Here is a 61,198-nt window from a genome sequence, read left to right as displayed (position 1 = left end):
AATCACAGTATATATTATTCTGGTGTACACTGTTGATGTGACTCACTGCTATTGATTATACGTCACTTTAGCTTGCTACTACCTCATAACTTTGCCTTAATTGCTCTTGTTTAGTTAATTTATTTTCTACTAGTTATATATACCTCCTATTTAATTCAATTATTCTATAACTTGTGTTGCAATACCTGAATTATCCCTCTTGTGAACACTAGGCTTATCTTATCTTTATTTTAGTTCATATCATAACCCTGCTCACAAACTCACCTGTACCTGGGTCATCAGTTTGCCAATATCAATGTTCCTGCTACAGTAAATCCTACAGGCAAAGTGTACTGCTTCACAGGAGTATGAACCATACGCTTTTTAGGTTTTGTGTCAAATATTGTGCAGTTGGTTATGAATTACTTATTGTTTTGACAAGGTAAATTAAAGCTGTTTAACAACCTGCAAGTGTCCACTCTGGTAAATTTAATTATACTGTTTTAGATTTAGATTACAGAAAATGAAAAACCTATTTGCCTTGATAAGGGTTTTAATTTGTTGCAAGTATGAACATGGCTTTAATAATCTTATTGCTCTGAAAAACCACAATGATTTAAGAAATATCAGTGATACTTAACATTTATTAATTGATTGTTTATGTGTGCAGACATTACAGGCCCCTATTCATGTAAGCAGAGAACAAAATAGTTTGTTCTCTCTTTTATCACTTGGATTATGCAGGTGATGGTGCAGAAACGGTGAAGTCCTTGTAGATCTCTGGCACTTTGAGGACAGACCGATCCAGGAACTCTCCACTGTTGTCTTTGTATAGTGTGCTCCTATTTAAAACAAATTCATAGACATCGCCACATAAGGTATTAGGTGTACATAGCTTTCTTTAACATCATTACTATCTTACCTTACCTTCTCTTCTCTGCTTTGGATTTGTGGACATCACAGTAATTGTCTCTCCTGGGCCTTGTTGTGCACCCTGTGAATTTAAGCAAGAAAGAAATGATAAGTGTATGTAACATGATTTTACAATTAAATTATTATCAGACTTGCCAACGTACTTGGTTTGTGCCACTAATGCCTGCCCTCTGCACACAGGTGAGTACAGGGAGAACCAATGGGATTTTGTGTTTGGAGTAATATACTGACTGGAACAACACAGTAGTGTGGTTGTACAGCACTGGTCCATGCACACGGTGCAGCTCAACAGGGGTACTTCAGCCCCACCTGGAAGAAGGGAAACTGAAACTAAATACTTGTTTTTTTTCTGTTCAATTTGCTTTGTATTGATTTCATAAGGGTAAAAATAAATAACTGCTATTTTAAAGTGTTTTATTATAGGCGTGTAATTGTACTTACAACTTTCTATACAGATATATATATATATATATATATATATATATATATGAATGTTATTGTTAAAATAATGTTATAAGAATTTAGAACATCTGAAAAACATGCAACAGTGATGTAAAAACTGATACAAACAATCCAGTTTCTTTTGTTTTTCAGTTATATTACAGTTTAGGTTTTACAATTGCCTCTAACATGTCTGAAATTAGCCAAATCCCCAGGAACATGGTTAACCAAACGAGGAAAATTTACAAAGTGAGGTCATTAAATACCAGTTGTAAATACACACATACTGTCCGTCATATGTCGTTCAATCTAGCTAGCTAAACTACTGATTTAAAGAAAAGCTATTTGTTTACAGACATCAAGCTAGGCTAGCGCCATATGCTATGTGCTTAATTTATGTTACTCACCCTCATAGTTGTGTAGCTACGTAACTTGATATGTCCCACTTCAAAGCTTTCTCCCGTTTCCTGATGGGTGCAGGTGAAAGACCGTTGACCATTCTGTGCACATTATTGACATATACTAATAATAAAGCGATGGACGGCGGGGATAAATAAACTTGGGTTACAGACCCATGGTTACAGAGGAGCCGGCCGCAACTAATGTTCTCACATAAAACGAACGCACCCTCAACGGGGCAGGGATCATTTCATTGGTCAACACTACACCTGGCATTCTATTGGTTGTGGAATTTTGATAGTGTTGTAACACAGAAAAATCCAAGCACGCAGGAGAGATCCGAGAGCAGCAGATTTGCAAGCCCAGCAGAATCAGGCTGAGTGCGAGGAGAAGGTTCAAAGCTGAGAGCAGGAACAACATATCTGAGTCCGAGCACAAAGTTTGAGCACAAGCAGAGAAAATCCAAGCGCGAGCATGACCATTTGAGTGTGAGAGCAAGGTTTTGAGGGAAATTATTACAAAATCTGAACGTAATATCAGTGAGAAATGCTCTCAAATTGAAAGAATGCGCTCTTGAATAAAGATAGGAATATAACTCCATATTTCTAATCCTAATGTTTACAATTAAAAAAAAAAAAAAAAAAAAAAAGTTACATTTCAAATTTAATTATTGTTTAAATTAATTCAAATGTTTTGTCTTAACAGACAGGTCCATGTTACGGCCGAAAATTCATGACAGGATACCTGTCATCAGTGGGGGTAAGGGCAGGACAATCTCGAGTGGGAAGAATTCTCAAAGAGGTACACCAGCCGTATAATGAGCTGCGTCACCAAGTAAGTCACCTATATTGATTATATTTGAGAAAAAAAGGTCAAACTTATTGTTATTACAACTTGCATTGATTGAATTATACTTTGTTTTAGGGAGCACGTAATCTGAATCCAGTTCCTTACCACGCTGAGTATATGGGCCACAAACTCCACCTAGACCAGAATGAGAAGCTGGGAATGTTTGGAGTGATGCATGTCTTGGCTATTGATGGATTCAGCAGCAAAATTGTTGCTGAATCCACAATGCCAGTGAAAACAACCTAGTTATTTATGAGGAAGTTTACAGGCAAGTCAATGTTAATAACAGTAACAATAAATAATAAGCACTATGTGGGATTATCATACAATGTCAGTATTTTTACATTACAAGCAGTATGTGCTACATAGGAATTTGAACGTATCATATCCACATATGTATCCATATAATCTACACATTTTCTATTACAGGAAAGCAGTTGTCCAAAACGGCATGTGGGACCAAATCCGAGTGGATCATGGCAGGGAGTTTTACTTGACCCTGTACATGCAAGAAAAGCTGTCTCAACACAGACGTAACATCAACAGGCTACCTTATGTACAGACAACTTCTTCAAGGGTGAATTTTGTCCTACTGATTACAGATAATAAGTAACTTTTGAAATTAAGCAAAATATATTTCAAGTGAAAATATTTAAAATCCCAAATCAATAAATTGTTGATAGTAATTATCTATCCCTGCCATTCAAGCCTGCAACACTTTTCAAAAATTTTTGTGGCAGGGAATCTCAATTGCTCAACTGGTAAAACCTGTACCATATGGACCACGTCTTTTGGATTTTTCCTAAAGAAAAGTAAGGGTAAGCATTAAGCCTATTCCACACTGCAGGCTTCTACTCAATGGCTGATTTGATTGCTTGCGATGTTGTTAACTTGTACAATCACTGCTGAAATTAGCTGTTTACCTATAGCATCATTATTCAATTTTTCAACTCATCACTTATTGGTACTTATGTCCCAACTCTTGGGAGAAGGTGCAGGCTTGAATGGCAGAATATTTGTTTTACATATCAATTGAAAGCTTAAATACCTTGACTTCAAACTGTCTGCAACATAATTCAAGACCAAAGGAAATTTGTAAATTAATGCTGTCTACTACTGCTTATACCTGTATTTACACACCAGACCAACTTTTTCTGATTTGGGTTTTCTGATCTGAAGTGTTTCCAGTCTTAAAAATGTTTTTTGTTTAAACAGAACCTTCGTGTGGAAAGAATTTGGCTAGAGGTCAACAATCGGGTGAACTATCCACTAAAACAGGCCCTTGTTCACCTGCTGGATCAAGAGCTGCTCGACATCCAGGATAATATAACCAAATGTTGTGTCTCCAACCTGGCATGTCAAGTGAGTCAGATTGGACTTGCCAGGGTTGTGCAGTCCTGGAATGCCCATAGGATACCAGGTAGGCTACGCTAGTATTTGTATGTATGGAGCTTTACAACAATTGACAATTTTGTCCAAAACTAATATAAATAATTGCCCATTTTAGGCAGAGGGATACCAAACCAACTTGCAGCTAATATTTGTCCAGCAAGAATTCCCACAGAGCTGTTGCCCAACGCTGCCGAGGCAGCACACATGTATGAGCAGGAGTTGGGCTCCTCCCTGACTTGGGTATCTGCCTTTGGCTCTGACCCATTTTCATCAGAGCAAGACCGATGTCGTGCTGAGCAGCTGTTTGGAGAGAGGTTTCCAGACATGTCTCTTCTTTTTGGAAAAGTGGTTAACAATGACCATAGTGTGTTTCAGGAGGCACTGTTCTATCTGATCAATGTTACTGAAAGACATGCAAGATAAATACAGTTGGGGGTATCTGATACTAGGCCAGTGGTAGACTAGGTACACAAAAAGTACTGTGTGGTTATAATTGTCACATTTCTAAAGCTAGAACCTTAAGATGTTTTTACATGAAAAATGCCTTCACGCCAATTAATATATCAATTGACTTATTGATTAATCAACTTGTTCTTTTCAGCTGTACTTGTGTAAAACTGCTAATTTATAACATGAAATTGTACTAAATTTGTGAGCAGTCAAATGAATGTAGTGGAGTAAAAGTAGAATATTTCCTCTGAGATTTAGTGGAGAAGTAAAAAGTCATGAAAAGAAAATACTCAAGTATCTCAACTTTCCACCAATGAACTATGCATATGTTTGTACAGTAGTTGTGAGAAACTGATTTAAGCTCAGTTGTAGATGAATAAATTCCAAGTTTGTTCAGGGTCTGCATATTTCTTTTAATGTGAAAAAAATACAAGTAGAAAATCTTGTATAACAAGTAGAAAATCTTGTAAACCTCATTTAAGTGCCACAATTACATGTGACAATAATACTGTTAACATTAGACATTATTCCTCTATAAAAACAAGGCTCGGAAGAACTGTATGAACATCTGTTGCCACCATAGCAACATACTAAAGGAATAACTTCTCCAGTGGTGCCAGCGCCTCAGAGAGTCCAGCCACTTCATGAACGCTGTTCTCCAAATCCACAGCGCGACACTTCGGGCAGTAACTGTGGCTGCTGTTCCACTCCGCAACACATGCCTTACACCCGATTAGGGTTCTGCAGCATGTTGAGAACATTGGCTTGTCTACAGGACCTGTAGGTTAAAAAAAAAAAAATGCACTTCATTTATTTTTCAGTACGTAGGCCAAACTACAATGACCAAATATAAATTAAATCCACACAGCATGTCAAATCTAGTAAAACACAAACAGAAGTGAAGTGATTTTGATCTTTAATTACATCTTCCTAATGATCCATTGTAAAACGGTACTAACCTTTGCAGACAAGACAGGCTAAAACGACTCTTAAGGAAGCTACTTCAGCCTCTGAAAGAGACAGGGTTGTTGTCACTGTGGAATGTGCAAATCCACTCAAATCCTTAATCATCTTCGACACTTATTTTAGTCCCTGGGCTGCTTCGACAACTTCTTCAATGTCTGCCATAACCTCTTGAAGGCCAGTATCTTCTCTTCGACTGAAAAACATAAAAATGTACAATGTAACATTTAATTAGACCTTAATAATTTGTTTTTTCAAACACAGCATCATGTCATCCAAAAGAAAACACATGAATGGTGTGGAAAAAATTAAAAATAGAATAATTTTCAGTTACCTCAACCTCTTCCTTTTATTGACTTGTAGCAGTTCCATCTGTGGTTCAGGTACTGCAAATACTTTCCTGGAATTTTGCTTCCAGTATGCTGATCCTGCAATGAAAAAATAGGACATTTTATTATGTTTTAATAAAATATTTGTAGTATTTTTGATAACTTATATCCTATATGTGGGTTATGAATTTTAAGAATAGGACACTATAAACAGATTTGAAGCACCCAAGAAAGCTATCAATGCAAAATGTACTTCAATACCAGAATGTTTAGGTGTACTTTTCCTAATTCAGATATGTGTGAACTGTTTGTGCACTTAAGTTCCTAATGTGGCTGCAGAAAATATCATTTACACAGCAATGATTTAAAACATACCCCTAGTTCCATCAGAGTCAACTATGTCGTTGCCCTGACTATCTGTCAAAATAAATGACTCCTGCTGTCCAAGGGCCTCTTTCACCTTACTGGTGATTGGTGCCACACAAGCCTCAAACTCTGAGAAGCGGACTGTAACCATCTTGGTGGTCTCTAGCTTTCCATTCAGGACTTCAGCAATGAAGACATTCCTGAATATTGATGAGAACAAATAATAAAAAAATTTGCAGTTCCTGTGATGTGGATAGTGCACTTGGCAATATTGCAATTACAATAATATTTGTATTAATTGTTGAACCCTAATATATATAGTGAGAACAATAAGCACTTAATGTAAGGCTGGTCATCAAGGTCTAATTTGCTGGTACGTTGCAGGTGCAGCACGAACAGATGGTAAATATGCAGGATAAGGGATACCAGTAAACAGAGTTGGACACACCTGCTCAAATAATGTAGCAAAAGAACATCTTTTAGTTCACTTGTTTTAATCTAAGACGAATGTGGCATGCAAATCAATGTTAACCTAAAACAATGTAAAATAAAAACATCACACCATAATCCGTTCGAACACACTAATAACTTTGAAAGTTAATAAACGATAACCGTTGGATAGATTGGTATAATAGCATCCACGAGTATTTAAGACACCATAACGTTATATTATATCGCTTTATTGCTTTAAATAAGATACATACCTGGAAAATAACCGATATCTTCTCTGTGGTCATGTCTTCAGGCTTCAGAGTAACCCTCTTACTTCCACTAAAAAGCACAAAAATATCCATTTCAGTTGCTACCTGCTACAACATAGGCTGTTCTTGGCTCTTGGTGGTGTCGTTGTCCCACGAGTTAAGGTCACATCCGGGTCATGCATCTTGCGTCAATTAAAAATATAAAAATTGGATGAAACGGGTGAACGAAATATCCGTTTTTCCATTTTTAATTTGAGCACAAAATTGCAAATAGGAAAAAAAGTTGTTATCAGTTATTTCCTTTTGGTTTTGGAAACGAATATTGAGGAAACAAGTCATTAATTTGTTTTTGAGTTTTGGTTTTATTTTGAAAAAACGAATGAACGAATGGTACACGGATTCTAATATCAGAAAATGCTTGAGTTTGTGCCTTTCCAAATTGCGGCAACCAAATGAAGAAATATTTGAGCTTGAGCTTTCATCGCCTACAACCTCCGCAGCCGGGAGATTTTACCGTTATGGCTGGTTGCACTTGATGCGGGTACATGGTGGTGCTCGTGTGGATACTGTATCGCAATGACCACTAAGGAAGAAAGCCTGTGCTGTAAGGATCCAGCCTGGTCTGGACGGGTCAACGGACATTGTTTGGCCCATACAGAGGGGTTTCCCCATCTGATCTATAAGGATGATCTAACCGGACAGACCTGATGGCCAGCTGTCTAATGAGTGAGTACAACAGGCTTTCGTGACTTTGTCCTAGCTTAGGTACATTTTTTTTTAGTTGTAAATACACATTCAAAACACTAATCAAAACACACCTCTTTAGATTAGCTTTCCAGATACAATAATCTTACATTTCTCACCTGATAGTTACTGTTTTTATTGTTTTTAATTGCTTCTAAATATCCTTGTTGTATGTGTTGGTTTTGTTGCTTATGTTTTTAATGTGATATATGTGCTGCTTTTTACTGTAAAGTGTCTTTGAGTATGATGAAAAGCCCTCTAAAAAGGAAATTTATTATTATTTATTATAAATAAGTGCCTCACTTCTTTAGTGAAATAACCAAAGCTTGCTCGCCCTCTTCCCCCTTGTACCCCCCTTTCTGCACCTGTCTGTTACAGTGGTTTTATAATATAACAATACACATTACATTTTTGTGCTTTTTTGTCTTTACTTCAACAACAAAAAGTAAATTACAATATAACAATCTATACACAATCAATGTAAAGTATGTACAGTACAGTGTGTGGTTTTATACATAATCATGCTGCAGCATAGTCTGAAGTGTACAAAGAAAAAATTGTTCAGTACTCTTTTCCTAGGCCTAGAACATGCTCTTATAATGTGACCTGGCTTGAGTAACCAGTTCACTCTTATCCAGCAGAGGAACTGGGGCTATGTTACAAAGCAGTCGCCTTCTTCTCTGTCCATGACGGGTAAGGGCTTTTTTTCTGTGGACTTGAAAGAACTATTTTGAAACTGGCTGGATGACCAGCTGGACGCCTTCTTGGGAGTTGACTGTGGCACTGCAGCTATTCTGTCTCTATGTAACTGGATGGTGTCCCTTAAATAAGTAAGAAGGAGAAAGAGCATTGTAGTCAGACTCAATGGCCAAAACAGTAACATTGAGGATGCATCTATCATAATCAGTGTTGGGTGTAAGGCAATTACAGTAATATATACATTTTGGCTGTAACGCATATAACTCATCACTAATTACATGTCGGTAATATCATACACGGGTCTCAGTAACGGGAGTTACAACATTTAGTGTTCACCAACACCGTGAAACATTTCTTCAGAAAGAAAAGTGAGAATTACTTTAGCCTTGGAAAGTATAAAGCATAAAGACGTTACCTCCAATTTGTCAGCAGCTGGTCTTTTCGCTTTAGGAATGGCATTTTCCTTCAGATACCGGGACTTGACGCTCTTTTCGGTGAAGTCAATGTTCGCTACAAACACGGTAATCTCTCTCATGTAGCTAATGTTATCAAGGGAGCTGAGGTGCAACCAACCATAACGGTAAAATCTCCCGGCTGCGGAGGTTGTAGACGGTGAAAGCTCAAGCTCAAATATCTCTTCATTTGGTTGCCGCAATTTGGAAAGGCACAAACTTATGGAGCTAAATCAGGGCCAAATGTTTTGTTCATTTGAAAAAAAATATATATAGTTGAAAAAAATAAGCTTGAAATTGAAAATTTAAGTTTTGGTCAAAACTTGGAAAAAAAAAAAACCATGTATTCAAACTTAAAATAAGTGTACCAATTTTTCTTTCAGTTTGAATAAAATATAGATTAAATTCTGGAATTATTTTGAATAAATTATAAATTTTCATTTTTCACTTTAATATTTGTTTTCAGTTCCACATTTCATGTTTTCAGATTCAAAACTTATTTTTTACGCCTTCAAATCTTTTTTTTTTCGGTTTCAAATCTTTTTTTTTTTGTTTTCAGATCTGTTTTCACTTTCAGATAATTTTTTTTTTTCGGTTTCAGACTTTTGGCCCTGATTTTGCGTGGGGGCGTGGCTTCAACTCAGAGGGGCGTGGTATTATGGTGACAGCCTAACAACGAAGGCAGAAGACTCCTCTGTCATGTTGACTTCAGGAAATGGTGTTACTGTGAGAACTATGACTGAATGCTTTCTATCCACTATATACATGTGATGTTTACTTAATAAACTGATGCAAGTGACAAAGTTCCATTTAAAAAATTGTATTGGACAACACATGGTACCAATTACACTATAAGAGCAATAAACTGATTGTGCAGTTCGGCAGGAACAATGACTTCTCCCACTTCCATGTATGACATTGAATGTAGCACCACAGTATTCACTCGGCAGTCAGCATAGCGTCCGCTCCGCCAAAGCAACCTGCTGGCGCAGCCCACAGGTAAGACATGTGAAAGATATTAGCCTTTTGAATAGATACTTTGGGACATTATCCCGCGGTGGCATTTTTTTTTGTCATTAACACATAAAGGGAAAATAGGTGGACAGCTGGAAAGGAAGCATCGCTAGCACAAAAGTTAGCATTAACTAACGTTAGCTTCACACTAGCTGGTGTTTTTACACCAATTTTAGTGTCCAGCTCAAGTTTTTTGACTTTAACATGTAGTGGTCTTTGTTAACCTCTGTTTGTCAGAATGACCATAACTCGACAGTGGCTGCCTGCAGCCGTACAGCCTTATAAATGTCAAACATTATAGATAACTAACATTGCTAGTGTTACCTTTTCATGGTTAGTTTAAACAACATAACTTGTCCTGGTCCGCTTTGTTAATCAATCAGTCAAAGCTTTTATTACGGACACACATGGTCCAGAAAACAGACAGTAAGACATACAAATACAAAAAGACAAGTTAGTGTATTCTGATACTTAAGTTAGGCTGTGGTAGAAGCCTTCAAAGTTTGCCCACTTGGCATATTTTGTAAGGCATAACTGTCATGCTGTTACATGTAACGTTATAGTGTAAAACGTAATTTATCAGGCCAGAGCATTAATGTAAAGTCATATTTGTCTACTCTATAAAAGGAGACCTTCTTCACTGCAGCCAGTGTCAAGTTATGGTCATTCTGACAAACCGAGGTTAACAAAGACCAATACACGTTAAAGTAAAAAAAAAAACTTGAGCTGGACACTGAAATTAGTGTAAAAACACCAGCTAGTGTGAAGCTAACGTTAGTTAATGCTAACTTTAGTGCTAGCGATGCTTGATTGCCAGCTTTGTCCAGCTGTCCACCTATTTTCCTTTTATGTGTTAATCACAAAAAAAAAATGCCACTGAGGGGATAACCCGCAAAGTATCTATTCAAAAATGCTAATATCTTTCACATGTCCTACCTGTGGGCTGGTGCCAGTGAATACTGTGGTGCTATAAGTCATACAAGTGGAAGTGGGAGAAGTCATTGTTCCTGCTGAACTGCACAATCTGGCACAGTTTATTGCTCTTATAGTGTAATTGGTACCATTTGTTGTCCAAAACATTTTTTAAATGGAACTTTGTCACTGGCATCAGTTTAAGTAAAAATCACATGTATATAGTGGATAGAAAGCATTCAGTCATAGTTCTCACAGTAACACCATTTCCTGAAGTCAACATGACAGAGGAGTCTTCTGCCTTCTTTGATAGGCTGTCACTCATAATGCCACGCCCCTCTGAGTTGAAGCCACGCCCCCACACCAAATCAGGGCCAAAAGTCTCAAACCGAAAAAAAAAAAATATCTGAAAGTGAAAAACAGATCTGAAACCGAAAAAAAAAAGATTTGAAGCCGTAAAAAAAAGATTTGAAGCCGTAAAAAAAATAACTTTTGAATCTGAAAACATGAAATGTGGAACTGAAAACAAATATAAAAGTGAAAAATGAAAATTTATAATTTATTCAAAATAATTCCAGAATTGAATCTATATTTTATTCAAACTGAAAGAAAAATTGGTACACTTATTTTTAGTTCAAATACATGGTTTTATTTTTTCCAAGTTTTGACCAAAACTTAAATTTTCAATTTCAAGCTTTATTTTTTTTCAACTATATATATTTTTTTCGAATGAACAAAACATTTGGCCCCGATTTAGCTCCATACAAACTCGAACCATTTTCTGATATTAGTCCTGATCTAACTCCAAGCTCCGACAGGCAGGCTCCGCCGTTGCTAGGTTACCTATGCAAATGAGCTGCTGAACTCCTGAACTGCAGTTCAGGAGTTCAGCTATTTGAGCTTGAGCTTTCACCGTCTACAACCTGCAGGTCAGCTCTGCTTCACTGCGGTGTCAGGTTACAGCCTGTTGATACATACTCATTATTTTTTATTTATAATCATCATTTTTTTGTGGAAAAAATGCATTTTGGAATAATGGATTGTATGAGATCGGCACTCGATTGTTGAGGACTTGACCGGAAAGCAGTACATAAACAGAGGTAAGGATTTACACAACTTTTATGCCTTTCTGTCACATCTACTGCAGTCAAATTCGCTGTGTTCCCTCGTAAGGAATAACTGCACATGGCTAAGCACTAGTAATGGCATTTCAAACATGTTTAGAGGCTAAAAACACGTTTAAAACTTGCCCTGTTTAAGCCTTGCCCTGTTTAAGCCTTGTTTAAGACTGTTGGGTGCCAAATCTAGCAGGAGGATAACTCGGTGTAGGCGGCACCGTTTGTTTTCGTTTTTCTCGCTACTGACAGTACTCCTGATTTACAAACAACAGAGCTACGGGTTGAAATCAGCTGAAATACTATATTTTCTGACAACAATGCTAATGTCAGTATTTTTCTTTTTGAAATTTACATTCCGTGACGGAATTTATGTTTATGTTTTGATCTGTGTGTTGTTATCAACTGCCCAGTTTGACAGGCAGGCCGGGTTGCCAGATATACCTGTAAACACGTAAACCCAGCATGCTACAGCTGTAACGGGAGTACAGCCATGAAAGCAGCAAACAAACGAACAGGATCAACGGAGATAGATTCTACATGACATAAAAAAGAAAACAGCATGTTTCTAACAGTTGCGTGACCAGAGACGTAACAACCCCCTGGTAAATATTGGAGATGTATTTGAAAGATGGAGACAGCTTAAAGCCCAAAAGGACGCAGAGTTGGCTTATTTTCTCCTGAACCGGTAAGCATTAGCTTCAGGCTAATTTATCACAGCTACTAGGGATGGGCATTTTTGTCATTTCAACATTTGTGTACTCACATTGAATTATATAGCTAGTACCCGAGTACCTGAGTTGGTTACTCGCAAAAACAATTGAGACACAGCCAGTAAAGTGATCCCGACTGGTCCTGGCTAACGCCGCCATGCTAACCCTGCTAACCGCTAACGTTTCCGGGAGGACCAGGCATGCAGCCCATGGCTGTTTACAGCGTGTAGTTCAGCGGCTGGAGCCGACAACGGTGAGTTATTTTAAGCCACGAGAGGGGGCTGTAAATCGGAAAGAGAGGACTGTGAGTTTGCAGTGTGTTTAGCGATTGTTGCCGTAATTCTAAGCCAATGAAGTGTGTTCCGTCGGCTAGGTAGTGGTATTTTTAGCGTTTCGTATTGTAATTCTAAGCCGAGGAAGTGTGCCTGACTGGCGTGTGGAGAGGACAGCGAGGTTGTTGTGTTTTTAGCGGTTCATACTGTAATTCTAAGCTGAAAAAGTGTATCTGTCAGTTGGTTACAGAGCTCCGCGTGAGCACGGGCTTTTATGACTGTCAATATAGCCAGCATCTACCGTTAGCTACTCCGCTGTGCTGTGGAGTAATGTCTGGCTATGTGAGACTAGCATCTACCGTTAGCTACTCCGCTGTGCTGTGGAGTAATGTCTGGCTATGTGAGACTAGCATCTACCGTTAGCTACTCCGCTGTGCTGTGGAGTAATGTCTGGCTATGTGAGATTAGCATCTACCGTTAGCTACTCCGCTGTGCTGTGGAGTAATGTCTGGCTATGTAAGAAAAGCGTCTAGCAACATTGTTGTGAATGCTGCGGTCTCAGCCTGGCAACCTCCGTGAACTTGGAGTCTGGGCAGGAGGGGAGACGACTCTCCAGTATTTTGAATTGGTAGTGCAGTAATTATTTTAACCGCTAGCTGCCAGTATTACATACAGTACTACATATTGCACCTTTAATTACGACTTTTTTAAGTACGACTTTTTTAAGTACAACTTCAGGCGCCGCAGTGTAGCTCCACACCGCTACCGTTCAGTCCGTCACACACATTGACTCCGCCGAGCACCCCCCCTCCTGCGTGTTCACCTGAGCTCAACTCTTAAACCGCCAGCAACTATTTGTACCTGCTACAATGTGAAGCCTACTTCTATAGGTCTACACTTCGCATCAGGTGTTAAAACCAACTGTACCAAAACACCGAATTAGACTACTATTTAACGCAACAACAAAACATTTTTAACCGTAATGAAACTGTCTCAGTTTACTGATGCTGTCAGACGGCCGCGCGGACAGACAGCAGTCAGAGCTCCAGCGCAGCTCTGTGCCCGTCAGCAGCAGTTTCTCACTGTGCTGCCGGTCCCCCAGAGCAGCATGATCACCGGGAGGGTCCGGTAGGCTACAGCCTGAACCCTGCAAACGGAGATCCCGTTTGAAGTTGACGTGCTTGATTTTGACTGAAAGTCCCAATTTGAGTAACCTCTGATTAGGTCGGTTGGCCCATTACGGGACCAGGCCGGCCGTTGCCGACTGCCAAATGCTTAATATTTATTATTATTAATTACTATTATTATTAGCAGTAGGCTAGTATTATTTTTATTATTATAACAATAGTGAAATCGTGCAAGAGATAAAAACCCATCCTATGCGCTATACAATATAGCAATTTATAATATACAATTATACAAATATACAATTTATTTGTATATAAAAAAATTTTAAAAATCTGACCGGCCCACATTTTTTAAAAAAATGGTCCGGCCCCTCTGGCATTTGCCAGAATTGCCAGATGGATAATCCGCCCCTGCTGTAGACTGTGAGCTCTACCTCCAAACAATAGAGCCAGTGGGACAGGTCTGAAAGTAAACAGCAGTAAAAATTCTCTCTATGATTAACAATCCAAAATGAATTACACAATGACAAGTGTTTTGCATTCTACATACAGTTTGGGGAATATGATAGTAAAGTCTAAAAAAAATAACATACAATAACATAGGCCTACAACTTGGTTGTAGTGTTGTATAGTTATAAATACTCACCCATTCGAGGATGCTTGCTGTACCCCTGGAAGTGATGGACCATGGAGCTAAAAGAGTGTCAATAAAGATAAATGCACACACTACATTCACACATGCACACACAGGATTCATACATGCACACACAGGATACACAAATGCGCACAAAATTCACAAATACACACACAAAATTTAAAAAGCACAGAAGATTCACAAATGCACAGAAAATTCACAAATGCACAGACAATTCATAAATGCACACAAAATTCATAAATGCACACACAATTCAGAAATGCAAACAAAATTTACAAATGCACACAAGATTCACAAATGCACACAAGATTCACAAATGTATTTCTGATGCACACACAAATATATCTTGATTTACAAACTGCTTGCGGTCTGTTAACTTCCCTGCATTTGTGTGTGAATTTTGAGACTCCCCTGACGTGGCTCGACTCACACACAAATGCCTTTTTTTAAACAGATCTGCAACCAATCAGATAGCTCCCTTATTTTAGCCAATCACAAGAACGCACCCCACGTGGGGGATTGTTTACTCATAAGCCAATCACGAACGCGTTCGCACAGCGCTACGTGCCTGTGGTGCGGGCTAGCGCGGTCACGGTGGAGTTCAGTCAGTTGGTTGAGCCCTCAACATGGCTTCTGGCAACGACAGGGGAGCGGTAAGTATAACTTAACGTGTTTAGTTAGTTAGCTCCTTGTTATGAGATGTTGTTTAATTGTTAATTTAACCGGTTTAATTGTGCAACTATCAACATAAGCTAGCGAGCTGAGCTAGCGAGCTAGCGAGCTACGCTAGCGCGTCTGCATGCTAATAGGGTCAGGCTAGTATCTTTCCATAAAGGTGAAATCTTTATGAATTAAGTGAATTTTGTGCAGTTATTGGCCCGGGAGCTGCGTTGTATGTGAAACCGGCATAAGAGGAAGCTGAAGTTGGCCTCTAATTCACAGCTTGTGATTCTCTATTTAAGGGGAAAGCTAAGAAAACATTTACAGACAGCAAGTGAATAAAATTAAATATCTATTTCTCTCTATCCTTTAGGAATCACTGAAGCGTGAAATCCTTCAGATATTGCATGACCAACTGCTACACATCTTGGAGAGGCAGCCTCCCTACATGGAAGGGTTACATTTTGTTTGCCATCAGAATTTAGTTTTATTAAGTGCTCTGGATGACGCAGTGAATGTAGGAGAAGAATTACTGTCTGCACTTACAAATTTAAGTACTGTTATCCAACAGGAGATGGAGAATGAGCAGACATTTATAACACTGGATTTGCAGAAGGGCTTTTCGTGGGGCGTCCACGATTGACGACGTCAGTAGAGACCCTCACACATCTTCTAGAACTTGGGCTGCCATCAAAATGCATCGCTAGACTCCTTGGTGTGTCGAGAGCTACACTTTTTAGGCGGATGGCTGAAAATAATCTATCTATATCTGCCTCATACAGTGGCTGCAGTGACGATGAATTGGACTCATTGATCACAGGAATTAAGAGCACAATGCCAGATGCTGGGTGCAGAGTAGTCAAAGGTGCTCTACTTGCACAGGGACACAGAGTGCAATGGGACAGAGTGTATGCATCCATGCATCGCGTGGACAGTGTAGGTGTACTTCCAGGATGACTCGTCTGAGATGTGTGGTGAGGAGGACATACACAGTTCCTTACCCAAAGTACATGGTGCACATTGACACCAATCACAAGCTCATCAGGTATGTCTGTACACTATCTGTATCTGTTTAGTTCGTTTTTTGTTTCTAGTTGTGTATCTGGCATTGTGTATATTGTATCACATCAACCAGAGTAATAGATCACAGAGTTATGTAGTGTGTTTTGGACTTACTACTTGTCTGATTTATTTTAATCTAGGTACAACTTTGTTTGCAAAATGTTACTGACTGACCCCATTTTAAGCATGGAAGATTTTTTATTCTCATACGTTTTTAGTTTATTTTCTGTACAAACAGGTGGTGTTCCTTAGAAACAAATATATTTGACTTCTATGATTTTCTGTCATCCAGCAGTGTAGCCTACCCCTAGGGTCATTCCATACCAACTCAGGAACCTCCTAATTCATAATTTGAAAAAGTCAGAATTAGCCGGTCTTTGCAAATACGTGTAGCAAATGTCCTTATGGTCTCTTGGATGTTCATGACAAATGTAAAAATAAGCAACTGGTTAGCCTTGGCATACACAGCATATTCCTAAATCCTGTAGATTTTAATAGCCTTTTCACTTGAATGGTTTCAGGAAAGTCAATTACATGAACTTGACTTTGCAAAGTCGTATTGAACCTATTACGTATTATTCTGTTAACTTTGAGGGTGTACTTTTAACCTTTAACAATTTTCCTGTCAAGTTTACATCTGTCCCATTCAGCAAACTATTCCTCATGCCAATGCAGTTTTATCATTGCTGAACTCTTTATTATAAACTGAACTAAAATTAACTGTTTTGATGATTTCTCATGTCATGAGATCCCATTATAAATTGAATGAGTCAATAGTTCTTACTGTTCCACCTGTCATTTAAGCATTGTTTTACCCCTTCAGAACTTTGTCAGCTGACTTATTTTACAGGGGAAAATAAATTCTTGACAGTATTGATGTATTATTCTATTTGTTATTGTATGTGTAGATGATGTACCTCAAGGTAGCAGACAACAACCGATCTGATACACACCTGATTCAATGAAGCTGTGAATGAGCATGGGTTTCCTCTGAGGTAGTGATGTTATTTAATTGTAATTATTATTGCGTAAATTTGAGGCTACCCTCGAACGGCTCCATCAGATGAAAAAAAAAAAAAAAACTCAAACTTATTGCAGATATAGTAGTGCTTTGCAGTTGGTTCAAAGTAGCATAGTCTGAACACATGTTTGGACCTACAAGTGGACATAATCAGCATCACAAACCCCTCCAGGTCACTAAATTGCATCTGAAACTTGTATAAGCTCATTAACTTGTATAAGCTCATTAGCACATCTATGTAATAACTATGTGTATGTGTTAAAGATGACATTACAGAATTCTCAATGGTCTTACTCTTTCACATGACATGGGTGACTTTTTAAATTGTTGTCTCTAACATGAATCAACTACAGTATGTTGTAACCTCACAACATAGGCCTCCATGACAGTATTTTTCTTTCTTAAATCAGTTATCAGAAAAGCTACAACAATTGTCAATTGTTCCATAATCTAACTTTTACAATGGAAATAGAAAAAGTTGAGAATCGAAAACAAATCAGCTGACCTTCAAAGTTGAGCGTTTTTAACTATTTTGAAATGTTTGCTACATTGGACAATTTAAGGAAAGCTACACAAAATAATAAACATAATTCAGAACATTCATTCAAAATTCTCCCCTTTAAAACTACTGGTTTAAGAAATAAAAATGACAGTTACAATTTTCATTTGTATTTGTTAATATAAAGAGTAACAAACCAAAGCCCTTTAGTGAAAACTCAGAGTAAGTTAAGCCAGAGATGAGGGAAACTCTGGGTTTTCAGTTTCAGAGACCGAGATCAGATAAACCCTAGGGGTTTCTCTCCTCTTGCAGAGCCTGAAGCAGTTGTCCGATATTTCCTTTTTTTTTGTCTATTTTTTTTTTTTTTTTTAGACAAAGCTGCCCTAATTCTTTATAACACTGACTCTGTGGACATTAAGGCAGCTGTCAGGTCAACAGTTGCACTGAGACGCTTACTGTGAGCTACATTACTGCAGCAGCCTAATCACTGTTAAACTAATCTCTATAAAACTAATCAATGAACAGTAATCTTTCATATTGTAGATGCACTGATTGGAACATTCCTATCATAGTTATCATGTTGGATATGATACATATGACATTTCTGAGTGAGGCTGGCAGTGGTGCAGCAGAAACAAATAAAAATAGTTTAAAAGTGAGATTTTCTTTTCTTAGCTGCATAGCCTGAATGTGTTGACAGCATTTCATAAAATACAAAATGTTATCAATTTAAAATAGAACTTTACAGTCAGTTTGAAGCTAGACACCTCTTCCACTGCAAAAAAAATCATTAACAGGCTAACTTACTGGGGCGGACTGTTACTTTACAATCTGTCTATGAGTAGGCTAAACTATGTCTAATGTGTTTGATTAGTATTTTTATGTTCAATTATTGCCACCTGCATTTTGTCCCGTCATATTACAAATTAATAAACAGGCCTGTAGCCTTTTTAAAATAAATGTAATGGGCTCTAGGAAAATTCCAGCTCTTTATCATTCATTAAGGAAAGTCCAGTCTGGTAAATGATGAATGAGCAACGCTGTATTAAAAACTACTAATGTTAACGTATTGATCCTCCACTCCTGCATTTTAACGTGAATGGTCCGCGTTGGCACACATTCATTTTTTTCTCACTCCACCCGATTTAAAATGGAGGCTCTGCCTTTATTTACCCATTGCCATGGTGAATCGTAGTATACAGTGATGATGTTTTTTTTGTTATCCCCACACACGCTTCCCATCAGGTTCAACATACTAAGAGTTGACTGAACTAATTCTGATCAGCTGTTCTGGAACTTGGAGTTTCACATATCACTCAGTTTTTAAGCCTGCTTTCTGAAACGGGGGCCCAGTAATCTTGCTTATTTACCAGTTTAAGAAAGAAACAATTGAAGTTACTTGTATTTCTCATTATACTTTGTGAGCACCTACAGATCAATTATACTACATACAGTACATACACCTGTCAGAGCATCTTGTATTACTAAATTATGCAAAAAATGCAGGGAAATTTAAAGGATTCACGTATTATTTGTTGGCACTTCTGCATAATTGTGTCCTTGATGAGATCTAAAAATCATGTTTTATTTTCAGAGTGAGAGGAGATCACAGAGGAGAAAATATGGGGATAGCGGAATTAATGTTCTCAGTTTGTGGAACTGACATTAACAGCTTCATAGCGGGGAAAAGCGTACACAATCAGCGGTGAGTTAAACTTAATTTTGGAAGCCTAAAGGTAGTATTTATTACGATGCCTACCATAAAAAATCTATTGGCCATGATCGCAAATATAAAAAATGAAAAACTCTTAGAATTTAATTTATAGTATTAACTCCCATGTCAGTTGATTTCTATTAAAATGTATACAATAATCAATTTGAAACATGGCCATTTATTCAGTGCCTGGGGAAAAGTTAAGTTATTCAAAGGATCTTAAAGGACACATTATGAAAAATGTATTTTCCCCCTTTTTTTTTTTTTAATACAGGATTGAGCCTCTGGCGTGATATGTTCATGAGTGTTACAGGAGTGTATTACAATATCCTGCACTCTCTTGAGGATTTAACACCTTCTTGACATCAGCAATGTCCTAGACATATTCTGCTGCCACTATGTTTTCCTACCACGCATTCAGGCAAGCCTTGATGTCTTCAGTGATGCGTGGGACAACCATCCCATCAGGACTGAGCAGAACCTGACACCAAATCAGTTGTGGCAGGTGGGCCAGGCCCTTAACCCCGTTGCAGATCCTGATTCTGAGGTAAATAATGCTTAGTAATGTTGAGCCTAAATCAAAAAAGACAAATGCCAAAAAATGCAAGCAAGAATAGGATTGTTTGTGTGCACCTCTAGTGAAGTGACAAGAATCTGAGCATAGCCAGAGCCCTGTTTCAGAAAGCAGGCTTAACAAACTGAGCTTATCCCTGAGCTCTGAGTTCATGTTGTGTTTAATGAAATTATGTAAAACAGACGATCAGCAGATAATGGAAAAACTCACTTTTAAACTACATTTCTTTGTTTCAGCTACACCACAGTCATCCTCACTCAGAAATATTCACATCATAGCCTATCCAACATAACTACCATATAGATGTTCCAATCAGTGCAACTACCATAAAGAAAGATTTGTTCATTGGTTTTATACAGATTAGTTTAGTGATTAGGCTACTACAGTAGGCCTAATTTTGCTGTGTTTCAGTGCAACTGTTGCCAACCTGACAGCTGCCTTAATGTCCACATAGTCAGTGTTATAAAGAACAGTGTAGCCTAACGATTTTATTCTGTGCTGAAGAGAAATCCACGTTGTCCGGAGATTCTGTCAGTCATCGATGACGTGTTACCTCATAAAGCGGTCATGCTCAAGATCATGTTTGGGTAAAAAAAAAAAATAACCGGGATTTCAATGTTTCTAAAGACGTATATGCGTTCAGATATGTGCTTTGATAGCGACATTATGAATGAGGAAAACTGCGTTTGTTCACAGCGTAAGTTGCGAGGGTTACTGATCTAGAGTTTATCTGATCTTGCTCTCTGAAACTGAAAACCCAGTTTCCCCTCATCTCAGGCTGAGCACTGTTTTCACTAAACCCGCTTTCTGAAACAGGGCTCAGGTCTTTTTTTGGTCTTGAATATGTAATTATCTTCACATTTTAACAGTGATTCATTTTTCTATATGGTCTGAAATGATTACCTGTTTTGTAATAAGTAGTGATATGGGCACAAGTGTAAATTTGTTCAATAACATTTAATATGCCTAATTTTTATACACACGTCTTTGTCAGGGAATACCCATCCCAGAGATTCAATGGGAGGAGAGTGGCTACACAAATGAGCCTCATTCCGGGGTCAATATCCCTGAACTGGACAGTCCTCTTTTGGATCTGGAAATGATGGCACTGCGAGACAACATGGATCCATTGCAGCAATCTGACTGTTTCGGGGCAGATATATACATCAACACTGTCCAATACATTGAGAACTTAATTGAGGCAAGATAAGAGCTAGGGCTGCCACCTCTTAGTCGGTTAGTCGACTAATCGGTCGTTTTGGACTTAGTCGACTAAGATTTCTTTAGTCGATTAGTCATTTTTTATGCTTATTCATGCTTTTTTTCATTACTTATTTCCAAGAAACTTCTGAGCACATTTATGGTAAACAAAAGATTTAAAGTGGTGCTTTTGCAGGATTAATTGTGGAGAAACTCAGTTTTACAGATGGTTAATTAACTACATTTATATTGTGCTTTTCTAGTCTTAACCACCTCTCAAAGCGCATAGATCTGTCAATTAAATCAACTAATCGATTAGTCGACAAAATCGTATAAGTGTTAGTCGCCTAAGAATTTCTTTAGTCGAGGACAGCCCTAATAAGAGCATGTGGCTCTCTTGGCACTTTCCAGTGGCTTCCTGTGACTTGGACCAAAAATTTAACAAACTACTTTGGAATATTTCAAATATTTTGATTGTGCCTTATGCTAGGAGCCTCCATACTAATTGACACTACAAATGAATACAGTAAGTTAGTATGAATTTATAAATAAGTTTGTGTCTTGGCATTTTATTTTGAAAAGGAAAACAAATCCACCCCTAGCTTCCTCTCTACAGTGGCCATTGGATGTTTTGGAAAAGCAAGCCTCGTCCTTAGCTAGGCTGACTGAAAGCTGAGTCACATTTGGTGCTGCATCCTGGGAAAGAACGTGGTACAAAGACTTTGTCCTCCATAATCCGTGTGGACCATCGCAGAGGATTTCCAGGACTGAACAGCTGCAGCTCAGTCAGCAGAAAATTCCATAGGAAAAGCCTTTTCAGACAAATGATTATTGGAATTAAAGTTAGTAGATACCTTTCACCAAAAACATTAAAACCAACCTGCCATATTATTTTGGTCCCCCTTGTGCTGCCAAAACAGCCCAGACACAATTGGGGCATGGATTCAGGACCGTTGAGGTGGTACTGGAATGTTGGCACCAGGTTCTTTTAGGTCTTGTTGCTGGGTTTTTTTACCCCAACATTCATGGAGCGTTGACTTAATAGTATGAAATGTACTTTTTTTACTTGCGCTTTGCATGCTATATGTAAATAATACATGTTAATAAAGAACTGATTTATTGCTTTAAAAATTCCTGTATTTTTTTAACTTTGTCCCTGTAACGGTGGTGAAAACATTTTTGGAATTGGTCCAATATTGAGTGAGAAGGCAATTTAAATGGCTACATGAACCAGGGCATAAAGAATAAGACCATACAAATGCTTGTTTAACACCTTTAATGTTGTTCAAGGAACATAAAATTCTTGTGTAAATTTATCAAATGTAGCAGTACAGTTGTATTTACAACACATCACTGTAAAGGGGTAACAAATTTAGACAAATCTGCTTTACAAAACCAACAGTGTTAGGTGTACACACGGTCATTTAGAACATTACTGTAAAAGGGCAACAGTAATATTGGAGAAACTGGTATCTACCTCAACATCTGAATGTATTAAACATGTACTAGCTGTATAAACTGTTCAATAATTACAACTAAATGTCTATAGAAGTCTGAGCTTAATGAACTAGAGAGGCCAAGAAAGCTGCCACAGCTCTCAAAGAGATGATCTTTATATGATCCAAGCTCATTGCACTGCAGAGGACATCACAAAAGAACACTAGCAGCTAGATTAAGAACATGAAAATCACTAAAAAGAACTTTAGAAAAAAAATAAAACACAGGCTAAAGCCAATCACCAAACCAACTCCAAAGTATTTGACAGGTGAAGGTGGTGCCTGACAAGTAGAATAGTCAAACTTTATAACGTTAATGGTGCATAAATTAGCAGGAATTGCCCTTTTAAGTGACTCCATTTCAAAAGAGTGACTGAGTGCAAGAAGTTGATGACATTTACACCTACACAAGTCCAAAGCCAGAACTTATGGAACTGAGGGCCATCATCAAGTCCTGGTGAAAAATCTTGTTGGTCTGGTAGTGGCTGGGGAGCTTCAACTTGAAGAAACAGGTGAAAGCCACTGGATAAGTTGAGGTTACAACCTCAACATTGAGTTTTGTTGTTGGCAGTTCCCACCCCACCCAAAACTTCATCAGGTGACGCAGCACATCTGGTGACGCTATGGAAGAGAAAATTGTACACTTCAAAATATCAGTGCTGAACTTAAACAATAAAAACTTTACAAAAGTAAAATCCTTGTAGTCTCTTCCTCTCCTAGTTTAGAACATCAAAAGGATTACTTTAAATACTGTGGAATGTAAACAAAGTATGACGTTTAATTTACCAATTTTATGTGCATTTGTTTCTTTTCATCTCAGTGTGAGCTGGGCTTTACTGTTTCTGTCAAACATTCACATTTATGTCTTCTATCCCTGTGCTGTTGTAAAGCACACAGCAGACAAAGGAGGAGGGAGAGAAACATGACCATTTGACAATAAAACAGTAAACTAGCTCACACTGAGATAAAATGAAACACAAATGTACATAAAACGTGGTAAATATGAAGAACCACTTTATTATTGTAGCAACTGGGATTGTTATGAGGAAACAATTGTGTGAATTAAGAGGAGAATGAAAAATAAGGAAATAAAGACCATTTACAGTATTACCTTCCTCTATGAATTTTCTCAAAAATCCAGTGACAAGACTGATTTTCTCCAATGGAACAGTGTCGTCCTCATCCTCGTCGCTGTCAAAGTTAGGTTGTGGCCAGGTAATGTTCTGGATCACGGTCTACAAGGGATCAAACATAAACCTATCATGTCAGGATTGAAACTTTTATTAAATGTTGCAAAGTGATCTCAAAATTGTAGTGATCTTTTTATGAATGAAAAATCTATTTCACATATTTCACTGTCACATAAGTAACACAACTTTAACATATGACTAAAATAAACCTTTCATTTAAGATGTACACACCCCTGTGACACCAAACAAAACTGTCACAAAACACACAGTCTTTGCAAAAATAAATAAGTAAGCGCCATTTTGATGAGTTGTTGAGTAGTTCACACATAACTGCCAACCGCCGATCGATCACTGACTATCGACAAGCGGCAAATTGGGCTAAAAATTGTGTAGTGTGAACTAGGCTTTACCTGTGGGTTAAGCTCCTCACTTGACTCCCTTGGGAAAATGAAGGGGTGGACATCTGGCCTATCAGAAAGAAGTGGCCAGATTCCTGTTTGTTTAAGGCCTTTCCGTATTTGTTTAATTGGCTGGTTAACACGGTGAAGTACCTGCAGACAGAATTGACAGGACAGAAGGAAACATTTACACAGAGGCACTATTTTATAGGAAAGAGACTGTAGGCACAGATGTACATGAGTTACATGGCCAAACTCCAATATAAATACTAACAAGGTAATTTTTAAATTAATCCTGCATGTGAAAGCAGTTCCTGGAACAGCCAGACACGATTGGTGGAGGTTGGAAATGGAAGATCCCAGGACAGGCAAAGATCAGTCACTTTGGTGTTTTCTTCTGCAGTAAGTTCACCATTCTTCACCTAAAGCAGGTACACATTCACAAAAGGTAAAAGCATTTCATAACTAGAAAATGCATTTCCTGCAGAAAATGCGTGGGAATGCTGAATAGCTGAATTGCTAAAGCTAAACTGGTTGAATAGCTCAAATCCGTAAGAAGAAGTTGAAGTAGTGAGAATAGTTGAAAAAGTGGAAATCGTTAAAAAGTTTAAAGTTGACGCTAAACTGAATTGCTGGCTATAAAAGTTGAAAAATGACAAAATATGTAGAACATTGTGAGGTCTTTAGTTGAAGCTGAAGAATAGTTGAAAAAGTGGAAATTGGTTCAATAAATATGAATTTCATTGAAAAGTTCAAGAACACCACTAATAAAATATAATATATAATAATAAAATAAAATAAAATAAAATACCTCTCCGTGAACCATCACCTTATCGTGGTGGAGAGGTTTGTGTGTCTCTGTGAACCTGAGGGCTGTGTTGTCTGGAGCTTTGTGCTCCTGGTAGGGTCTCCCAAGGCAAAGTGGTCTCAGGTGAGGGGCCAGACAAAGAATGGTTCAAAAACCCCAATGAAAAAGCTAAGCAGAGATGGAGTGACCCTGCCCAGAGGAAGCCCGGGGCCCCGTCTGGAGCCAGGCCCAGACGGCGGGCTCGTCGGCGAGCGCCTGGTGGCCGGGTTTGCCACGGAGCCCGGCCGGGCACAGCCCGAACAAGCTACGTGGCAACTCCCTCTCCATCCCATGGGCCCACCACCTGTGGGAGGAACCGTTGGGGTCGGGTGCGATGCCACATGGGTGGCAGTGAAGGTCAGGGGCCTCGACGGACCAGACCCGGGCAGCAGACGCTGGCTCTGGGGACGTGGAACGTCACCTCTCTGTGGGGGAAGGAGCCGGAACTGGTGCGGGAGGTGGAGCGCTACCGGTTAGATCTGGTGGGGCTTACCTCTACGCACAGTCTTGGTTCTGGAACCATACTCCTGGATAGGGGTTGGACTCTTTTCTTCTCCGGAGTTGCCCAGGGTGTGAGGCGCCGGGCGGGTGTGGGATACTCACAAGCCCCGGCTGGCGCCCGCTGTGTTGAGGCGCCCCGTGGGCGGAGGGTCGCCTCCCTCGCCTGGGGTTGGGGGGAAAACTCTGACTGTTGTTTGTGCATATGCACCAAACAGGAGTTCGGAGTATTCGGCCTTCTTGGAGACCTTGACTGGAGTCCTGCATGGGGCTCCAGTGGGGGACTCCATTGTTCTGCTGGGGGACTTCAACGCACCGTGGGCAATGATGGAGACACCTGGAGAGGCGTGATTGGGAGGAACGGCCTCCCGGGCGGGTGTGGGGATACTCAAAGTCCCCGGCTGAGCGCCGCTGTGTTGGAGTTTACCCCAGTGGACGAGAGGGTCGCCTCCCTCGCCTGCGGGTTGTGGGGGGAAAAACTCTGACTGTTGTTTGTGCATATGCACCAAACAGGAGTTCGGAGTATTCGGCCTTCTTGGAGACCTTGACTGGAGTCCTGCATGGGGCTCCAGTGGGGGACTCCATTGTTCTGCTGGGGGACTTCAACGCACACGTGGGCAATGATGGAGACACCTGGAGAGGCGTGATTGGGAGGAACGGCCTCCCTGATCTAAACCAGAGTGGTTGTTTGTTGTTGGACTTCTGTGCTAGTCATGGATTGTCTATAACGAACACCATGTTCGAACATAGGGATGCTCATAAGTGTACCTGGTACCAGAGCACCCTAGGCCGAAGGTCAATGATCGATTTCATAATCGTTTCATCTGATCTGAGGCCGTATGTTTTGGACACTGGGTGAAGAGAGGGGCAGAGCTGTCAACCGATCACCATCTGGTGGTGAGTTGGGTCAGAGGGTGGGGAAGACTCTGGACAGACCTGGTAAGCCCAAACGTGTAGTGCGGGTAAATTGGGAACGTCTGGAGGAGGCCCCTGTCCAACAGACTTTCAACTCACACCTCCGGGCGGAGCTTTTCGTGCATCCCTGTGGAGGCTGGGGGCATTGAACCCGAGTGGACAATGTTCAAAGTTTCCATTGCTGAAGCTGCAGCGAGGAGCTGTGGTCTTAGGGTCTTAGGTGCCTCAAGGGGCGGTAACCCACGAACACCGTGGTGGACAACGGTGGTCAGGGAAGCCGTCCGACTGAAGAAGGAGTCTTTCCGGGATATGTTATCCCGGAGGACTCGGAGGCAGTTGCAGGGCACCGAAGGGCCCGAAGGGCTGCAGCCTCTGCCGTGAAAAGAGGCAAAGCAGCGGGTGTGGGAGAAGTTTGGAGAAGACATGGAGAAGGACTTTCGGTCGGCACCAAAGTGCTTCTGGAAAACTGTTCGCCACCTCAGGAGGGGAAGGGGAACCATCCAAGCTGTGTACAGTAAGGATGGGACACTGTTGACCTCAACTGAGGAGGTAATAGGGCGGTGGAAGGAGCACTTTGCAGAACTCCTGAATCCGACAATACGCCCTCTATGTTAGAGGCAGAGCTGGAGGATAATGGGGGATTGTCGCCGATTTCCCAGGCGGAAGTCACTGATGTAGTCAAACAACTACACAGTGGCAAAGCCCCGGGGATTGATGAGATCCGTCCAGAAATGCTCAAGGCTCTGGGTGTGGAGGGGCTGTCCTGGTTGACACGCCTTTTCAACATTGCGTGGAAGTCTGGGACGGTGCCAAAGGAGTGGCAGACTGGGGTGGTGGTTCCCCTTTTTAAAAGGGGGACCAGAGGGTGTGTGCCAATTATAGGGGTATCACACTTCTCAGCCTCCCTGGTAAAGTCTACTCCAAGGTGCTGGAAAGGAGGGTTCGGCCAATAGTCGAACCTCGGGTTGAGGAGGAACAATGCGGATTCCGTCCTGGTCGTGGAACAACGGACCAGCTCTTCACTCTCGCAAGGATCCTGGAGGGAGCCTGGGAGTATGCCCAACCGGTCTACATGTGTTTTGTGGATTTGGAGAAGGCGTATGACCGGGTCCCCGGGAGAGATACTGTGGGAGGTGCTGCGGGAGTATGGGGTGAGGGGTCTCTTCTCAGGGCCATCCAATCTCTGTACAACCAAAGCGAGAGCTGTGTCCGGGTTCTCGGTAGTAAGTCGGACTCTTTTCAGGTGAGGGTTGGCCTCCGCCAGGGCTGCGCTTTGTCACCAATCCTGTTTGTAGTATTTATGGACAGGATATCGAGGCGTGGTCGGGGTGGGGAGGGGTTGCAGTTTGGTGGGCTGGGGATCTCATCGCTGCTCTTTGCAGATGATGTGGTCCTGATGGCATCATCGGCCTGCGACCTTCAGCACTCACTGGATCGGTTCGCAACCGAGTGTGAAGCGGTTGGGATGAGGATCAGCACCTCTAAATCTGAGGCCATGGTTCTCAGCAGGAAACCGATGGAATGCCTTCTCCAGGTAGGGAATGAGTCCTTACCCCAAGTGAAGGAGTTCAAGTATCTTGGGGTTGTGTTGCGCGAGTGAGGGGACAATGGAGCGGGAGATTGGTCGGAGAATCGGGCGCAGCGGGTGCGGTATTGCATTCAATCTATCGCACCGTTGTGGACGAAAAGAGAGCTTAGCCAGAAGGCAAAGCTCTCGATCTACCGGTCAGTTTTCGTTCCTACCCTCACCTATGGTCATGAAGGCTGGGTCATGACCGAAAGAACGAGATCCAGGGTACAAGCGGCTGAAATGGGTTTCCTCAGGAGGGTGGCTGGCGTCTCCCTTAGAGATAGGGTGAGAAGCTCACTCATCCGTGAGGAGCTCGGAGTAGAGCCGCTGCTCCTTTGCGTCGAAAGGAGCCAGCTGAGGTGGTTCGGGCATCTGGTAAGGATGCCCCTGGGCGCCTCCCTAGGGAGGTGTTCCAGGCACGTCCAGCTGGGAGGAGGCCTCGGGGAAGACCCAGGACTAGGTGGAGGGATTATATCTCCAACCTGGCCTGGGAACGCCGATCCCCAGTCGGAGCTGGTTAATGTTGCTCGGGAAAGGGAAGTTTGGGGTCCCCTGCTGGAGCTGCTCCCCCGCGACCCGACACGGATAAGCGGACGAAGATGGATGGATGGATAATAAAATAATTTCTTGAAATACATTTGTAGAAAAGCGGTAAGCTAAACTGTAAAACTGTCAAAAGTGGAAGTTTCAATAAATTGACTAAAATGACTTATTATCAGCCATATCCATTGCATAGAACAAACAAGAGAGAAAGAGAGGAATAGAGAGGAAAGGAGAGAGAGGGAAAGAAAGGTAGAGAGAGAGAGGGGGGGGAGAGAGGGGGAGGGAGAAGGAGGGATGGAGAGAGAAGGAAATAGAGAGAGAGGGACAAGGAGAGAGAGAGAGAGGGGGGGGGAGAGAGAGAGGGAAAGACAAAGAGAGAGAAAGAGAAGGAGAGAGAGGGAGAGACAAAGAGAAAGAGGAGAGAGAGAGAGGGAAAGAGAGAGAGGGATAGAGAGAGAAAGAAAGAGAGAGGATAGAGAGGGAGTGAGAGGCAAAGGGAAAGAAAGAGACAGAGAGAGAGAGTGTGTGTTTGTGTGTGGCTATTTGTGTGTGTGTGTGTCTGTGTGTCTGTGTGTGTGTCTGCGTGTGTGTGTGTCTGTGTGTGTGTGTGTGTGTGTGTGTGTGTGTGTGTGACTTTGTCTGTCTTTGAGTGTGAGTCTGTGTGTGTGTGTGTGTTTTTGTGTGTGTGTGTGTGTGTGGCTATGTGTGTGTCTGTGTGTCTGTGTCTGTGTGTGTGTGTGTGTGTGTGTGTGTGTGTGTGTGTGTGTGTGAGTGTGTCTCTATGTGTGTTTCTTTGTGTGTGTGTGTATATGTGTGTGTGTGTGTCTCTATGTGTGTTTCTTTGTGTGTGTGTGTATATGTGTGTGTGTGTGTGTGTGTGTGTGTGTGTGTGTTTGCGTGTGTGTGATTGTGTTTGCAAAATAAAACATGAATAGCTAAAGCTGAACTGGATGAATAGCTTAAATCCATAAGAATAAGTGAATTGCCATCCTGGCCAAGGACACATTGGGTAATGTGCCACTGTGGGATTTGAACCCAGTCCGTCCACACCACAGCCATGCACCGTAACCACTGTGCTATAGTCAGGACAGGCAAACAATGTTCCTTGAGTACTTATAAAGCCTCCCTTTGATCATTAATCTCCACACCTAATGAGTCAGAGACAGTGTGAGAGAACCCTTCAAACAAGCCTTAATAAATCCACAACAGTACATGCTATCAAAACAGCGACTTGACCGTTAGAGACACACTTTGTGAACGTATCGGTATAAAATTTATATGGCTAAACATAAAAATGTGGGCTTCTTTAGAAACTAAGTTGTTCTTGGTCCTCATGGAGGCTCCACGCAGAGCTTTTTCCGAGCATACAAGTTGCTGATGGTTCTCCGCTGGTGTGTACGAAGAGCCGGGCGTGTGTGTGTGTGTGGGGGGGAGTGTGTTTGTGTGTGTGTTTTTGAGTAGTGTGTGTGTGTGTGTGTGTTTGCATGTGTGTCTGTGTGTGTCTTTGTGTGTGTGTGTTTATGTGTCTGCTTGTGTGTCTATGTGTGTGTGTATATGTGTGTGTGTGTATGTGTGTGTGTGGGGAGTGTGTTTGTGTGTGTGTGTGTGTGTGTGTGTGTGTGTGTGTGGGAGTGTGTGTGTGTTTTTGAGTAGTGTGTGTGTTTGTGTGTGTGTTTGCATGTGTGTCTGTGTGTGTCTTTCTGTGTGTGTGTTTATGTGCCTGATTGTGTGTCTGTGTGTGTGTGTGTGTATGTGTGTGTGTTTGCGTGTGTGTGTGTGTTTGTGTGTGTGTTTGCATGTGTGTCTGTGTGTGTGTTTGTGTGTGTGTGTGTGTATGTCTCTGCTTGTGTGTCTGTGTGTGTATATGTGTGTGTGTGTGTGTGTGTGTGTTTGCGTGTGTGCATGTGTGTGAGTTTGCAAAATAAAACATGAATAGCTGAATTGCTAAAGCTAAACTGGATGAATAGCTTAAAACCGTAAAAATAAGTTGAAGTAGTGAGAGTATAAGTTGAAGTAGTGAGAGTAGTTGAAAAAGTCAAATAACACCTTTGCCAGGGACATGCTGATTGATGTGCCACAGTGGGAGTTGAGCCCTATCCCCCCACACCCTAGCCATGTGCCATAACCACTGCGCTATCTTCAGAACAGACAGACAATGTTCCTTCAGTACTTATAAAGCCTCTCTTTGATCATTAATCCCCACACCTGATTAGTGAGAGACAGTGTGGGAAAACCCTTCAAACAAGCCTTAATAAATCCACAACAGTACATGCTATCGATATAAGATAAGGAGACAGACAGACAGACAGACAGACAGAAGTGGAACGCAACTGATATAGCCTGATGATCATAGTTAGTCTAGTTAATTGACTCCTACAGCAAGCCTGGAGTAATCAGTAGACTGTCTGTGAAAGGGTTGTCATGGTAACTAAGGGCCTGGCCATGTTTACAAACATCTCTTTGATCTGATAACGATCGCACCTGCTCTTAATATGTCTCCTTTAGTATACGAGGCACTTCAGACACTGAGAGCAAGCTCTCAAACAAAGACTCACAATGCGAAAACGATAGTTGATATCACTCAAATTATGTTATCCTGAGCACCACAAGGCCTTTGTGAACGTATCGGTATAAAAATGATGTTGATAAACTTATAAATGTGGGCATATCAGCAATCTAAAAAAGTGGTTCGCTGTGCGTTTCGCTGGGAATTGTGGAGAATTTTTAATATGGGAGCCAATGGAGGAGGATTTCAAACTCTTGTCATTTGGAAGCTTGCTGAGCCAAAAGTATAAGATGTATCAAAAAACCCTAACCCTTTCCTGAAACTAGACAAAAATACCTACGTTTTGATGTATGAATTGTGTATGACAAGTAGATATCGTGGGCGTGAGAGCAGTCTTTAGAGAAGAGACAAAGATTATTTTTTTGAAGCTTCACCCTCTGAGCGATGACATCACCACTCTAAGCAGCGCAATAGACACTCTGTTTAATCCATAAAAAATCCTGAAAAGATCACTAAACTTAAACAGCTTTTCCTCAAAAACTGTAAAATATATCAACCTGAAAAGCAGACCCCGGATAGCTGAATATTTTGTGAACAGTTTAAAGTTTGAATCACGTCTGTAGGTGGAAGAATGTAGGAGGAGATACATTTTGAAGCAGAAGAGGATTTGAAGGCTTTGAAGCCTGCTCTCATTCACTTCAATGTTAAAAAAAAGTCTTAAAACGCTTAAAATTTTAAAAAGTATAAATAGTAGAAAAAAAGTTGAAGAAGTCCCATCATTAGCTGAAAGAGCTGAACATTTGAAAAGTTGAATGGTTTAAATAGGTGAAAGTATGCAGAAGTTACGCAGAGCCAAAAAATGTACGGAATAATAAAATTAAGAAAAACTAGAAAATGCATTTCCTGCAGAAAATGCATGGGAATGCTGAATAGCTGAATTGCTAAAGCTAAACTGGTTGAATAGCTTAAATCCGTAAGAAGAAGATGAAGTAGTGAAAATAGTTGAAAAAGCGGAAATTGTTTTAATAAGTATGAATTTCATTAAAAAGTTAAAGGTTTATGCTAAACTGAACAGTTTGCTTTAAAGGTTGAATAATGACAAAATATGTAGAACACTGTGAGGTCTGAGTAGATTTTCTAACTGATAATGACTCACATATGCAGAAATATGAAACAAATTAATACTGTAATACTGTTAAAGATGAAAGTTGAAAAGGCTGAAAGAAGAAATATTTTCATTATACACTACATAGAACGAAAAAGCATCAATCTAGCTGAGATGAGATGTGAAATATATTGCGTGAAAAGAATGGGGCCAAAATAAGTGGAAATAGAGGAAAGTGAGAAGGAGAGACGGGAGAAGAGAGGATAAAAGGACAGAAGAGGAGAGAAGATGACAAATACTGTGAAAAAACAGGTAAAAATGCAGAGAGCTGTATAGACTTTTTCACGGCAGAGATGTTAACATGTCATAGCAGGAAAAGCACATGTATTCAAAACCATTACTGATGGCTGCATTCCACTTAAGAGAGACCCTGGTATTAAACCATTACTGATGGCTGCATTCCACTTAGGAGAGGTCCTGGTATTAAACCATTACTGATGGCTGCATTCCACTTAGGAGAGATCCTGGTATTAAACCATTAATGATGGATGCATTCCACTTAGGAGAGGTCCTGGTATTGTGCATGCTGACTCACTGAAATATCTTACTGGAACACTTGATGGAACTGAGCCATCGTTAAGGTTATCATTGTCAGCTGTGCTTTTCCTACTATGACAAGTCAACATGTCTACTGTGATAAAGGTCCATTCAAGTGGACTGTCTGTGAAAGGGTTTGTTTATAAACTTGCTTTGATGTCTGGGATGAGATCTCTTTGAAGTGTCATCAGTGTGTGTGTGTGTGTGTCTGTGTTTGAGTGTGAGTCTGTGTGTGTGTTTGTGTGTGTGTGTGTGTTTGTGTGTGTATGTGTGTGGCTATGTGTGTGTCTGTGTGTCTGTGTGTGTGTGTGTCTGTGTGTATGTGTGTGTGTTTGTGTGTTTATGTGTGTGTGTCTGTGTCTGTGTGTGGGTCTGTGTGTCTGTCTGTGTGTGTGTCTGTGTTTGAGTGTGAGTCTGTGTGTGTTTGTGTGTATGTGTGTGTGTGTGGGTCTGTGTCTTTGTGTGTGTGTGTCTGTGTGTGTGTGTGACTTTGTCTGTCTTTAAGTGTGGGTCTGTGTGTGTGTGTGTGTGTGTGTGTGTGTGATTGTGTTTGCAAAATAAAACATGAATAGCTAAAGCTGAACTGGAGAAAATGCGTGGGAATGCTGAATAGCTGAATTGCTAAAGCTAAACTGGTTGAATAGCTCAAATCCGTAAGAAGAAGTTGAAGTAGTGAGAATAGTTGAAAAAGCAGAAATTCGTTTAATAAGTATGAATTTCATTAAATAGTTATATACACTGTTTGGAACGAAAAAGCATCAATCTAGCTTAGATGAGATGTGAAATATATTGCCTCAAAAGAAGGGGGCTGAACAACTTTGCATTGAAAATGAAAAATGAAATACATTAATGACAAGAATGTTCAAAAACACATAGTATATGACGATATTAAGGCATCAAAATTGCCTAAATATGGATTATTGTATATGTGATCTGAAGTTTTCTGAAACAATGTAAGTCTGAGTAGTAGTAGTAATTTTTATATTGAGTAATAATGTTGGAGTTTGCCCATCAAACACTATGTTCTGTTGTTACAATTAACAACAGTCCTGACATTATATACATGAAAACAATGGCATGATCTGGAAAATGGAAAGGTAATGAAATGGTGTGGATCTTTGTAAGATATCGTGATACAGATTATTGGTCTCACTGTTTTAACATATATATATATATATATATACATACATACATACATATCTGTTTTGTCCTGTCTAAAACAGATAATGAAGGAAAAAGAAAGGTGACATAAAAAATAAATTCATAAAATAAAAGATATTAATTGTGATGAAATACAAAATAAGCATACACTGTTCGAATTATACGATATATATAAAATATCAATGTACCAAAAACAATCGGTGTCTTAGAGTCAGTGTCCATGGGTCAGTAGTGTAAGTTGCTAATTGTTGAATCCGTCCATTGTTGGCACAAACCAAAACTCTTAACAGAGCACAGTATGAAGATGTAAGGGGCTGTAGCATTGTGACCTTTGATGATCCAGGTACTGTAGAACTGCTGCTTCCAGGTATCTGGCCCCAGATGGTAGGAGCAGAGGCCTTAGATGGAAAAACAGTAAAAAAACATTATCCCTTGCATTCCTAATGCAAATAGTAACCACAAACAGTAATGCCATCAGTGTTTTTGTTAGTTCTTTGGTCAAATCTTGTACTAAGTTAATACAAATAACAGTTATCTTTACAACTTGGTTGCACTAAGGAGGAGCTGTCTCTGTAATAGTGATGAGTGAATGAATGATCAGCGTAAGTTTGGTTCCCGCATCAGTTCATCTGATCACTTTCGCCAACGTCAACAGTAGTTGGGCTCTACTGAACTGTGGAAAGCATTGGATGCGAAAGCTGTGGACAAGAGAAAACAGAAAGTTGTTGTAATAAACTGCAGACCATGCAAAAAACATGTTCAAAAGTTACGTAATCCACAATAATGAAATACCTTGAACACTGCTGCAGGGCAACACAACATTTCTGTCCAGTGCAGAGTAGTTTAGGAAGGATGAATGAGGTTCAGCTTATTGTCAGAGAAGGTGAAGCAAAGGCAGGCAGGCGTTATCTCATCCTCTGCTAGCATGAAGGTAAAGGTGTCCCTGTGTGGTCCAACAGTGATTGTCTGGCCATTGTCCGTCCATTGTTGATTGACAGTTAAGCTGCTGCTGCTGCTGAAGCATCTGTTCTCTGTTCTTGTTGTTCTTGGTTGGTTGTTGGTCTTGTTCTGGACAGTCGTGCTCGGCTGGGTGAAGTCGTGATGAAGGAGGTGAGGCCAAAGCTGGCGGTGTCCTCACAGAGGACACAGGACAACTGTGTCTCTTGTCCAGGGGAAAGTAAACGTACATCAGTTATAGTCTATAACTAATGTGGGGTTTCAGCTGGTAGGTACCAATACACCAGAAAGTGTGTGTTACATATAGAACACCTACTTTCTGATGTATTTCTGCTACAGTAAATGATAGCAGCTGTGTACAATGCTGTACACAGCTGCTGAATGTTGTCACAACCTGGCTCAAGGGCCATGACAAAAGAGGGATCCTGTTGCCGGCGACGGCCAAATCAACTAACCCTGACAATGGACAGGGCCGGCAACAGGAGCCGCGAGGGCTATGCCGCGACGAGTAGGAGGGCCGCCGCGGTGAACACGGAAGCCTAGGGCGTGGGCCTGGGTGGAGCCGCCGCGGGTGCAGATTTTGGTGGTAGTAGCAAATATTCAAACGAGAACTTTGAAGGCCGAAGTGGAGAAGGATTCCATGTGAACAGCAGTTGAACATGGGTCAGTCCTAAGAGATGGGCGAACGCCGTTCCCCGAATTTGGAGTTGCAGAGAATGTTTAGGGCTGTACTTGGGATGTACAGCCCAAGATATGTTGTAAATATAGTGGTATGCATAAGTTTAGACACCCAAGTTAAAGTTGACTAAAAATAGGAATAAAAAAAATCATCTTTTGGAAATTGATCTTAATGCCTTAATTAAAAAAAATGAGGAAAAGTCCAACCTTTAAGGAGAGCAATTTTGGCCTTTGGAATTAAAATAGCCCCACACCATCAGATATCTACAGATTGTCATGACTTTAATAGCTAACTGAAATAAGATCCATATCAATGCAAATCAAACCAGCTATTAGGCTAACTGAAATAAAACCATGCCAATCCCTAGGTATGGTGAAGGGTATGTGAGGGTGTGGGGCTACTTTAATTCCAAAGGCCAAGGGAATTTTATCAGGATGCATAGTATCCTGGATCCATGAAATAACTGGCCTTTAAAAATTAAAATCTGCCTGCCTTTATGGGAATTTAACACAGTGGTGTCTATACCTTTTAAGGAAGAAAATTCATTTATTTACGATACATTATTCATTCACAAAGAAAATTGGTGTCCTTAAAGGTTGGATTTTTCCTCATTTGTTTTTATTAAGGCATTAAGATCAATTTCCAAAAGATGATTTTTTTTATTTTTATTTTTAGTAAACTTTAGCATGGGTGTCTAAACTTATACATACCACTGTATATCTGATATTAATATGGTTACCTGAAATAATTATGACCAAAACATTATCCATTTCTGCCAAAATATAAGATTACCAAACAAAATGTCTTTCAGCTTACTAAATTAAGTACATCAATATGTTGTGTGACAGCAAAATTGGGTTTCCTTTACATAGCAAGAGAAACGAGACTAACAACAATGAGGTATCCTAAAAAAACACAACATAATGCTCAGTGGATTTTTGTTTTACCTGCCAACTGTAACCATAACGTATTTTATCATTGCAGGTTTCAATAATTTTGTCTTTAAAATCAAACTGTTATTAATACATGTTTCACTCACTCACTTTGGGTATTAGGTACAGACCTTTTTGTCTTTTTCTTTATCTGTAAAACTCAGCTGCCATCTTTATGGACTGTTAGAGGACATGACACAGTATACAGGATTATGATAACTATAATACGTTGTCATCACACCAGAGTGGAGACAATGCTGCGGTTTAGAGATGAAAATGAGGTCCAGAAGTGTGTTCTTATCTGTGGTGGCAGCAGTGATGAGTTGAACATAGCCCGGGACTGAAACAACTCAAGGATTGGCTTACTTGCGTTGGATAAGTGATTCTCGTTGAAATCCCCGCAGACAATGATAGGGTGGCAATCCATGATCTCCAATGAGTCCAGCAGGCTTCCAGGTTTGACAGAAACGATGTCACACTGTAGTCCGGAGGTCTGTACACAGCTACAATCAAAGCACTCACTGGGGCTTCAACCTTCAGAGCCAAAAACTCAAGGTCAGTGACATCATGTACGTACTGTTTTTCACGTGCTTGAATGTGCTCTTTCACATAAACGGCAACGCCACCACCACGTTTGTTGGCCATCTGTGGAACATTTGTGTAGGACAGGTGTCTGTTGCGTTTGAACATAGTGTAGCCCTCTAAATGGAGACTGTCTGCAACAAAGGAGCCTTGTAGGTGAGTTTCTGTGAGACACAAAACATCTGCTAGACACAGTTCATGGTGGCTCTTGATGTCATTGACGTGGCATGGCAAACCTTCTGTGTTATGGTGAACGATGGTCAGAGTGTCATGTCCGTTCACAGTCTGTGTGATTTTGAGAAGAGGCATCATGTCATCTAAATTGACTTGTCTCATGGTCCGTAGGGCTGCAGTGATTTGTGAGTTGGCATATATTTTACTCTCGTCCATATCCACAATGTGCAGTCCGCTGAGAGAGGTCACTCTGCTGACAGCTACGTAAGCCATGCCGGGTTCAAAAATGTGTTTCAGTGACACTACAGCTGATGTCCTTGTCATACCTTGAACCTTATGAATCGTACAAGCAAAGGCCAGTTTGATAGGAAACTGTCTGCGAACCACTCCTTTCTGTTTCATATTTTCCTCCGCTCTGTAGATGTACACTAGATTGTCTGGTCCTCCAGGTGCTCTGTTACGATAATTCCTTCCAGCTGTTTCATCATCCATCTTGAGCCTGAGCATAGTGACATGTGCGACACCATTTTGTTCAGAGGATATTACCCTGACCAGCGTAGAGAAAGATCCATTCACCAATCCTTGAGACACGTCTATGTTTCTCGTGAGCATGACTCTGACACCTTCAGCTACGTTTAGCGTATCTGGTAACTCATTTCTGTTTCCTTTAAATGGTTTGTCTTGTCGTGCCATTCTACCTGTCTGTGGATCCTTTTTGTAGTCATCCGCATCAATCTAGGTGATGTGAGAATGGAGCAGAGCTAACATTGCAGAGTTGTGTGAATCAACTTGTTTATTAGTTGCAAAAATGTGTAGAACATCAGTTGGACACAGTTCTGGTTGGGTGACGGCCTGTGACAACAAAGCTCTGTCTGGCTCGGACAACTCCTCTGACTTTTCTTTCACACGGATCCTGTTCAACATCTCTGCAAAGGCAACATCATCCTTCTGACGCATAATCTCAGTCAGAGTGATCATCTGAAAGTGTTCCCGCCACAGGTCAATCTCACATGGGTCATACACACAGAGGGGCTTGGACTGTCGCACTGGTGGAAGCTGAAAGAAATCTCCGACAGCTATTACCGACATTCCTCCGAATGGTCTCTGACTGCCTTTGATCTGTTTGAGTCTTGCATCAACGTAGGCAAAAAGGGGCTTTGAAACCATGGACACTTCATCAATGATGATGATCTCAGCATTTAAAAGTTCAGATCTGACTTCATCCAAATTGTTACCAAGGCCTTGAAATGGAGGTTTTAGGCTTCTGGGCAGTTTGAGTAACGAGTGCAGCGTAGTGCCTGATATGTTGAAGGCTGCGGTTCCAGTAAATGCGGTCAACAGGACAGTTGGGTTTGATATGTCGGCCTCCTCAGCGCGTCTCGGCAGTTTGCACAGTATCTTAGATGCCTCAGAGTAGATGCATTTGATTAAATGAGACTTTTCTGTTCCAGCGCCACCATTGATGTAAAAGAAGAACTGGTCTGGATTTAGGCCACAGATTAAACTTTACGCACCACTCTCTAACTGCATAGAACACACAGGCTTGTTTCTTGTTCAGATTCTGATACATTTGGCGTAACAGTATGGGATCAAATGCAGGTGGCTCTCTGATGGCTCTGACTTCTGTTACAGCATTAGCCTGATTACTGTATTCTGGGACATTATCTTGTTCATTTTCACAATCTGGCTCTTTTGTCTCCAGCTCTTCAATACACTCCAACCTCACAACTTCCGATTCTGGCGCCAGATTACACCATTCATCAATCACACCTCTGTTCTGCTCAAACTCCTCAACAGCATTCTCAATCTCGCCACTGTTTTTCTCATATTTATCTTGGTTTCGTTTCACAATGTGTTGGACACTCTCCAGAAGATCACAACCTGGTAGTTGTATACATCCATTGCTGTAAAATGACTCATATGTGGGGTAATACGGTCTTTTCAGTTCCTGCTCTGATCGGTAGGGAACGTACAGTTTCAGTAACGTGCCGTAAAACTTCTCAGGATATTTTTCCTTGGATGGGCGGTAAAACCTGATGATAGCAGGCTTATCGTCTTTCCGTCTTTGCACAAATCCCATCTCATTCAGGAGGGGCAAAACATTTTTACCTTTCGTCTGTTTGCCATAGACAATTCTGCAAGTAGCTGCAAAATCAGCCAAACACATCTCCTCAAACTCCGGTGTTTCAGGTCTGGCTTTGTACTTGTCAAAAAGACGTCATCCACACATCTGAACATTCAGGGGTTGTGTTTTCCAGGGACGAGAGGGGCGACTCATTTTCACTGCGTTGTCATCTGTCGGTATGAATACGACACCACGTGAACACTTCTTCATGTTAATTCCACATGCACGAGTCACACATTCCTGTGCGCTGACCTCTCTTTTTGGAATATGCCGGCATTATTTCCCTCATTTCATCACATTCATTGACGTGCTCTCTGTTGGAGTTTTCGATCACTGTTTTGAGGTACTCAGAAAGTCCAGATTCTTTTTTTTGTAATGTAGCTGGTGAGATAAATGATGCACGAATATGCGTTGAGTATATAACTGACATCAATATTGGCATTCCAGGCTTCAAGTAGATGTGGATTATATCCATTTACCCAGCAGTCCTTGGGGTCACGCTTCAGAATGACTGCTCTGGATTTATTCACCATGTTAAGGCATTGTTCATACTCACTGTATGTCAGATTGCATTGAGCTAGGAGCTGCTGCAAACTCAGAGATGCTGTGTCTGGTTCATTCAATAACAAGTTAAGTGGTTGAAGTTTTTGCTTTGCTTTTTCCACTTCCACTGGATCGATGCACTCACCAGGTCTCGTTATCAATGTGTTTCTGACGGGTGGTTTAGGAAATCCAAATCTGCAACCCGAGCTGAGACTTTTGAAACATGTCCTTGAGTGATTTTTGCTGTGTGTCTGCACTTCGGTAACTTTCTTGTAGAGATCAGGTTGTGAATGCGGGTCGGGCAGCTGAGCTGTGATGTATTTGGACACAAAATCTAACACAGTCTGATCGTCGTCTTCTTCAAAAACAGGAGCACCATCAACCCATATGAGACAGTGGATGTGTGGACTTCCTCGATGCTGAAACTCAACTCGGTAAAAAAAGTCAACAACTCTGCCCAGGGGCTCTGCAGGAGATAAGATCAAATCCCTGAATAATGCCTCCACACGCTTATCAAACATGCGCATTGCTGTCACAGGATTGCTTCGCAGTATGTCACACTTAGCTGACCAGTCAAGCCCTTCAAAATCGACATCTTCACCTTGCTGCTTTTTATTGCCTCGATAACCTCAGGCCATCACATTTCAGCTGCAGAAAACGTACAGAAGAATGTAGGAGTTCCCAACTGTCTGATCATGGCAAAAAGATCTCTTGTAGTTTTCTCCCAAAAAGCTGGCGTGCACCGCAAACGTTTTCATAAACCTCACGGCATCTTTGTTTCGCACCAGTCTCTCCACCTCACGTTTGTCTTGTAACATTCCCGAGGTAATATTTCTTCCATCCAACGTAAAAGGTTTTCCTTTCCTTAGCTGTATTGTCATGCTCGATGTTGCCAAATGAATTTCTGTCACAAACTGCGCTTGTTTTGAAATATTTACTGGGTGTTACTTTAAGAGGTCTCTGTTCATCCAGTGTGTTCTGACCAGTAGGAAACTGTACAGGGAAAGCCATGGCCTCCAGTTTAGGTGTTTTGAAAAAGCTGACAGGATTATTTCTTTCGGCAGGCGCAACAGAATAGATTCCTTCACTGAAACATAAAATCTCCTCTGCCACGTCACAAGGCTGAAGGCATGACTCAAGAGCAAAACCACCATTTGGCATTTCGCCTTCTTCGTCATCTCTCTGCTCATTTGGTTGTTCACCATCACATGACACCATGTCTATATCCTGTTCATTTTCAGGCTCATTTTCTGCCTCACACAGAGCATTACTCTCACACCTGTCAATTTCCATTAAATCAGTTTCATCATAATCATCCTTCTTCATTGTAGTATCCACATCATCATCATCATCATCATCATCCTCGTCATCATCAGGAAGTGTTGGATCACATAACTCAGCCTCATCTCTGATAGTTATGTCCTCGTACTGTGGATGGATCTCTTTGAGTTTATGCAGAGCCTGAATGAGCTTTGACCAACTAACTGTCTGAAAAAGTTGGTGTCCTTTATAACACAACCGTCTCTTCAGTTTCACTCTCATCACCTGAGACTCACTTCTCAGTCTGGGTAAAAAGCTTCAATCGTTTCCTGCACCTCAGACGGGACACACACAACATTTCCTCGTATTAGTCTCTGACGACCTTTAGGAAGAGGAATTATTTTGGCAAAAGCTATACATCTGGATGCGAGATGCCTTTCCAATATGTTGAGATCTGACAGCTCAGGTGGAATGTCAGCAAGCATTAAGTTGTTGGCTACAGCGAGAGCTGGCATAGCTCCATCTTTAAGATAATCATGACAGGTGTAACAGATCCACTCACTTCTTCTCTCATCAGGCATCTTGCAGTGTTCACAGCCTTCATCGCAAACATGCACATACTTCCCTGTCAAGCAAGCTGCAACTATATGTGGATTTTTGACATAATTTGACCTTGTGCAGGGGTGGACTTGGTTTGGAAATGAGGCTTTATGGCAGACAGTGCAGACATACGTCGGACCTTGGTTTATATGCAATCTGAAAAGAGATATGGCCTCTTTGATTAAAGAGTTGTCATTTTCTCTGTCACTCTCACATGTTTGTCGATTTATACATCTGTATTTCCTTTTTATTTTATTTGCACATCTCCTTTTAAACATACTTCTAAACAGAAGGTTGTTCTTAAATCGGTCTCGCATTCTTTGTCTCATTAGTTGTCTGTGTCTATCTCTGAAAGCTTTGTCATTTGCATAACGCTGAGTCATATACTGTAAGATCGCCGCCTCACTCTGAAGTCAACGTCGTTTCTGTAAAACGTTGTCATTCTTTCTCTTTTCTTATTCGAAACTCAAGGTTTTCTCGGTATGAGCTGTTCATTCTTTCTCTTTGTTTCCTTCTAAACTCAAGGTTTTCTCTGTATGAGCTGTTCATTCTTTCTCTTTGTTTCCTTCTAAACTCAAGGTTTTCTCTGTATGAGCTGTTTATTCTTTCTCTTTGTTTCATTCAAACTCGCTCTCTTGTCGGTATCGGATCGTTATATAACATTTTTTTCTTTCCTTTATATGTTTCATTTGAAGCATAGTTTGTCCTTTCTTTCCTTTTTGATTCTCCTGTCTTCGTGATAGCTTTTCAGAGAGCAATAGTCTCCTTTTAATTTTTCTCCTTTGCTGTTTATTAAGTTTCTTCAGTTTACGCGAGACGTCATCACTGGCCACAGTATTTGGAGCAGTCAAGTTTGACTTACTGTCAGTAGCATTGTGTGATGTAACAGAATTCACAATAAATTCAGTTGATGGTTCTGCTTCAGTTTGACTATAATCAGGCAATATGACATGAACCTCTTTATGTTTCACAGAAGATACAGACGTGATGTTTGTGGACACTCCCTGTAATATGTTATCAGAGACATCTGTTGCATCAGTGTTTACCTTTGAAATAGTTGAGTTTGAATCATTCAGCACAGCATCGTGTGATGCAACACAATTCAAGCTGATCTGGCTAGACATTTCTGGTTCAGTTTCCATATGAGTGAATACTTCATATACAGATTTGTCACCGATGTGAGCACTAAGGCTTGTCTCCTTTTGAAGAGCAGTTGATACAGCAGCAGTGTGAGTTGTAGGCTGACTGTCTCTGTCTGAGATAGCAGTATTCAGGATGGAAGTGTTCACATTGTAAAACTCCACAGGCTTCAACTCATAGTTACAGGAGGGCTGTGTACCTGACATTCTGTGATATTTCAGAAGGCGATCTATCATATCCCCAAGATTTGAGAAAGTCAGCATGACAGCAGTACCAGGAGTGCGAGAACCAGGGTAGAGGGGCAAACCTTTGGCTGTTCTGGAGTGTGGATCAAAGAAACCGTATCTGCCGGACTTTGTTCTGAATACAGCAATACATAATACTCTCATCAGGTGCAAACCATACTGGACATCGGATAGCAAGCAGCTGAGTCCGGCCTCTAGGTCCAGAAAACTGTCTAGAGCTCCAGGTAACGGTTCTCCTAATGTGCCATATCTAGAAAGTTGTTCCATGTCCACATAATGTGTATGCGTGCGTGCAGGTATTTCATGAGGGAGCTCATCAGTAGTCAGATAGCTGTGATTAACTCTTTTTCTGACCTCTTTATACATTGCATTACCTTTATCCAAAACAAGGTCAAGATCTGCTCTGGTGATGTTTTCATTCTCGTGAAGGAACGCCAGAAATGTAAGTGAGTTGCAGGTACACTGCTGATTTCTGTTTTTACCATATTTACAAGAGGCCTGGCTGCGGGATGCACCAACCCAGTATCACGCCTAAGCGTGTAATACACCCGCTGGTCCACTGGGTTTTGCGTGTCAGTGTCACGGTTTGCCTCGCCGAGGCGTGAACATTACACGCATTATGAAGGTACTATACCAGCAGGGGGCGATACTTTTCCTCAATGCCAACAATTCCCCGACCAAAGAGAAGAAAAGTATATTCCAACTTCCTTCCCTACCAGGTAAGAGGAATATACATTCTTGATAGATTAATGTATTTTAAGTAATGAATTGCTTTTGTTTCAACTGTGTTAGCTATATTACCTGTAAGTGTTGCCATGTTAATTTAATTTCGTGGTAGAGAGCCAAGGTTATTAACGTTAGAGATGGGAATTGAAGGATTTAGGAAATAAGTAGCATAAATAAGCTAGCGCTAGCTCGTTTTAGCATTCCAACGTTAGCTAAAAGGCTAGCTTTATATATTTTTAATTCATTAATGGCTTTTGTTTAAACTGTTATAGATTGTCTATGAGTGTTGCCATGTTAATTGCATTGCGGTAGCGAGCTGAAGGTTATTAACTAGCTAATAAGGGAACGTGATTTACATGAATACGCTAACGTTAGCTCTAACGTTAGCTGCTGAAAAACTATCTTGACAGGTCCGACGCGATCCGTCGGAACTGGTCATGTCGTGTCCGTTGGATCTATTTAAGCAATCGTTTATCCTTATTTTGCGTACTTTCAATAATGCTGTAAAGTGTTGTAAACATAGTTTTAGCCTACGTTACCTCTGACATTATGTGTATTCGTGAACTGTAACGTTAGAGCTTTGTAATAGTGAGCTCAAATAGCAAACGTTACTGTCCCTTATTTTGCTAATATTCATGCAGTTTACATGTTGAGTATGACTAAATACAAATTGTTTACATTAATCAACATCTCCATCAAGGTTATCTTTTTTTTTCATTTTGATACACTTCTGTATTTTTAATGTGAGAAATTCATGCTTGCTGCCAGATAAATAACCATGTTTTGTTTTTATTTTCCTCTCTTTGACAGCTCCTGTTACCAACCACCCTTATCCCTATTACATCCACCTCTACAGTACCTCCTTTATTAATAAACCAACGGCTCTTTTAAGAACCACTCCTAATATTTTCAACACAGACACACACACACACACACACACACACACACACACATTTTCTCTTTCTCTCTGTCTCTCTCTGTCTCTGTCTCTCTTTCTCTCTCTCTTTCTCTCTCTCTGTCTCTCTCTCTTTCTCTCTCTCTCTTTCTCTCGTTCACACTCTCTGTCTTGTGCTTGCGCCAGCGCTGCGATCTCCTCTGGAAGGCCGCAGTGGGTACTGGCCAGCATCTGTGAATGCTGACACATTGTTTTCAATGGATGTCTTTACTTCATTTGAAGAGTTGAAAACTGTGGCTCCCAGTTTGTCGCGTCAGGGTTTTTTGCGGATGTTGGAGAAGAGGACCTGTCAATTTGGAAGGGTAAGATCAGCGTGGATAATAGTTGCCTCAAGTAAAAATATTTTATAACTATTTAATTTGACTTTTTACTAATTTACTTGCAAATGTATAGGCTGGCAAAATCCACGGAGACGTATTCCAAAGGAATTCCAGTTGTATTTTGAAAGTAAATATTTAATGTCTCCAATCATTAAACAGATGCTCTTTGGTGTAATGTAACCTGACTCCATAGTCCTGATGGATTAAGTAATTACATAGGATAATTGTTTTTGTTTTTGTTATAAGCATAACTATTTTGTCAAACTATTTTGTCATGCAGACTGCCGGCAGAGGAATCTGTGGAGCCAGTCAGTGGTCTGCTGCACGGGAGACAGCCAGAAGAGCTAGTAAACTGGATGAAGAGGGCATTGAGGTGGTTGTTTGCCGACACGGAGTGCTATTGAAGGCCCTCAACATGTATAGGGGGGAAATATTTGCTTATACGCTGTTCCTGCAAAAGGAGCTTCAGGCAGCCACAAATGGACAGTTCTTTTGCACGGATATTGCTTGCAAGTATTGGCCCTACCTTGAAAAGTTGTCGGTCTCCATGTCAGAACTCAGACCTTTACTGCAGATGAGGCCATTCCTTTCTGTCATGCATGCCAAGGCCCATTCAACAAAGTGTGAGGTACTACATGTTCTTTATCATACAAATTTAAACGATAACTTTTATGTATAATACATATGATTATAAAATAAATGTCCACACTGATTTGTTAGATAATCTGGAGTGGCAAAAATCAAGAGGGTGCTGGTACAACTGCAGGGGAGGAGGTCGAAATGGTAAACAGCTACCTCTCTCGTTGTGCCCTCACAACCAAGTACATGACAAAATATGGTAAATCGATCTAATCTTTGTTTAAGATAAAACTCTAAATAATCCCCTATGATTGTTACATTTATCTGAAATTAAAGCTCAACTGTGAAGAAGTTGATTAACTGAATGACCATTAATGGGACTTTCCTCCATCACTTTATTCATTATGTTTAAAAAGCCAGGAATGACATGTTAACAGTCCATGCTATTGGATGGAACCAACGGAAGCAGGAAGGCCTTCATCTTGCATTATCCAGCAGATACGTCAAGGTATTGACCAGATAACGTGAGACATGATCAGATTTACTGACCATATTCATATAAAACCAATGTCATGTTTGACCAATGTGTCTTAGATACTGTATAGACAATATAAAGCCTCTATGATTGGTCTTACCCTTTGAAGATAACATCTTAAAAATCTTGCTTTTTTTACTGTAGACTTGTGAAAAGGCGGAGGCTGAGTCTCAGAGACTGGAAGATTTGACCAATCAGCTTGGTTGCCCTGAGAACATGGTGCATCAGTGGGTTCATGATGTCAGAGAATGGGCTTCCGATGGTATAATATTTTATGGAAATTCTTTTACATAGTTTTCTAATGTATTGTGATAGTCAATTATAGTATATGACTCAGACTTGTTTCCTTGCATGGCCCTGCACCTCCTGCTCCTTCCCCAGCCATTAGCTTTTGCTTGTACAACCTAAAAGATCGATCAGATTTTTTTTTTTTTGTTGTTTATATTGCTTTTGTATTTTAAGATTCTGCAGGTACCAGATGTGATGACCAACAACCTCTTCAGGAATCAATTGAAGAAATGTTCCTTGCGGTTCATCACAGAAAAGCCAGCCTTTATAATCAGACTGGTATGTTGATAACTGATCTAATCTTGTCATTTATATCACTTGCAGATATCTTGTCTGGATTGTTTATTTCTGTATCTACTAGGGGTGGGAATCACCAGAGGCCTCACGATACGATATCAGCACGATACTTGTGTCACGATACAATATTATTGTGATTTTAAACATATTGCAATATTCTGCGATATATTGCAATTTCTTACCTTTTTGTCCAACTTGAAATTTTTCCCAATTTCAAATGATGTCCCCAAAGGACACTTTGTCAACATCTGTTTTATCTAAAAGATACATTTCTCTGTTTGTTCATCTCACTTCAGTTTATTGCTGTAAAATGGGGATTGTCAAGCAGACAGACTGACCAACACATATATGATAATAGATCGATACTTGCGTCTGTGTATCGATACAGTATTGCCACGGAAAATATTGCGAAACTCTGCTGTATCGATTTTTTTTTCCCCACCCTTAGTATCTACAAGTCTTTAGTTTTAAAATCTATTTCTTTTGAATTTTACAGATACTAGGGCTATTTTGTCTTTTAATTCATTTGTTTTTCTTTTTGATTTATCAATTGTTAAATGATTTTAAGTATAAGGCTTTAACAGTATTGCATGTATCATATCTGCATACACATAATTGTGCATTATGTTTTCTCTATTTTGTAACTATAGACAGCAACAAAATCCGACAGTTGCGACGAAGGAAATTGGGGAAGAGAAGAAAAAAAACTGTTTGACAAAATCAAGCTGTACAATGAGCAGGTTGCAGATGAGGAGCGCATCCTTGAGGATAAGGTGGAAAGCAGACTCTCTGTGGTGGAAGGAGACAGTGGGGCAGACTGTCTAATATGGCCGTGGGAAGTGCACAGCAGAGGTATTGAACAATTTCTCTATGTGTGTATTGCTAGTATTTATGGGTTTTGCCTAGGAGTTGGGCCATTTTCATTACTCATTGCCAGACCCTTAATCTTTCGGATTTGGGTTTGGATTTCAGGCTAGGTTTTGCATACACTACTTATCTTTTAACAGGTATGCTTTCTGTAAGTCAAACTTGTGTTCAAAGGATGTTATTTTTGTGATTTCAGAATCGAGCAATATCCTTACGAAGAAGAAGATTTTTGATGTTTACATGTCAAAAATGCGGCTTCAAGAGGAAAAGATCATTTTGATGAGGGAGATGAGACAGCACTGCACCTACCTCAGAAAGCTGGCCTGGAGTCTCCATAAAATGATGTCCGAAATGTCTTCTGGCAGGAACAGTGGTAAGAAGCCAAATTACATTTTTATGTTCTCCTTACAGTGACACTATAAATTCTTAAGCAACTTGTGCTGCAGGTCCTGCCTATTGATTTGACTGACACCATGACCTTTTGTCAGTGGTCCTTAACCATCCAGTGCGCTGTACTTGAGGGACAGCGCAACATTAACAACAACCGCTCAACTGAAATTTACATGGCCAAACCTCGTCAATTGTTTTTCAGTGCAAAGACACACTATACTTTACAGGCAATGATAATATAGTGCTACAGAAGGTTCACTTTATAAAATCAAGTGGTAGTTTATAGTCACTGTTGCTAAATGATCTCTTTGTTCATTGTTTTGTAATTTGCTCAGTAGTAGAGATACTAGTGAGGTAGTGGATGGCAAAAGGTCTGCGTGGAGCCTCTGCAGAAGTATAAATTAAGGTGTAAAATTAGCTGGGCCTAGTAACTTAGTGTTTTTATAATTGGGGTACACAAGTCTCCATAAAACACAGGTTATTTTTCAGAATTGAAAAAAACAGCTTCTGAAATCACTCAGTGCAGTTTCAATGTCCATTGATGATAACAAAATCATATTTGAATAAATGTGCCCATTCTCGCAACAGGGAAGCCTATATGACCTGGACTATCACTTTGAGGTCCTCGGGTATTACATCCTTGTTGCTAAATCTAAATTATCTGTAGTTCATTCAGTAAAGTTAATGACTAGCTGAACTACACTAACTCAATTGAGGTATTGTCACACCTCTTTTCATTTTCCTTCTAGGCAGTTTAAGTGAAGAGGGGCATCGTGGGCTGCTGAGTCTTCATCAGAAAAGGCTTGCTGATGTGGAGGAGAAGTTCCAAGTCGTTAGCTCAAGGTACAGCCAGGCTTTAGGACCGAATGCTGCTTCTCTGCTTGAGGACGGACCCGAGGACATACCGGAGGACGACAAAGAACATGTATATGAGAGTTCAGATGAGAGTGATTTTGAGGCAGTGTAAACCAGTTTTTCGAAACACTAGCTTTATAGATGGAAAGGTATTGCATCTGATTTATGTATGTCAAGCGCGATATAATCTTCCCTGCAAGAGCATGTCTGCCCTCCAGCTCTCTCAGAGCAGACACTTCCTCACACGAGGTGGCTGCTCTGTGCGCGTACTGTGTAGTTTCATACATGAAGATGTCATTATGTAACTCTTCCTATGTTTTGTGTCACGCTCTCAGCTACCTGCACAACTCTTGGATGTAAAATTGTTATGCAAAGACTAAAATCTGTGCGCAGCATACAGTATATAATTTGCTTGTGAGCATGTTTTATCATATGACATAAATCTGACCCAATATTCAGGAAAATTTGAAACAACACATACAAAAATCCAAAACCAATACAACGACAAATATGTGCTGCAAATGAAAAAATGTTGCTAAATGCCTAAACTAATACGCAACTGCAAACTGCTCTAAACACAAATTAACTAAAAAACAAACACTGAATACAAGTGCATTAACAGAGATTGACCACACCTAGAGGATGAGTCACACCACGCAAACTTTTTAAATTCATTTTTACAATGACAATGTAGTAATTGTAATTTCTCTGCAGTTACATCTGCCATGTCGTGTTGTACATTTGGTTGGCTTTCAGTGTTATTTATCTATAACTATCGTCCATCAAATCGCTCTGAAAGTGATCCCAAACAATATTGTATATATATCATGTCATGCTGTTTCACTTAGCACTCCTTTTTAGACAAGTAGAACTGTTTTGACTAGATATGCCGTGTTTAAGTTGCATATGTTTTGGGGGTTTGGAATCTTCACTGCATGTTTCTGCTAGCATAACTGCTTTGAACAACTGTAGCGCATTTGCCCAGGTCGGCCACTGTATGAAACAGCATTGATCGTATGACACGCATAACTGCAACATGAATGTCCAAAAGGCAAAGAGATAATCATATTTAAATAACTACGTTAAAGATATCTTTACCGTATCTGCCCCATCTGTTTGGGGGCAGATGCTCTTAACTGTAGAATTAATCGTCATTTAAAAATGTGAAAAACCCTGTTGTAGATACTGTACGTGTGCCCTAGTTTTTTTTGTTTTATTGCATAATCCAGTATATTGTTATTCATAGTGACAATGTGGGTCATTTGAATTGAAGGTACATGCTACTACATTTAACTTATTTTTAAAAAATGACGATCATTACCCATGAGTTTTGATGTAGTGTTTCCTGTTTATAATGCTGTTACTGTTAAAAAAATCAACACATTTCCCAATGCCGTTACTGCAGGAATAAAACAATGTGTTAGTGTAAGTGCATGTAACCTTGTTTATGCTAATGTCTTCATGAAAATATAATATGTGCGAAATAACTGATTTGTCATTTTTCTTTTAACATTGTATGCCAGTTGTATACAGGGTGTTTAAAATAAGTAAAAATAATTTTCAGACGAAATAGCATTTTGACATTTTGGATGTCAAGTAAGTATATAGTTAGATATTGTATTAATTATTGCATAACATTAGAATAAATATATTTTTCATCATCCTGCTGAAGGACTGCTCTGAATACAATAATTAACACAAGGGGTGTTCATATTTGGGTTCTATTACCAGGGATACTGGATTGCTAAATTGATATTTTAAAACTATAACGTTACATTAATCTACATTTACATTTTACATCATGGTATTAATTTATTTAATTCAATTACATTATTTTGGTCTTATTACTGGTGAAATATACCGTAGTATGCTGCTGTAAACAAACACTACGGTACAAGGGGAGCGCACTCAAATTCCATATCCCACAATGCATCATTCATTCATGTCATAGAATCGGACAGCGATCAGGCAGTGCTTTAACGGCAGAATCGCTTCAATGTGGATATTAAATGAGTGATTTTGTCACCAGCAACCGTAGCTTAGTTTTTCCAGTAAGTTAAGTACCGTCTAATAACCATACACAGTATATAAGATAATAGGCTAACGTTTACTTAACCGGGCATCCGCCGGACGTGACGTAGTAATTGCGGATCCGAAAGACAAAATACATATTACAAAAATACATATCACAAGTATATTGATTTATTTGTCTAACGTTGTATGTGAGGATGTAAACAATAATGATAACAATAATAATAAAATACAGTTTCATGTATTTGTCTCATGTAATGTGTGCTCGGTCAGCCCGGCGGACGGCATCAATCTGAACGGAATGAAGCCCATCCACGGCGGGCAGCAGAAACCGGAGTCGAACACGTCCACCCCGGAAGAACTACAAGTATACTGGTTTGTAACAGATTCTGGGGCGCGTATCTAGTGGGAGTTGTAGTTTTGAAATATATTGGTATATTTCTCATAATTAGAAGTTGGCAGTGTGTAATTTTGGATACACTCTGAGGTTTTTTGGGATGGAAAACACACTGGTGTCATCAGATTTTTAAAATGTAATCGTTAAATTGGTGAAAATAGCTTATTACCATATTTGACAGTGCTTACAGTGGGTAAACTTTGGAGACCATATCTACATGATAGCTGAGGTCCAGAGCTTTTTATAACAGCTGGTCTTATGTGTGTAGAACCTTCTGTTGCTAAATGACAGGCCTTCAAACATGGACTGGGTTCAAGGTTCAGAGGTCAATATTTCCAAGCAGGAGTAATGTATCCTCTTCAGACTGACATATGTTTCTCTCCAGGTTGAGACCTTTCCAACGATGTGTTTAGTATAGTCTTACGACAAGGTTTTAATTTTTACTACATCATGGAGACCACTTTGCAGGCGATACTTTATTGTATAATATTGTATATTTGTCAAAATAACATGTGACATATTGTTTTATCATACAGCTGGCATATACTTTAAATTAAAAAAAACTCAAACATAGTGGAAGCATATCACAGCCAAAATCTATTGCTGATCTTTCACAAAGAGTGATTAAGGCAACCTAACCTTATGCACCATATAATGAAGCAATTGCACAACCCCTGGAGCCTGAAAAAATTATTTTAAGTTTCAATTGAGGCAGGTCCAAATCAGGCCTAGTTTAAAATAATGTCGAGTTTACATTGGTTTACCCTGTATCTTCTTCCAGAAGAGCTTATACTTCGGCGCACACCGGTTCGCACTCTTCTCGTTATAAATACGGACGTGCGTTACCTTATGCGGTCCTGCACGAGCCTCACGCTCCTCCCAAGGTCGTCCCATATTTGTCCTAATAAGGTCCATGTTAATCAATCAATGTATATTTCAGCCTTGAAAGGAGCCCTCGATCACCAATCACGAAATGGAAAAAATGGGGAAAAAACACGAGTCAGTGATTGTGAGATCGAGGTGCTCCTAACAGAGGTAGAACATCCAAACTAAATCCTGTTTGGAAGCCTTAACCCTTGTGTAGTGTTCATATTTTATACACAAATTTAATAATGTAGCCTAATGTAACAGATTTAGCTCAATTACCAATGATACATCATTTATGGTTCATATTTGCCATTTAGGCTACCCCTGTGAGATCACATTTATGATCATATGATCATTGTCGTTTTTTTGTTAAAAAAACAAGGAAATTCAATTATGCAGTTGTGCTTATTTCTTAGAACTTAATCAAAACAGGTGAAAGTGCTTGAAATGTAACAATTTGGTAACTTTGTGTTGGAATAGCAGGTGCAGAAAGACCACATAAAGACACACACACACACACACACACACACACACACACACACACACACACAGATACACATCAAACAAACAACGCATTTCACGGGAGAGGCAGAGAAGAGCAGCGTGTACAAAGGCAATTGCGCTGGGTGCAAGATAGGGACCTTAAAGTCTTAGGGCCTAATTTACTAACACTAAGCGCAGTTTGCGCTGCGCGCTGTTTATGCGAGTTTGGTAATAGCGCACGCTATGCTTCCACATTTTGGCGTAGTATTTATCAACCCTGACACCCATCAGCCAATCAGCGTCTTTCTCCGCCCACTATACCGTGATTGCGCTGTAGCGAAGCGGTACTTGTGCTATGATATGGCTGGGACTGCATATTCCCACTGCTGATGCTAGGACTGTTTAAATGATCCTGATGCCGATATATCTGTAATGTAGCGAGGAGTTTAACAACTGCTGGAATGGGATGTGAACGCTGAGTCGGAGATTCAATGTCATCTTTGATTTCTTCCAGTAACTCTAATATTGCACGGCTGCTTGATCTGTAACGCTAAATGATGTTGTGTTCACTGACAAAGTGTGATTCTTGTGTTAAAACATTTTCAGCCTCGCCCATGTCTTCGTCTTGCTCAGATTACTGTTGCCATTTCACCAGCGGCATAAAGGTCTCACGAGGAAACTCGACTGCGGCTGGTTTAGACCTGCTGCTTTTAAGAGGCGGAGAATTTCCCCGCAGAATAGAGACGCGCTCTTACTGACAGTCTTTGTAAATACCACGAATATATATATATATATATATATATATATATATATATATATATATATATATAAGATATATATATAAATATATATATATATAATTATGTGGCGACAATCTGAGATTTTATCCTCCCAAATTTTCCGTGGAACGTCCGTCTTTGCCCCAATTAGTCCTGGAAACAAGCGCAACGGCTTGAAAATCTAGCACAACTTGTATAATTTACTATTCATAGGATAGCCAGTATGGTTTCATATACTATAGACATTTTAAGGATGCCACAGCTAAGAATGTTGACCCTGTTTTTTGAAACTATTGTTTGACCAAATTCCCAGATATATTTTAGGTTATCTTGGATGTTGATAAAACTGAAGTAGACTATTCAATTAAAAGGTGTGATACTAAAAAAAAAGAAACAAGTTCATTTGTCTGTTTTATTGAATAAAGTGCAGTAAACTGAAATACAACCTTAGCTTAGAGGATAGAAACAATATAATTTACTATTCAATATTAACATAGCCAGTATGGTTTCTATAAATACTGTAAAAAGCATCCGATGCAAATGCGTTAGTGTCTTAAACCTGTAGAAGTCTAGGAGAAAGTCAGCCACTTCTAACTTGATTCATGACCTCAGTAAACATTTTCATTATGAGTTTATGGTCTCAAACGCTAGTTTTAAGTCTTCTGCAACACAGAATGATGTTCATTTTTTAAATGGTCAGCAATAAAGCAGGGGGTGTTTTAGGGCGTGGCTTTGATGTGATTGCCAGTAAAAGTGTGTAACGTAATGTAGAGTGTAAGTAGCGTTGATGGCTCCTCCCTCACTCGTCTAAAATTGTCACATCCCCAACCCTGATCGCTGCGCCTAACGGCAAACTCGACGACTCATAGCAGATCTCCACACACCAATGGCACCTACAATGGAAGCACTAACAAGTGTTGTCATCCAGCACCCACTCCAATGGCCACTTCTTTCCACTGTAAAACAAAAAGGAAAGTTTGAGTTTGAGTTATGCAGATAAAATGTAGACACAATGAGACAAATTTAGACTTCCTGTAGCTGTTACCATAGTATAATATTCCAATGTTACTGTGTACAATAATTCATTGAGTTTATGATGTGAATCACGGTTTGAATGCAATATATATATATATATATATATATATATATGTATATATATATATATATATATATATATATATATATATATATATATATATATATATATATATATATATATATATATATATATACACATATATATATATATATATATTGCATTCCAAACCGTGATTATATGTGTGTGTGTGTGTATATATAGCTCTTATTATGAAGTGTTAAGTAAGATTTAAGGTACTTTTTGTGTCACCTTTAATTAACTCTACCATCATCAAAACAAATGAGGAATATCCTTCAGAAAGGTTTTTAATCCAAAAAACAAAAACAGTCTGTAAAAATCCAGCGTTACATCATAAAAATATGTAAATCGTTCGCTAACAGCCGGGATTATAGAGGGGGAGTCAGCCGCATACTATGATACAATACAGATGTTTTCTCACTGTGCTTTCTGCCGGGTTTTTCAACCGTGTAAAAAAGTGATTTTGTAAAGAGATTTTTTAAACCCGGCTGTTAGCTGGTATTTGAGTTATGGTGGTGTTGTATCATTAACGTAAGTGCAAAAACATGAAAACATGAATCAATCTCTCCCTCTTACTCATCGCTAAGTAGACTGTGTATGTGAACACCTGATTACCTTAACGTTAACAACCAGCAAGCAGGTGGGCGGTTCTTGAGCGTACTATAAAATAAATCAAACAAAGAGAAATAGTCTTCCCTCATCTTAAAGTGATAAAAAAAAAAAAACGATACTATAGTAACCTATTTGCTTTTCCATTGCAGCGGAGGAGAAATCATCTGCACAAAATAATTTAAGTGTCTGATGGTTATTTATGTGTGCTTTAGAACATAATCACTGCGAAACAATCATTACTAAGCTTTATTTATCTCTCTCAACTACACAATAACAGATTCAAGTAGCTACAAAATATGAGTTCTGCTGGTATACAGCTGGATGGAGTATGTGATGTTAGCTGTTCACTGAATATGACGTGTAAAGCTCTGCCCATTTCTATATCTTAAAGTAATTGTTATGCGTGGCTCTCGGCTACCCAGGTGATGTCATGACCAGGGGATTTACCCACGTTGACTGGCTGAACATATAATCAGGGTCCAACCCTGGTCACCGTGTGAAAGAGGTATAAGATGTATGTAGGGTATACTAAATTAGTTTTCATAAGTAGTGTTTAAGCACCTATATAGACTAACTTTAACTTAGAAATGTACATACATTTAGTCATTAACTTGTATTTGTTGCACTAATTGACAATGTGTTAACCATGAAAAGTCATACATACCAGAGTTTGCATGGCTCCCACTCGACCTGCTTCATTTTTTGCCCTATAAAACAGTGAGTTTTATAAACTTTAAATTTGTCTTAACAGTTATACTATTCTCTAAAATATGCTTTTAATTAATTAATCGACCCTTTTCGACTGGTACAATCTGTATCTTCAGAATTTCCATTTGGTGTGAAGTTCAGCAATTGCTTTTTTTCCTCTTACACTGTATGAAGAACCAACTTGCTAAGGTGTGCACTCGACACCCAGCTCTCCTAAATTCTTGAGAAATATACATTTTCATTTGTAAGAGACAAGTTGGGCTCCTGCCTAAAACAATACAACTTTGATTGAAAGCTGTGTTAAACAGCAAAATCAAATCAAAATCTGATTCCAGGAAATTTAACTGGAATCGTGTTTTTGCTAAATGAAACACTTCATTATATATGAAATTGACTATACAGCAAGTACAGTCAAGTCCTTACAGTTGAAAAGGGCCTTTGAAAACATTTAACGAAAGGGAACGCATAAACTGCAAAACATATTTTCACTTAATTTAATTTTGAATTTCTTATGACAACGGAAGGAGCTACGTGATGCCTTATTTATCATTAACCTTAACAACTTTGCATTTGGCAACCCTCTTCACAGGGTAAAAATCCTGGCTCCCTGTCAGTGTGTGTAGGCATTCTGAAAGGAAAAATATATTAACAAGCTTACTACACTGAACAAGCCTTTACAGAATTATAGGAGATTATTGAAAAAACATTACTTATCGAGTTTTCTTATATCAAAGTTATTCTTGTACAAAATGTGAATGCAACACTGGTAAGTTACTCTATACAATGGTCTGGGTGAATACTTGATTCTTATTGGCTGCAGGGTGTCACATAGTGTCAATAAAAACATAAGTATAATAAATTAATTTATTTACTATTTAAAAAAAAAATGTTATCCAAGGCAAAACATGTTGGCTTTCTAACTAGTGCTAAAAAAAAAGGGTTTATGAGCTGAATGGACAACAAATATCCCCCGTTTCTGTGTGGCAAGTCATATCTAAGGTTGGTTCTATTTACTGGAGCAGTGAACACTGTTTGCATTGCATAAGAACCTTATGGAACGTGAATGTAATGCCTCAGGCGTAACCATTGAAACATAGTAATTGTTTAAAAAAAAAAAAGTGACCATGGTATAAGTGGAGGCAACCCTAATAAGTTAACTATAAGTAAGCTATAAGTAAATTAACCCTTATTTATATACTATAAGATTAGGCAATAGGAGAAATATGTTGGCATTCATTGTCGAAACCCCATGAATCCTAATCAGTAAAAGTCATTGTGGTGTCAGGAGTTGTGGAACATATTCTCACGGCAGATACCAGCTTTTGGGGAAAAGACATTTCTTATTGATGGAATGGCAGTAGTTAATGGGGAAAGAGACCACAGATTAAATTTAGCTTGATTAATTTAAATGTCAAGCTTACCAAATAAATAAATAAATGTGGATGCATCGCCAAAACATAATAGGTTACAACCACTAATGCAAATACAGCAATAATGAGGACTCCCAACAATGAATTTCAATTCAAAATGCATAGATTTACACACACACACACACACACAGTAAATGAACAAACCTTTTCTTTTACGTGACACCACTCTACTGGGAGCTGGACAGCCTCCTTCAACACTGTCACCTGTTGATTACAGGGAAAACAAACAAACAATTTATTAAGACAGTTTACAATTGAGATGGTCTTTATTGGCCCTCTGATATTAATTATGGACCCAATGTCTTTCATTAGGGGTCTGACAATTTTGGAATATGAGTTAACACGAAGGCTTGCAATTAATACTTTCTTCATCTGGGACTGAAGGCAGTGCAAAGTGTTTACTGGATACAGAAATTACACCCTTTAGGATAACCAGGCTCTGCTGTTAGCAGGAACAGGATGTATTGTGAGGGGCTTAGAACTTATTTCCAGTACTCTTCATATAGAACCTGTTATTACACATCTTAGTTGAATTTGACGGCATTCAATGGTCTGCTATTTCTTTAAAACAGACTGTTGCAAAGTATAACAGACCGTTGCCATGCATAGCAGGGTGTCGCCATGGTCGCCATCAATCTGCTGAAAAAAGAAGTGGGGAAGATGTGGGGAAAAGTGGAGCGAGCAACTCCTGCAATTCAGGCAATGGCAGCATAAGTGGTGAGTGCCTATCGCTACATTTGTTCATACAGTCTATGATAGCTACGCAGTAACTTCAGCCATCGGGACAACAACGCTAATTAGTAACATTGCAACATCGTTTTTACAAGTGTGTCACAAACAAGATGAATGAGGACAGAAACGTCAACATAAATAGTCCCATTCACTTTTCACGTCTCATTTCACCATCAATGGAAATGTTCAGTTCAGTCAACCCGCCCTGATTAAAACAGCAGCTGGATGAAGGAGTTTTCTCCACCTAGCTAGCGATAGCAGGGCATCACCCCATTACAGCCTGACTTATTTTGGAGGTAAAATAGAAAGCTACTACCACAGCCTGTAATTGGGGGATTAAATGCATGTTGGACCCTGGCTTTTGCCAGAAATGCATGTGCTGCAAACAGCTGGCTATCTGGTAGGCACACACACTGATGCCAAGCATGGAGGAGGAGATACTGTGGTGTTGAGTGACTGACGGAGGGTTATATTAAACAGCTACAGTTTACGTTGCTATGGACGCAGGATACCAACCATAGAGACGGAACATACCTTTTTCTTTATCGGTAGCAATACTATCGTTTTTAAATTAATATTTGGTGTCAAATTATTTATTTATTATTTATTTAGTTAAGTAACCATGTAATAGGCAGGATAATGCCTCACTCTACATTATCCCTTACTTATGCTTACCTTTTTCTTGACAAACTTGGGAGGCTCCAGTGGAGGCTACTGATAAAATCAAAGACTTTGGGGGTGTAGGTGGAGCTGCAGGGGGATGAGGCTGGGCAACAGCAACCTGTGTTGTTGGTGGAGCCAGTTGAGGTGTAGGTGGAGCTGCAGGGGGATGAGGCTGGGCAACAGCAACCTGTGTTGTTGGTGGAGCCAGTTGAGGTGTAGTTTGAGGTTCAACTGGGGATGATGAATGTCCTGCAGCAACTTGTGGGGTCCAGCCTTCATTGGAGGAGTATTAAATGATTAACAGTAATAATACTTGGACTATTTTAAGATAAAGTTCCCTGTGATGAAGACTGTTGTGAATTAATTAGCTGTATCTTAAAAGGGTTATTTTTATGATGTCATATTAAACCCTGCCTTTCCTGTGGTATCCTATTTTGCAGGTTTGACTTTGGCTAGGATTTGTTTCAAGAAATGTTAACATGGTTCACAAGAATTCAAATTGTTTTCTCAAAATCCATTATCTTCTCACTTCTTTGTCATACTTATGTCTTCACAGTAGTAGAGACAAGTAAAGAATTTTGAAGAGGCCTGAAACAAAAAAAACTGTAATGAAAATACCTAATAGCTCATTTAAATCAGCCACCAACATGGCTCTATAGTTTGATCTGCTATGGTATCCTTCCTCCATGGTAAAACAATTGCAGCAGCACACTTTTGAGTCTTCAACAATAGCTGTATAATTTACTCTACCAGAAACTGTTAACACTTAAAAAAAGGCAACAATTTAATTTGTTTGACATAAATGAGTCATTTAACTAGTCTAGCACCAACTGATTATTTACAGTTGTACTTTAGCTGATTAAGAGGTAAAAACCAAAAGAGAGACTGCATGTTTTGCTGTGTTGCTTGCCAACCAAGCTGAAACAAGTATTCTTTTTTTAGTGATACTTAAATTTGAGCAGCAAATAGCTAGCTGGTATGTTTTTAACATATCTCAATAAGTTAAGTTTAAAAAGCATAATTATAAATGTGATTGCTCCATTAGTTGAGAGAAGGCAACCACAGCATTATCTGTGACAGGAACACAAGCCATCAAATACAATAATGTTTTTTTGTAAATAACAGAACATTCTTACCTTGAATAACAAGTTCATAGAGTGTCTTTATTCTTTCAAGACACTTTTTAGAAGTGTCTGTCAGTTGACAACGGGGTGCCAAAACCTCTGAAACCCAGGCATTCTCTTTTCTTCCGGGCTTGGACAAAACTATTACAGCCCTTACACCCAGGGCCTGCAATTTTTCAAGCTACACACACACACACACACACACACACACACACACACACACACACACACACACGACAGTAAAATAAATTAACATGAAAATGTACAGAGCAACACTGTGTAACTTAACTGCATGGAAATAATAAAAGCAATTACATACCAGCATAGAAGCTTCATCCACGATGTGGGAGGTGGTCCGATTTTTTTGGTGGGTATGGACCCAGCTCTCCCGCTTTTCATCAAATTTGTCTAATTTTTTTTTTAGCCTTAGCTTTTGAGGTTGCTTTGCTTTGCATGCCTTGCAAGTTTTGCACGCGACATTGATTTCTGTGTGGCAGACCACACACTTTCTTAAAGTTGTCCCCTGACCTGGCATTTCTATCAGAAATACAGTAAGACAAACAGAAAGGGACACAAAAAAGATTATGATAAATAGGGATGTCATGAGAACCAATAGCAGGTAGGTAGGTACACACACACACATATATATATATATATATATATATATATATATATATATATATATACACATACAAACATATACATATATACATACATATATATATATATATATATATATATATATATATATATATATATATATATATATATATATATATATATATATATATATATACATACATAAATACACACACAGACACATTGTGTTTCTACTAGAACATGTTCACATGGTTCATTATTAAAAAAAAAAAAACACTATTTTATTTTACTGCCCACAGGCAAAGCTGAATTGACAAGCGCTTCAAATTGATTTTATCTACCAACAAGGTAAAGAAACCCATAACTACGAAATATAAGCTGCCAAAATGAAAAAACTCTTAAGCTGCTGACACACCAAGGAGATTATCAGCCGTTGGACAGTCTGGCGAGGTCAGTGACTCGAATCTGTTCGGTGTTTCCCGTTGTTGATCTGAAATGAAGACAGATTCAGCAACTGCATCACGGCCTATTTCTCCTTAAAATGT

At 39.7% G+C, this 61,198-nt stretch overlaps 2 protein-coding genes and 2 long non-coding RNA genes across 8 annotated transcripts in view; 2 read left to right on the top strand and 2 right to left on the bottom strand.

Annotated features, from left to right (window-relative positions):
- Positions 1-3,033: 3,033 nt before the first annotated feature.
- On the top strand, positions 3,034-4,785 carry LOC114551768 (uncharacterized). Its single transcript, XM_028572726.1, has 3 exons — positions 3,034-3,178; positions 3,817-4,021; positions 4,109-4,785. Exons 1-3 carry the CDS (start codon positions 3,053-3,055, stop codon positions 4,414-4,416), a joined length of 639 nt encoding a protein of 212 aa, XP_028428527.1. The 5' UTR covers positions 3,034-3,052; the 3' UTR covers positions 4,417-4,785.
- A 136-nt stretch (positions 4,786-4,921) lies between these two features.
- LOC114551769 (uncharacterized) lies at positions 4,922-6,294 on the bottom strand. The gene is made up of 4 exons (XR_003691997.1): positions 6,111-6,294; positions 5,741-5,834; positions 5,403-5,602; positions 4,922-5,221 (listed from the first exon to the last, which is right to left on the bottom strand). It is a non-coding gene; the product is annotated as an uncharacterized LOC114551769 (long non-coding RNA).
- Positions 6,295-15,804: 9,510 nt separating this feature from the next.
- On the top strand, positions 15,805-19,431 carry LOC114551764 (uncharacterized). The gene is made up of 3 exons (XR_003691996.1): positions 15,805-16,210; positions 17,136-17,222; positions 19,342-19,431. It is a non-coding gene; the product is annotated as an uncharacterized LOC114551764 (long non-coding RNA).
- Positions 19,432-56,583: 37,152 nt separating this feature from the next.
- LOC114551762 (protein rough sheath 2-like) overlaps positions 56,584-61,198 on the bottom strand; it is a 6,438-nt gene continuing 1,823 nt past the window's right edge. For 3 of the 5 annotated variants that reach the window (XM_028572720.1, XM_028572718.1, XM_028572719.1), the window contains exons 3-7: positions 60,373-60,590; positions 60,066-60,234; positions 58,942-59,202; positions 57,679-57,738; positions 56,584-56,732 (exon numbers count right to left, since the gene is read on the bottom strand). In XM_028572720.1, the coding sequence (XP_028428521.1) occupies positions 56,644-56,732; positions 57,679-57,738; positions 58,942-59,202; positions 60,066-60,234; positions 60,373-60,588 (795 nt within the window). In that variant the 5' untranslated portion in view covers positions 60,589-60,590 and the 3' untranslated portion in view covers positions 56,584-56,643. The remainder of the gene's footprint in view (positions 56,733-57,678; positions 57,739-58,941; positions 59,203-60,065; positions 60,235-60,372; positions 60,591-61,198) is intronic. The other 2 variants (XR_003691995.1, XM_028572721.1) reach the window with 2 other exon arrangements.

The sequence above is a fragment of the Perca flavescens genome, unplaced genomic scaffold, assembly GCF_004354835.1.
Source record: "Perca flavescens isolate YP-PL-M2 unplaced genomic scaffold, PFLA_1.0 EPR50_1.1_unplaced_scaf_5, whole genome shotgun sequence".
Lineage (NCBI taxonomy): Eukaryota > Metazoa > Chordata > Actinopteri > Perciformes > Percidae > Perca > Perca flavescens.
This window is presented reverse-complemented; position numbering and strand designations above follow the sequence as displayed.

Excerpts from the sequence above, each read along its gene's own strand:
- LOC114551768 (XM_028572726.1), top strand. The coding sequence starts at position 3,053 with ATGTGGGACCAAATCCGAGTGGATCATGGCAGGGAGTTTTACTTGACC. Across the intron at positions 3,179-3,816 it reads TACAGACAACTTCTTCAAGG|AACCTTCGTGTGGAAAGAAT; the intron begins GTGAATTTTGTC and ends TTGTTTAAACAG. Across the intron at positions 4,022-4,108 it reads GAATGCCCATAGGATACCAG|GCAGAGGGATACCAAACCAA; the intron begins GTAGGCTACGCT and ends TGCCCATTTTAG.